At 42.8% G+C, this 54,254-nt stretch overlaps 1 protein-coding gene across 2 annotated transcripts; it reads right to left on the bottom strand.

The window, feature by feature from the left end:
• Positions 1-8,204: 8,204 nt before the first annotated feature.
• Positions 8,205-32,491, bottom strand: Tfrc (transferrin receptor). Of its 2 annotated transcripts, none has more exons than XM_021185150.2 (19): positions 32,407-32,491; positions 28,280-28,338; positions 26,928-27,129; positions 26,339-26,540; positions 24,841-24,990; positions 24,550-24,652; positions 23,254-23,367; positions 23,038-23,136; positions 22,348-22,487; positions 20,956-21,113; positions 20,178-20,300; positions 18,423-18,508; positions 18,130-18,193; positions 17,149-17,216; positions 16,742-16,800; positions 16,507-16,588; positions 14,949-15,170; positions 12,421-12,561; positions 8,205-10,896 (listed from the first exon to the last, which is right to left on the bottom strand). In XM_021185150.2, exons 2-19 carry the CDS (start codon positions 28,313-28,315, stop codon positions 10,654-10,656), a joined length of 2,292 nt encoding a protein of 763 aa, XP_021040809.1. In that variant the 5' UTR covers positions 28,316-28,338; positions 32,407-32,491; the 3' UTR covers positions 8,205-10,653. The 2 variants fall into 2 exon arrangements, with proteins under 2 accessions (XP_021040809.1, XP_029326436.1); XM_029470576.2 differs by lacking the exon at positions 32,407-32,491 and adding an exon at positions 32,087-32,196.
• Between the last annotated feature and the right edge of the window lie 21,763 nt (positions 32,492-54,254).

The raw sequence follows: 54,254 nt of genomic DNA, 5'->3' as shown, positions 1-54,254 counted from the left end.
TTTCAGATAGGTCCATGAAAAAATGCGTTTTTTATGTTTAATTATCTTAGATTTATTTATTTTATGTGCACAAGGGTTTTGCCCTGTGTATGCGTATGCACCACATTTGTGCCCAATGTCTGAGAAGGTCAAAGAGGGTGTTGGATCCCTTTAAACTGAAAATTTTTTTAAAGATTTATTATTTATTTATTATATGTAAGTACACTGTTGCTGTCTTCAGACACACCAAAAGAGGGCATCCCATCTCATTACAGATGGTTTTGAGCTACCATGTGGTTGCTGGGATTTGAACTCAGGACCGCTGGAAGAGCAGTCAGTGCTCTTAACCATCTCTCTAGCCCTTTAAACTGAATTTATGGCTGGTTGTGGACTGGGAACTGAACCTGAGTCCTGCCTAAGAGCAACAAATACTCTTACTGCTGAGCCATTTTTCCAGCTCATATCATGGAAAAAAACCCACAAATTTACTGATACACAGGCCCACGCTAGCATTATTAAATTGGCACATCTGAGATTGAACTCAACGTCTCACGTCTATGGCTTCTTTGTACGTGTGTGTGTGTGTGTGTGCACAATTTTACATACATGAAGGTCAAAGGTCAACATGTGGACTTGGTTCTCTCACTTTATCATATATGTTCGGGGAGTTGTGGGTTCCCCAAGCGTTGCCTCTGTTCCCAGAGCTGTCTTGCTGTCCTTCTCTGCAGCTTTTAAAAGCTCCCCAGGTGTTTTTTTTTTTTTTTTTTTTTTTTTTTTTTTTTTTTTTTTGGTTTTTCGAGACAGGGTTTCTCTGTGTAGCCTTGGCTGTCCTGGAGCTCACTTTTGTAGACCAGGCTGGCCTCGAACTCAGAAATCCGCCTGCCTCTGCCTCCCGAGTGCTGGGATTAAAGGCGTGCGCCACCACGCCCGGCTCCCCAGGTGTTTCCAGCATGTTACCAGAAATGAACGGTGATGGCTGAAAGTGAGTAGAGAGACCAGATATTGATATCTTTATACCTGGGCCTGGAACAAGTATTAACTGAGGTCGCTGGGAACTGAGATGCTGGTATCAGAGAGAATGTATTGGACAAAGCAAAGGCTGTGGAGTCAAGAAGGGGATTGGGGGGCTGGAGAGATGGCTCAGAGGTTGAGAGCACTGACTGCTCTTCTAGAGGTCCTGAGTTCAATTCCCAGCAACCACATGGTGGCTCACAACCATCTGCAATGGTATCTGATGCCCTCTTCTGGGGTGTCTGAAGCTACAGTGTATTCTATTCATGCACATAAAATAAATAAATAAATAAATCTTAAAAAAAAAAAAAAAGAAGGGGATTGGGAGGTGAAGGGAGGAACTCTGAAGGTTCCGTAGGTATGGGAATGTCTGAGAACCCAGGTCATGCCCTCTCAGAACCAAGAGCAGCCTGTGTCTTCATCTATCGCTAGGTCAGGGCTCTCGAGGGAGCTGCTCAGCAGGTCCTGTTCACACGCCCCTGGGCCATTCAGTTTTCAAAACCTTACTAGGGCATAGGGAGGATCGGTTTGCTGCCAGCGTCTCCCACATGCCTGCCTCCTCTGCAGCGCTGGATTAAGAGCCAGAAGAGCCACTGAGGTCAGCAGCGCCTATACTGCTAAAGTACCATGGAGTCCTGAGTCTCGGCGCCCCCTGGCGGACATCTAGAGTAAGGATAGTGTTCGTCCAGCTGTCTAGCTGCATTTCAGCACTTAACAGACATTATCATGGTCAGGAGGTCGGGATGTAGTTTAGCCTAACATACAGTCTCCAGCACTGAGAAAACTGGGTGTGATGAGCCCTGCCTGTAATCCCAGCACTTGGGAGGTAGAGGCAGGAGGGTAAATTTAAGGTCATGTTCTGCTACACAGGGAGTTGGAGGTCAGCAAAACTACAGGAGATAATTGTTTCAAAAACAAAACTTCTGGAAATCCAAGATTAACTAATCGTGTCAAGAACTGTCCTTAGAGCTTCATGGACTCTCAAACCCTTGGAGCCCCGCTTTCTGCGAACCCCACTCAGTGGCAGTCAGGACTCACCTAGTGCTGAGGTTTTAGGGGTTCGATTGGTTTTTGTTTTGTTTTTCTCACCTGTGTACCTGCAGCTCCTCTCTTTGCTCAACTTTCCTCAATTATTTTTTTTTAAAGATTTAGTTATTTATTATATATAAGTACACTGTAGCTCTCTTTAGACACACCAGAAGAAGACATCGGATCCCATTACAGATGGTTGTAAGCCACCATGTGGTTGCTGGGAATTGAACTCAGGACCTCTGGAAGAGCAGTCAGTGCTCTTAACCGCTGAGCCAGCTCTCCAGCCCAACTTAACTCAATTATAATGAAGATACTAACCAACCCTTTGCTGCGTTTCTCCTTCTGCCCCAGTGATGCCCATCCCGGGCTGCCCATTCTTGCAGGCTCTTTTGGCTTCTCTGGATAATTTAGTAAGCTCTGCTTTGACACTCTATTACACCTGAGCTAATTAGGTGCACACATGTTACTCTCCCTGCACCCCTGGATGCCCTCCTGGTACCAGCATTCAGCTGACTACGAGGCATTTCCATTTGGTCACATGGACCTGAGGCGTGAACAACATCCCAAATGCAAATCCAGCATCACACCCCTCCCCCGTCTCTCTCACTGAACCAGAAACCAGACCCTGGGTCTTCTTGTTTGTTTTGTGTTTGAGACAGGGTCTCACTATGTAGTTCTGGCTGTCCTGGAACTCACAGAGATCCACCTGCCTCTGCATTCTGAGTGCTGGGATTAAAGGTGTGTGCCACCAGTCTGGTGCTTGGCAGCTTTTTTTTTTTACGCTTTTCCCCTTTCCGTGCACTACAGCAGCTTCGGTTCCTCAGGGCTCCAGCCTCTAACTTCACTTCATTGGCTTCAGTCCACGCAGAGAAACACGAGTCCCAAGCCCTAGCCTCCTCTCCAGTAGTTTTCATTCAAATGGTAATTACACACCTTTGAAATGCCAGATGTGACAGGAAGAGAGGCTTTCACCAGCCCAGCCAGCCTGTTCCTCAGATCCTCGCTCAGAGGAATTGCGAGATAACGCTGCCTTAGCTACACCCCTGAACGTTGTCATTAGGGCGAGTGCTCTTTAGATGACCCTGCTGACTCTGGACCTCCCTGTTAATTGCTGTTAATCTTCCTAAACCTCTATTTCTTCACATCCCTTTCCTGCTTCTTATGACGGCTCCCTGGTAATCCCAAACAGGGTAAGACCCATGGGATTGACTCAGGACAGTAACAGAGTGGGAAATCAGGTACCCAGGGGTCAACAGTGTGACAATAGAAGCCAAGGCAGGTCTGTGAGTTAACCTCTAGTCACGGCAATTAGCATGTCAGAAACCAGGGAGGTGGGGTTGGAGAGATGGCTCAGTGGTTAAGAGCCTTGACTGCTCTTCCAGAGGTCCTGAGTGCAATTCCTAGCAACCACATGGTGGCTCACAACCATCTGTAATGGGAGCCGATGCCCTCTTCTGGGGTGTCTGAAGACAGCAACAGTGTACTCATATACATAAAATAAATCAATAATAGAAAGAAAGAGAGAGAGAGAGAGAGAGAGGTATGTTGGGAGGGAGGAAGGAAGGAAGGAAGGAAGGGAGGGAGGGAGGGAGGGAGGGAGGAAGGGAGGGAGGGAGGGAGGGAGGAAGGAAGGAAGGGAGGGAGGGAGGAAGGAAGGGAGGGAGGGAGGGAGGGAGGAAGGAAGGAAGGGAGGGAGGGAGGGAGGGAGGAAGGGAGGAAGGAAGGAAGGAAGGAAGGGAGGGAGGAAGGGAGGGAGGGAGGAAGGAAGGAAGGAAGGAAGGAAGGAAGGAAGGGAGGGAGGGAGGAAGGAAGGGAGGGAGGGAGGAAGGAAGGAAGGGAGGGAGGGAGGAAGGAAGGGAGGGAGGGAGGAAGGAAGGGAGGGAGGGAGGAAGGAAGGGAGGGAGGGAGGGAGGAAGGAAGGGAGGGAGGGAGGAAGGAAGGGAGGAAGGAAGGGAGGAAGGAAGGGAGGAAGGAAGGAAGGAAGGGAGGAAGGAAGGGAGGAAGGAAGGGAGGAAGGAAGGGAGGAAGGAAGGGAGGAAGGAAGGAAGGAAGGGAAGAAGGGAGGAAGGAAGGAAGGAAGGAAGGAAGAAACCAGGGAGGTGAACTCCCAAGAGTGAGGCCTAACATATCCCTAACAAGCCAGCAAGTTCCTGGAATGTTACTTTATTCATCTGTTGTGGTTTGAATAAAAATGGCCCCCATGGGTCCCCACAGGGAATGGCACTATTAGGAGGTCTGCCCTTGTCAGAGTAGCTATGGTCTTGTTGGAGAAGTGTGTCACTAGGGATGGGCTCTGAGGTTTCAGAAGCTCAAGACAGACCTAGTCTTCCTGCTGCCCACCAGTCCAGATGTAGAACTTTCCACTCCTTCTCCAGCATGCTGTCGGCCTGCCTGTTGCCATACTTCCCTCCATGATGATAATGGTCCTCCAAAACTGCAAGCTAGTCCCAATTAAATGCTTTCCTTTCCAAGAGTCACCTTGGTCATGGTGTCTCATCACAGCAATAACTAAGACACCATCCAAGACACCTTAGTAGCAGTGGCTTCAAGTGGTCGGACGGTGAGACCAAGAGGAACACCACCTGGGCAATCAGGACATGCACTCAGGTTTGGAAGGCTGTCTGCAGGGTAAACTGAGGCAGGCCACCTGCAGCAGCTCGGTTGAAAAGATTACAAAGGTGTCCTGTGTTTTGTCTGCTTATTGGTTAGTTATTAATTGTTTATTGAAAGCAGTGGAAGAGTCCATGGGGCCAAGAATGCCAGTCCTAAGGTTCCACCAATAAAAGTAACAGTGCCACCGGGCATGGTGGCACACACCTTTAATCCCAGCACTCAGGAGGCAGAGGCAGATGGATTTCTGAGTTTGAGGCCAGCCTGGTCTACAGAGTCAGTTCCAGGACAGCCAGGGCTATACAGAGAAAAACCCTGTCTTGAAAAACCAAAAAAAAAAGAAAAAAAAAAAACCTGCCAACTTCTTTGGTGCTTTTCATGGTGTTTCATCACAGCAATAACTAAGACACCATCCAAGACACCTTAGTAGCAGTGGCTACTAAGGAAAGTAGCCACTTTCCTTACAAAAGGAAAAGTAGCGATCACCCTAGGCTGGTAAATTGGACTCTTTCAGGCTGAGGGAAGAAGTTACTTCCCAAGTAGAGACAGTATGTATACTCAGAGATGCGGTACGGAGTAGGCAAAGCCTTCCAGTTTGCACAGGTTCTTGCTGGCGAGACCCAGGCCTTTTGGCAGCTTGCCCAAGTGGGTCCAAGAGCAAGCTGGGAATTTGGGCCCCTGCCCAACCATTCATCAATCAAAAACAAGGCTGGGCCCTACCCTCCTAGAGGTCTCCAGCTCAGCGGAAGGTGGAGTGTGAGCATGAATACAAGCTCAGTGCTGTGAAGTACAGGTGACCCAAACATAGGCAAGTCATGAGGACTCCGCTGTGGCCAAGCTGTGGATGGCAGTTTCCAGGAGGAAATAACCAATCCCATGGACTAGCTTCAGCTACATGGCAGGCAAAACCGGGCACAGTCGCCCTTCTGTGTGTCCAAGTTTTCTTTTCTAGCACTGCTTTATTTATATGTTTGTTTGCTTGCTTGCTTGCTTGTTTATGTACTTATTTATTTGAGATAATAGTATCTCTCTTCCTAGTCCTAGCTGTCCTGAGCTCACAGAGCCTCTCCTGACTCTGCACCCCCCGCCCCCCCCCCCCCAAGTGCTGGAATTAAAGCCATCTTTTTCGTATTGTTTTACAAATCTATTTCTTTTTCTTTTTTCTCAGACTTATTTTTATTTATTTATTTATTTATTTTGGGTTTTCGAGACAGGGTTTCTCTGTGTATCCCTGGCTGTCCTGGCACTCACTTTGTAGACCAGGCTGGCCTCGAACTCAGAAATCCGCCTGCCTCTGCCTCCCGAGTGCTGGGATTAAAGGCGTGTGCCACCACGCCCGGCAGACTTATTTTTATTATGCAGCTATCTTCAGACACCAGAAGAGGGCATCAGATACCATTACAGATGGTTGTAAGCCACAATGTGGTGGCTGGGAATTGAACTCAGGACCTCTGGAAGAGCAGTCAGTGCTCTTAACCGCTGAGCCAGCTCTCCAGCCCTGCAAATCTGTTTTCATTGTGTGTGTCCCTAACAACTTGAGAAATGAGCAATGCATCCCCTGGAGTTGGAGTTAACTGGTGACTGTGAGCTGCCTCACTTGGCAGCTGGGAGCCAAACCCTGGTCCTCTGCAAGAACAATTAGCACTGACCGCTGAGCCATCTTTCTAGCCTCTGGTTGTCTTGCATTTTTAATTTTAATTTTTTAAATGGACCAAGTTTGGTTTCAAAAAACCAACCAGCAAATAGACTCCCATGCCACTCTTCAGCTCATTGGTTCCCAGAGGCCAGATGCTTAGACACCAAAATCCTTTCTTGGCACCAATAGTGAGGCGGTTTCTCTTTTTTATAATAATAATAATAATTTCAGTAATCTCTCATAGGAGTGTGAGAGAAGCATGCCACTGAGTCACATTTGCTACATAAAAGAGAAACAGAAGACAGACAGGAGGGAAAGGGAGGGAACTCTCTGTCTCCTGAGCTGATTGGACAACTAGTCTAGTCCCCCATAAAGCCCATCCCTGCAGGTGGCTCGAGGGACTTGAACCTGTGGTGTAGAGTGCCACCCAGTTTGTCTGTGATCTCAGCCACTTTCCTGCAGGCAGTATGAACTCCTGCTTGCTGGCAAACACCAGAGGAACAGCATCTCAGAGGCTACCCTTGGCCAGTTTTCTCATGAGTTCCTCCTGGACCTCAATCACATTGCTCTCTGCCATTGTTGTCAACTGCCAAGGTCAAACCTCGAGTACTCTGGAAGCTAGACCTCATCTTGAGCTCACTTGGATCCCATACCGTGAGGATAACTTGTTTTGTTTTTCGAGACAGGGTTTCTCGGTATAGCCCTGACTGTCCTGGAACTCCCTCTGTAGACCAGGCTGGCCTTGAACTCAGAAATCCACCTGCCTCTGCCTCCTGAGTGCTGGGATTAAAGGCATGCGCCACCAAGCCCAGCTCCGTGAGGATAATATTGCTGAACTCAGTAGCCTCCATGGGAACCCAATGACAGGAATGGTGGTCACTATTTCAACCAGCTTCGGTTTAGTACTGAACTGTTGTATTTCATGCAGTATCCGGGCCTACCATGAGAAGGCACATTTTGTTTTGCCAAAATGGCCCATGAAGTTTGCACAGATATTCCCCATGCTCATGGATAAGTGGAAGTGGCACTAAGAGAGACCTCAGAAGCTGAACAGAATTTTCATTCCAGATTTCTCTTTTTAACTTTATGTGCATTTTTTTTTTTTTTTTTGGCCTGCATGTATGTCCATGTGAGAGTGTCTGATCTTGGAATTACAGACATTACAGATGAGCTGCCATCTGGGTGCTAGGATTTGAACCCTGGTCCTCTGGAAGAGCAGTCAGTGCCCTTAACTGCTGAGCCATCTCTCTGGCACCCAGGTTATCCTTTTAAACTATGCCCTGAATAAAGTTGGCTACCACATGAGACTGGTCTGTACATTTTTAAGCCCAGGTCTCCCAGGTTCATGTGGAGCAAGTGGACTGGGCCACCAGACAGAACTGATAAGACTGAGCAGGCCCAAACCCCTGGAATTTCAGAATTGAAAATGCTTTCTTGTCTGGAGACAATGATAGGTCACCTCACACTTGTATCATGTCTCTCTTCCCTGTCATGATGGATTGCCACAATGATAGAGTAAGAAAGACACGAAAGAAAAAACACTTTGGGAATGAGACTCAATGCAATGGGCATTTTTGTATGCGTATTTTGCCTGCCATCGCACCTCATGCATTCAGTACCCGTGGATTCCAGAAGAGGGTAACAAACAGATCCTGTAGCTGGGGTTGTAAGCACTTGTAAACCAAGTATGTGCTGCACAGAGAAGCCAGGCCTCTGCAAGACCAGTTAATACCATCTTTCCAGGCCCAATCTTTAGAACCTATAAGACCAATTTTTGTTGCTGTAGAATCTATCTAAATATACTAAGGACAAGAAGCTAGATCAGAATGTCTATCGAGAGATCAGTGTGTCTACGTAACTACTACTCGTGAGGTTGATAGTGGAGGACGATATAAGAACTCTATAGCTAGTTTTGCTATGAAATGAGTCCGACAAGTCAGTATATCGAAGTATTTTATTAAGTCGGGTAAGGAATCTTCACACTGTTACATACCAGCTGTATACATTTATAAGGGCATTTCAGCAAACACAGTATAGGTTGGCAAGTCCAAACCAAAAGGCATTCAAAAGCTAACACAGTAAAGGTCATGCAAATTCTAGCAGTGAGTCATGACAAAAGCTCGATCTATTTTTATCTTCAAAATCTACATTCTACCCAACAATAACCTGATGAGTAGCAGAAGCTACTTATTACTCAGATCCACATTTCACCCAAGACTAAACCTTACCAACTTGCTGCTTTGACTGGAAACACCACTTACAACAAAGGTTATTTCATAGAGACGTCTATGCAAAATGCATGCCCTTCATTCAAGACTTGGAATCCCATTATGCACGGTGATACTCATACTGGTACAAGAGAAACACTGTGAAGACTGAAGGGACTGAGTAGCAAAACAACTCAGTGAGGCTCAAAATAATCTGGTGGATATAACTTGGGCGAGTGGTGCCAAGACCCTGAGAGCCTAGTGACATTCTCAGGTGGCAGCTTTGAAATGACCCCATGGCAAAACTGATTAGATGTGTAATGATGGCTAACTAGTTAATTAACTTTGTTAATGTGATCTTGCTCCTTACCTACATAACTCACAGCCACCATAGTGATGAGCAGGTACATAAAGATCCTTTTGCAAGCTTTGTCTTCCCAACACCCATTATTCTCTACTTCCTACCCTCCCAAAAACCAAAAATGAATTCAAACTTCTAAGAACTACATTTAGGAAATAACATGCAAATAAAGGGAGATAGTTAAATTCCTTTGTCACCAGCAAACATTATAAACGTATGCTTTTATTCCATAAACCAGAGATAACAAAATACCCACATTTTTAAAAAGTATCTTGGAAGTAATGATTTTACAGCAGTTGATTTTACCCACCAAATGCTCAATGACCACAAATGTTTTTTGCAACTAAAACTAAGGAGCTACAGGAAGTTGGGAATTCATGTTAGATACTAACGATCTTCAAGCTTTGAAGATGTCATCGCATGAAGAAAATTATGGGAAACACTGTTCCCGATAATTATGTACACCCTTAGTGTAACATATGGAGATCACTGTCTCCGATATAGACACTGTGGTAGGCAAAAACTACCTTGTTCTTTATACATTATGGAAGACACTGCTCCCGATAATGTGAGTTAAGTTTGTGACAAAGGTACTGGAAATTTTGCAAAATTGATTTTGAGTTACATCTTGAATAAATTGAGCTGTAAAATTTTGTAGATGTAAGGACTACCATAGCCTTTAAATGACATTTAACTTGGCCACAACTCACTGCACTTAGGAAAACTATCATTTTTTTCCCAACTCAATTAGGAATCTCTTATTTAACCCAATCCTCTCCTAGCTCATATTATTTGGCTTGTGGCTTTCCTCCTTCCTAAAGTTGCAAGTGCTGACCATAAGTGCAAAACTTCCAGTATCTGTGGGTCTCATTAGCAGATGCTGCTTTTATTAAAAGAAAACGACAGTATAACTGTCATAATTATGGAAGGCACTGCTTCCGATAATTATCTTCTATATATAAAAAAAAAAACAACACTATTTATAGTGAACTCTGTCACTGATAAATAAACAATAAATATCTCAGTGCCAAAATGATAGAAAGCTTTCCTGAAGACTAACACTTTGGCCAAAACTTGGCAGTGTGTTCTTTTCAAGTCTGACAAACTGAGTCTAAAACTTGTTCTTTTTCAGAAAATGTTGGAAAAAAAAGAAAAACAAAATAAAAACAAAGAACTAAAGACTATAGGGCAGATGCCAAGAGGAGAGAAAACTTGAGGTCTTTGGCTTCTGGTCTCATCATAAATAACACCAAGGTTAACTAACCAGTAAGGCCTTATTCCTGTAAACAGACGAATAAATTGGTCCAGCATAAGGACCTATTTTCAACCTTGCTGGCAAGAAAACAAGTTCCATCTCTTCTGAAAGTAACTGTCTAATTTAGGGAAACGCAAACCAGCTACATCCGTAAGGGCATACAGCTCAATGGAAGATCAGATGGAGATGGGGCAATCTCCAACTACCCAACTACCACGTTGACCCTCCACCTACCTCAGAAGACACTAGTTAATGCCCCAGGACATAGAGCAATGTTCTTACAACTGGTTCTGACATTTTCATGACCAGGAAGCAAAGAGGAAGTTATTACAAAGGACTCGAAAATTTTAAACATAATTGAGAAGATATCACAAACATGGAAAGTGTTATCCATTGTACTTGAAGTGTAGGTCCAACCCTGCACTAAAAGCTGCTGCCTAAGACATTAGATGATTGGGTAGAATTTTAACATTAGATTTTAGAGCTCTAATGAAAATTTAGCACAACCAACACAAGTCTAGAAACAGACTACCCTGCTCTTATTTAATTATGCATGTTACATTTAAAACTCATTGTCAATATTCCAAATGTCACCAGAGAGGGCATTTGCGACTCCCTGAATAGTCCAAGTAGCCAGGGCCAACTGGTTTCTGAAGAGGGTTTCATTAAAAGCAGTAATATTTTTTTGACGAAGCTTCAAGTTCTCCACTAAAGCTGAGAGAGTGTGAGAGCCAGAGCCCCAGAAGATATGTCGGAAAGGAGACTCTCTTGGAGATACATAGGGCGACAGGAAGTGATACTCCACCTGTAACAAAGATGAAACTGCTTAAACAGTGCTATGACTTGTGTCTTCTTTCAAACGTTAAAACCTCTCTGAATCAGACTACTGAGAACTCAGTTACATTACCATTTTTAAGTCTGAGGCAAAATGTTAATCCTGTTGATAAAAAGCAAATTAAATGGTATTGAAAAATTAAAAACTAATTATACCAGGAAGCGGGAGTGGGTGGGTTGGGGAGCAGGGTGGGGGAGGGTATAGGGGGCTTTGGGATAGCATTTGAAATGTAAAAGAAGAAAATATCTAATAATAATAATAAAAAAAAACTTAATTATAGCCTTGTCTGTAATCCCAGCAGTGGGGCCCAGGCAGGAGGACCTGTGAGCTCAGTGTGATCTGCAGGGCACAGCAGAGCACAGCAGCACAGCTCACTTTTACAAGGCCTCCTGGAACCTCATTTAGGCACCTGAGATTTTAGTTACTTTACCTGCTCAGTTGTCTATTTGTTTTGGTGTGGTTGGTTGTTCAAGATAAGTCTCACTTTTAAGCCCAGGCCAATCTGGAATTTGCTATGTATGCCTTCAACTCAGAACCTCTTGCCTAGCCTCCAGTGCTGGGATTACAGTGCACACCACTACACCCTGCCTAATTAGCATACGGAAGTCGTAAATTTCTCCCAAATTGTCTATGATAGTTAGCAGGGCTTCATTCTTGCCCAAAACTCATTAAAGATTTGTTTCCTAGGTCTGGAGAGGTGGCTCAGCAGTTAGGAGCATTTGACTGCTCTTCCAGAGTTCAATTACCAGCAACCACATCGTGGCACACAACCATCTGTAATGGATTCCGATGCCCTCTTCAGGGTACTCACATATAGACAATAAACTTTAAAGAAAAAAAAATTTCTTCTAAAAAAAATTGCTAGGGTTGGTTTGCAGAAACAGCTCAGCGGTTAGAGATTAAGACCACGCGCTACTCTCACTATGCTGTGTTTAGATGCCAGAACCCACAAGGCAGCTTAAAAATGCTTTAAGTGCAGTTCCTCGGTGACTGGAAGACCTCTTCAGGCTTTTTCCATACCAGGTACAAACAGGTACATATATGTACATGTGGGCAAAACATACTTATACATAAGTATCTTCGGCACTCACTACTGAACTATCCATGCTGTTCCTAAATGGCTTTAAAAGTATAAAAGAGCCGGGCAGTGGTGGTACACACCTTTAATCCCAGCACTTGGGAGTTAGAGGCAGGCAGATTTCTGAGTTCGAGGCCAGCCTGGTCTACAGAGTGAGTTCTAGGACAGCCAGGGTTACACAGAGAGACCCTGTCTCAGAAAAAAGTATAAAACAATTAACATAAAATTAATGTCTTTTCTATTTCCAGGTTAGATAGGACACTTTGAGATCATGATACAAACCAAAATCTGTATTCAATTCTAAAGCACCAAAGATGTACGCACCTGGTGTTACCCACTTTCCTTTATATAAATAGAAGCATTGCTAACTAAAAGTTTACATACATTAGTTCTTTCTTTCCTAAGAGCACACTTACTTTCATAATACGATCATTGATTTCCCTCATGACAAATCTGTTTGTTTTCTCAGCATTATGAAAGTCAGTTGTTAGTCTGGAAGTAGCACGGAAGTAGTCCCCACGAGCGGAATACAGCCACTGTAGACTTAGACCCATATCCTGTCAAAGACCAACATTAAATGGCTCATTAGAAGTTATACTTCCTTTTAAGGTAGGGTGTCAGCATTGTCACATATTTGTTGCCCAGGGTGAGCTGGCAGTCACCAAGGTGGCCTAGGCTGCCAAAAAACCCTCAATTTCTCATCTAAAAAAGTCAGATGAGAACTTACTAATGTGAATTTAAAAAAACAACTAAGGATAGACAGTAGGTAGCACGGTAGCTGGGCAAATGAAACTGCTCATTAGGTAAAGGTATTTGCCCACCACGCCTGAAGAATGCATTCGAAACGCCAGGACCAGACACGCTTCCTGCTTGTGTCTTCAAGCTGTCCTGACCCTCACATTTGCCATAGGATACCCACCTCTAGTAAAAATGTAACAACAACAAAAAACTATAAAGCCCAGTAGGTACCAGCTCTGCATGCTCTTTCTATCCAAGCCAGGTCCAACCTACTTATGGGTCACAAATGACAGAAGATACAGCTCTGCAGTGGGAACACTGGGGTCTACCCTACACTTGAAATCCCAGGTGCCCAACAACTTTTTCAAATAAATTGTGGGTTTTAAGTCAATTTCCTCCTAGAAAAGACTTCAATTTACATATAATAAATAAATAAAATCTTAAGAAAGTGGGGGGTGGGCTGGAGAGATAGCTCAGCGGTTAAGAGCATTGACTGCTCTTCTGAAGATCGAGTTCAATTCCCAGCAGCCACATGGCGGTTCACAACTATCCGTAATAAGATCTGATGCCCTCTTCTGGTGTGTCTGAAGACAGCTAGTGTATTTAAATATAATAAATAAATAAAATCTTAAAAAAATAAAAAAAGAAAGAAAAAGAAGGGCTGGAGAGATGGCTCAGTGGGTTAGAGCACCCAACTGCTCTTCCGAAGGTCCAGAGTTCAAATCCCAGCAACCACATGGTGGCTCACAACCATCAGTAACGAGATCTGGCGCCCTCTTCTGGAGTGTCTGAGGACAGCTACAGTGTACTTACATATAATAAATAAATCTTTAAAAAAAAAGAAAAGAAAAGAAAAGAAAAGAAAAGACTTCATACTGATACTTCAGCAACAGGAACCTCTTGGGGACATGAATTGGTCCTTACAAAAAAACAAGAGATTTCTCAACTCTGTGAAGCAAATATTATTCATAATAGTCGACAGAGGGAAATGACCTACACAGCAACTGACAAATGTAGAGAAAAATGCAATTAATATGTATACACATTCTCTTGTAACAAGTAAATGTCAGGCACAGTAAGACAAACACTATCAGACATGTCCAACCTTTTTTTAAAAAGATGCCATGTCCTTAAATACCTTATGTCTTAGTCAGGGTTTCTATTCCTGCACAAACATCATGACCAAGAAGCAAGTTGGGGAGGAAAGGGTTTATTCAGCTTACACTTCCATACTGCTGTTCATCACCAAAGGAAGTCAGGACTGGAACTCAAGCAGGTCAGAAAGCAGGAGCTGATGCAGAGGCCATGGAGGGATGTTCTTTACTGGCTTGCCTCCCCTGGCTTGCTCAGCCTGCTCTCTTATAGAACCCAAGACTACCAGTCCAGAGATGGTCCCACCCACAAGGGGCCTTTCCCCCTTGATCACAAATTGAGAAAATGCCTTACAGTTGGATCTCATGGAGGCATTTCCTCAACCGAAGCTCCTTTCTCTGTGATGACTCCAGCTGTGTCAAGTTGACACAAAACTAGCCAGTACACCTTATGTAGCTAAACCTGGCTTTAAACTCAGGATGCTCTAGCCTGCACATTCCAAGTACTAGGATTGCACACACACAACAACCATTCTCAACATGTCCGATTTTTGACATTGGGAAATGATGTTGCATCTACAAAGTTCATGCTCAAGATGACATAGTTGAACTTAAAGTGCAGACATAACAAGTTAAGGTTTATCATTGTGTTGGGCTGCAGTCATAGAAATCCTTGGCCAAATAAATGTGGTGCTGGGCCACAGGTTGGATACACCTGCTACATGATCTCATTCATGTGCCATACAAAAGGCTGATCTAGCCGAGTGTTGTTGTAATACAACGTACACGAGAGGGGAAAAGCTGGATCTGGTGGCAGACAACTGTAATTCCAAGATCTGAAGGCTGAGGCAGATTATTGTTCCAAGTTCAAGGCCAGTCTGATTAACATTAAATCTCTCAGATTTAGAACACACAAAACTCTCTCTCTCTCTCTCTCTCTCTCTCTCTCTCTCTCTCTCTCACACACACACACACACACACACACACACACACACACACACACAGTTTCATACAAGTTGAGAGAAGAAATGACAGTTACCAGAAGGTAACTAGGAGGGTTTAAAAGTATAAGAGATCTAAATATAAGCTAAATAAAAGAAAATGTAGGTGCTTACCCTGATGTCTGTCTTGAACTGGTTCAGATCCTTCATAAATGACAGCAGTTTGCTGTTATACGTTTCATAGTCCAGGTTCAACTCAATGTCATGGGTAAGTTTAATAATGAGCTGACCAGCCACTTCTGCTGCTGTACGAACCATTTGGTTGAGCTGAGGAACTTTCTGAGTCAATGCCTCATAGGTATCCAATCTAGTGCCCAAATAAGGATAGTCTGCATCCTAGAAGACAAAGAAAGGCTGTTATACTAGTGGATTTAGAGCAGGAGCCTTACCTTTTGGGTTTACCATCAAGGCAACAAGCATGGTGGGAAGAACTCACTGCCAGTTATCCTCAAACCTTCACATATACCAGGCCAAACATATACCTAAACATGTACCTATAGTTTAAAAAAACCTACGAGGGGCTGGCGAGATGGCTTAGCAGTTAAGAATGCTGACTGCTCTTCCAGAGGTCTTGAGTTCAAATCCCAGCAACCACACGGTGGCTCACAACCATCTGTAACAAAATCTGATGCCCTCTTCTGGAGTGTCAATAGCTACAGTGTGCTCACATATAATAAATAAATCTTAAAAAAAAAAAAAAAATCTATGAAGTAAGTCCTTCGACCCATAGGCCCTGACACTTAGTTCTTCATATGTATTAAAACAGCCACTTATTTATCCTATGGTTTTAGTAGCATATCAAGTAATTCCAGCCATGTAAGTCTCCAAATCCAGATGCCCACCCCCCCCTTTTTTTTCCAAGACAGGGTTTCTCTGTGTAGCCCCGGCTGTCCTGAAACTCACTCTGTAGAACAGGCTGGCCTCAAACTCAGAAATCTGCCTTCCTCTGAGGCAGAGGAGTGCAGGGATTTAATCCCGAGTGCAGGGATTAAAGGCATGCGCCAGCACGCCCAGCTCAGATGTTTCTTAAATCCCCCGATTTTCCAAATTGACTCAGTAATTTCCATCATGGCTCCCCAGGATCTCTTCCTTCTCATTTAACTCTGCTCTTCTTGGCCTTTTGGGCCTTCTCACTGGCTCTTATAACAATGTGATCAATTCAATGTTCTGTCTCATAATCACTTTATACTTGTATTGCTGCTGCTTAAGAAAACACCTAGTATCTAGAAGAGTACTATTCAGCCGATCTTTTTTTTTTAAGATTTATTTATTATTGTATCTAAGTACACTGTAGCTGTCTCTTGAGACGCACCAGAAGAGGGCATCAGATCTTATTTAAGATGGTTGTGAGCTACCATGTGGTTGCTGGGATTTGAACTCATGACCTTTGGATGAGCAGTCAGTGCTCTTACCCGCTGAGCCATCTCTCCAGCCCCTATTCAGCTGATCGTAAATGGAAATATCATATCCCTGTGCTATAAGAAATTATTAAATCCTATTACTAAAATTATCTCACTGACATTTAAGCAAAAACTCACATGCTAATTAAGCTGACTTTGCTAGTCTGTTTTATAATAAGGATAATCTTTTAAAATTTTTTAAATACTGAAAATTTTGATTTCAAAGTCAATCTAAGATCTGATGAAAATGCTGTAGAGTTCTTAAGTCTTACCTCACAAAAATAAAAAGAAACTGCTGGGATTCCAGAATATGCAAGGAAAGGATATGCAGCATTGTCAAAGGAAAGTTTCTCACTGCAAAGGAAACAACCATCGTTACCAAGAATTCTAAAATGTGGTCCTACCATGCCATACCCGTTCTCTGGTAATCAGACCCTCTGGGCAGAGCTGGGCAGGCAGGTAGGATGAAACTTGTCTACTGCAGTGTTTGCTCTTTTCTCTACTTACACTTTGCTAATCCAATTGCTGTCTCTATATAGAGATTTTCCATCAACTGGATGCTTTACCTGTAAAAGGAGAAATACATCATAAAAACTTAATTTTCCTTCTCATTAAAAACTGATCATGTCTGTACATATTTCCTCTGGTGTTATTCAAGTCCTTCTAAACCTTCCTGCAACTTACAATCTCCCTGTAAGTTCAGGTCCCAGGGCAACAATCATAATGATGTATTCTGAGAATCTTTCATATATATTAGTTAGTAGACTTAAGGATCAATAAGTCAAGAACATGACTAATTCACTATAGAATTTACTTTCAATTCCTATTACTGGTTACTGTTGAGTGTTTTATCTTTGACCAAAAAAAAAAAAAAAAAAAAGAAGGCATACAATTGTGTAACTAGGTATACTCACGTCTTGCATTATCTTTCCCATAAGTGTATATAATAAGGGGCTGGCAGAAACTTTGAAGTTGCTAGTACCTATAAAATAATTATTATTAGCATTATTCCCTCTTTAGACAACAGTATTCATAAACAATTCTATAATTAAAACTACCCAACAAGACATGACAGATGCCAATCCTGGCACTCAGGAGGCAGAAGCAGGAGGGGGGTTGCTTTTAACAAAAATCTCAATTTTACCAAAGACTCGGAAGCCAGATGTTGGGGTGAAAGTGTGCTACCTCAGAGAGGCAGAGAAAACACCCACCTGATCTTCCTTAATAGCAAAGGAAGGTCCAAAAGAGAATCACACCATCTCAGAAACCCCTCAAACTGAATGCCCCTCCCTTTATTACCTGTACACCTCTCTTAGTTCTGACTTCTTGTTTTGTTTTGTTCCCTAGGTTTACCCTGTCAACTGGTTCCTTGCTCTACCTTTTGACCTACAGCTGACTTCATTTAATCATATTTACAATATTAAAGCAGAAAACTCTTGGATTAAAGGTGTGTACTAGGGCTAAGCCAAACCACAACTAGAAATAGGTTTTTCTAGTAAGTAACACTCGTAAACCAAACCTAACAAAAAAGGAACCCACATCCTTCTAAAAATTAAACCAAAGAACCGAACGAAACGCAGGTGTAGCGGTGCATGCCTTTAATTCCAGCACTTTGGAGGCAGAAGGTGAATGAATCTTTGTAGCCTGGTCTACAAAGCAAGTTCCAGGACATTACAAAGCTACACAAGAGAAAAACAATCTGTGATAGGTAGCCTCACAACAATATCAAGATTGATATTAACTAGGATTAAATTCTATAGTTTGATGGATTAGATTCAGTTATGGCCAATGTATACTACAAAATGTATACTACAAGTGCTGCTTTAAAAGTCTGCTGTTCCCTATACAGTTGACCCAAATTAAAAAACAAAATAAAACAAAAAACAGATGCTTACCAAGGACAACTTTATCCAAATTAATATAAGTGAAAGCTTTTAAATGCAAAGATGAAAGGTACCCCTAGAAGAGAGGACACATTGTTAATATACTAACATCTAGTAACGTATACATTGTTAATAAGCACGAACCAATCACTTAGAAACCTAGTGTTTGTTGGAGGGATCCACTCTGAAATCTAGATTCCACTGATACATACTACACAAAGGCAAAAATGGTACAGAGATGTAGGACAGCTTAACTTGGAATATACAGACTAAAACACCCTAGATATAGACTATGAAATACATACCTCCAGCCACTCAGTGGCACCAACAGCTCCAAAGTCGCCTGCAGTCCAGCTGGCAAAGATGATACTTCTGCTGGGTGTAAATCCATCTGGAACACAAGACATTGCTTCATCTTACTGAAGGAGCAGCAACAATTTTTTGAAGATAATCTTTGTAGGACAGCACGTGTATGTAATGTTCTGAGTGCATGGCGGGGCACCTTATTGTGGTTACTCCCTCACAACTTTATCTTCAGTTCCTTAATCAATGGACAGTTGCTATTGCACTGTTATGATGTGTACCTTCCGTGAGAGCAATCTGCTTAGAAGTCTATCATTTAAAATATGGACTATTTACCTTATTCTGAGACAGAATTTATGTTGTCCAGGTTTGCTTTAAATTCACAAGCAATGCCCCCCTCCCCTCTGCCACCCTGCTTTAGGCTTCCAAGTAGCTGGGACTACAAATGCTACTATGCTAGGCTGTACCTAGGTTTGTGGGGGTTTTTTTGTGTTTTTTTTTTTTTTTTTTTGTGGGTTTTTTTTTTTTTTCCCCGAGACAGGGTTTCTCTGTGTAGTCCTGGCTGTCCTGGAACTCACTCTGTAGACCAGGCTGGCCTCGAACTCAGAAATCCGCCTGCCTCTGCCTCCCAAGTGCTGGGATTAAAGGCATGTGCCTGGGGCTGGCAAGATGTCTCAGTGGGTAAGAGCACCCGACTGCTCTTCCGAAGGTCCAGAGTTCAAATCCCAGCAACCACATGGTGGCTCACAACCATCAGTAACGAGATCTGGCGCCCTCTTCTGGAGCGTCTGAAGACAGCTACAGTGTAGGGCATGTGCCTTTAATTGCCCAGCTTATACCTAAGTTTTAAGAAGTACTTTGTGACAATTCCTTTAAGCACTACATGACTACCAACTGCCCTGATTTTATATTTTTTCTTTTTTTAAAAAAGGATTTATTTATTATTATACAGAAGTACACTGTAGCTGTCTTCAGATGTGCCAGAAGAGGGCATCAGATCTTATTGTGGGTGGTTACGAGCCAACATGTGGTTGCTAGGATTTGAACTCAGGACCTTTGGAAGAGCAGTCAGTGCTCTTATCCGCCGAGCCATCTTGCCAGCCCAATTTTATATTTTTCTACAACATATCTTGTATAAAAGCAACACTTTAGACCTCAATTAAAAGAATATAAGATCCTGGGTTGGTTTACTTTGTGTGAGCCAAGTACCAGGAGAAAAGTCTTAGAAGTAGAATTATAAGGGTTTTTAGGTCTTGGAATAATATATTTCTATTCATGTTAAACTAAGAATGTGGTTTAGCTTAATACTAATAAATACAGTTTTTCAAAGAATCAGGATTGCTAGTTCAATGAAGAAACTTCATGGCAAAGTCATGAGTTAATGAAGATAGACAGTTCTGTATTAAAACAATCTACCGGGGTTGGGGATTTAGCTCAGTGATAGAGCGCTTAAGGCCCCGGGTTCAGTCCTCAGCTCTGGGGAAAAAAAAAAAAAGACAAAACAACAAAAAGAATCTACCATAAGAGAGTATAACACAACAGGCAGTGGTGGCTCATACCGTTAATCCCAGTACTTGGGAAGCAGAAGCAGACAGATCTTAGTGAGTTCCAGGACAGTCAGGACTGTCTGGCCATACCACCCTAAATGTCCCTGATCTTGTCTGATCAGAATTTAAGAAGATCACAAGTAAAACTGAACAAGACAGAATATAAGTGACAGAATAACATGGAGCTCCCCAATTTTTTTTCTATTGTACCTTTTGAAATCATATCTGAGAATACTTGGGCAAGTTTCAACAGAAGACCTGTTCCCACACTGGACTTCGCCGCAACGCCAGTGCCCAAAGCGTCTCTCTGGGCTCCTACTACAACATAACGGTCTAAAAGAAGAAAAAAGGCAACACACGATCATAGCTTTTGTTTTTTGAGACAAGCCCTCACTAAGTAGCACCCAACTAAGGATCTCCTACCCGCATCCTCCTTGCACTGGGAGTTTAGGTTGCTACATATAAAGTCCAACCTTCTGTCCTATTAGTAAATGTGACTGTTGGATGTGCCCTGCACATTAATCTACCTACCGCATGACAGTTATGCTTGTTTAATGCTATGGACAGAACTGGTATGTGATCCTGTAAGAAAACCACTTATCAAAGCAACAAAAAAAGTATCCGCAAGCTGATATCACATTCACTTTATTTGGGGAGACAGCTCAGTGGATTAAAAAGGTGTTTGTTGCCAGGCATGGTAAAAAATTTAGATCCAAGTCCCACCTGGACAAAACTCCTTCAATCTGTTCACTGACCTTCATATGTAAAATTTTAAATGATTACAGAAAGATATTTAATACTTAACTCTGGCCTCTCCATACACTTACATGGCCATATTATGTGTTATATACACATATATTACAAAGTTCACATTAGGACAAACAAGATACAGCAGTTCATGCCAAGCTGGCATCCTTCTTCTTCCTGCACTAGACCTATCTACAGTAAGCAAAACAGTAAAGTGAAAAAGTACAAAGCAGGTCTTTACCTGGTTCCTCATAACCTTTAATAACTCCAAAGATGTTAAGTATTCTTCTTTCTTTCAGTACGTTGTTCACAGTGAGCTTCACATTTTGATTCTGTGAAAGTTCCAGCTTACATGTAGAATCTATGTTCCATCTAGCAGGACAGCTTCCTTCCATTTTTCTAGAAATAGAAAAAAATAGGTATTAGCATTTTGAGCTAATATTTTTTCCTCTGGTTTATAAATCCAGAGACAAGTGCTAGATAGCACGAGTTAGTGAGAATCACCTACTACTGACTGATATTTCTCAGGTAAGAACCACTCAGTGCTTCACAGAATTCTCACAGAGAGATGTTCTTTATTTGTGACTAGTCTAGTTTCCAACTAAATTGAAGAAACAATAGCAGAGAGAGCGCTTAGAGTAACTCCTGTTACATAATAAACAAGTGCTTAAAAATGGGTTTAAATTAGATAATTTTTTGTTTCTCAAGACATGGGTATTGTTTGTGTGTGTGTGTGTGTGTGTGTGTGTGTGTGTGTGTAGCAATAGTTGCCGTGTGTGTGTGTGTGTGTGTGTGTGTGTGTGTGTGTGTGTGTAGCAATAGTTGCCCTGAGCTCCCTCTGTAGACCAGGCTGGCTTCAAGAGATCCAGCTTCTTTTGCCTCCCAAGTGCTGGGATTAAAGTTCTAAATTAGATAGTCTTATAATGAGGGAGAAAGATAAAACTTAATTACACACTTTGAGAAAGGATCTCACAGCCCTGGCTGGCTAGGAATTTGCTATTTGGCTGGCCTTGAGCTCAGTTATCCACTTGCTCCGGCTGTGACTAAAAGCATGTTCAGGTACTTAAACGACAAAGGACAACCAGAATAATTATTACCATAAAGCAACTAGAAACTGTCACTAGAATAATTTTGTGCTGCCAAAAATAAAAACTTGCAGGTTTCTCCCTGGCATTCACTGTATAAATCTGGCTGGCCCCGAACTCAGAAATCCGCCTGCCTCTGCCTCCTAAGTACTGGGATTAAAGGCGTGCACCACCACTGCCTGGCCCAAAATTTGCAACTAATAGTTATTACACCATTAGATATCAGTTCATCAAGAATTCCAACATATTTCTTACAGTAACTGAATGGACTGTCAAAAGGAATCGAGTGTTTCCCTTCAACACAGGAAGTATTCAAAGCAAAAGCACCACAGTAGGAGCGCACTGAGTAAACAAGGTTACAAACCCCTTGTCAAGATCACTTTATTTATATAGAAAAAAATCTCATTAAAAAAAAAAAATCTATACAAGTTAGCAATTAACTTCTCCCAGATTTCCAAATGTGAACATTATAGCCAACTGCCACTTTTATTAAATAAACTTAGGTTTTTTTTTCCCTTGCATAATCACAACCTCACCATGTAACTTACCTAAATAGCTTTTCTGCAGCAGCTCTTGAGATTGTTTGCACAGGTATATTAGGCAACCCTGATGACTGAGATGGCGGAAACTGAGTATGATTGAAAGAAGGAAAGCCAGGTGTGTATGGATCACCAGTTCCTAGATGAGCCTAGTAAACAGAGATGTATTAATAATTAGTTCTATCTAACACTTACTCAGGAAGTTGCCTATAAGACTTAGATACAGTGTGAGGCTATAACTCAAATTATTTAGAAATAAATCTGAAGAGTTAAATAAAGTCTAACTATTTCTTTTTTTTTTTTAAAGATTTACTTATTTTTATTTTTATTTATTTATTTTTTAAAGATTTATTTATTTATTATATGTAAGTACACTGTAGCTGTCTTCAGACACTCCAGAAGAGGGGGCCAGATCTCGTTACGGATGGTTGTGAGCCACCATGTGGTTGCTGGGAGTCGAACTCTGGACCTTCGGAAGAGCAGTCGGGTGCTCTTACCCACTGAGCCATCTCACCAGCCCAAGTCTAACTATTTCTATAAAATGAGGCTTAAAATATAGAATTAGTGCATCCAAAAAATTTTCAGTTTGAGGTACTAATTAAGCATTCTCAGCAACTGCCTTCTTACTTCCTGCTAAGCGTCTCCTGAAAGGATGTCAGAACACCTAGAGAAACCATTGACTCAGAAATAAGAACTCACATGTCCAAAGAGTGCAAGGTCTGCCTCAACAACGGGGAATTTATTCTTGTCCATGTATATGAGGACACCAATTGCATTAAAGCTTTGGGCATTTGCAACCTAAAATAAAAAAGGCCACAAGAATGAACGATATGAAAATCAGTTCATACAAAATGAACAGAAATAGTTACAATATAATCTACAAAAATAAGACAATTTTTAATAATCCATACTCACCTTTTCTGCAAAAGTGATTTCCCCTGCTCTAACAATCACTAAAGATCCATTCACAGAATAACTTAGTTCTTCAAAGTCCTTTTTAGTGCCAAAATTAGCATGGACCAGTTTACCCTAAAATTAAAAACATTAGGTTTAATGAGGATCACTGTATCAAAACAGCTATAGAATCTGAAAGACAAGACGACTCATAAGAAAAACAACTGAAGCCGGGCATGGTGGCGCACGCCTTTAATCCCAGCAATCGGGAGGCAGAGGCAGGCGGATTTCTGAGTTCGAGGCCAGCCTGGTCTACAGAGTGAGTTCCAGGACAGCCAAGGAAACAGAGAAACCCTGCCTCGAAAAACCAAAAAAAAAAAAAAAAAAGAAAAACAACTGAAGCCTGTCAGTGCTAGTAGCAGTCCTCTAATCTTAGTACTTGGGAGGCAAAGGCATGTGGATCTCCCTGAGTTTGAGGCCAGCCTGCTCCAGAGGGAGCCAGAGAAAAAAGGAGGGGGGCGGGCAAAATCAAATTCCAAACTTTTGATAATTCTAAAGTAAGCAATGTTCCTGGAAAAAAAAAAAAAATCTAAGAGTTCTGGCTTCATGAGTTCTACATCTCATTCTGCTTTTACATTGCCTCAACTCTATCTAGGGAAAGGAGAACAGGATAAACACACACAGATCAGGCATGTAAGCACTTACTCCATGTTTCCACATCCGAATCTAAAGCATCTGAAAACACAGAAACTGATTGTGCGTACATGTGGCTTTTACAGAGGTCAAAAAACAACCTATGTATCTCAGGTGTTGTGCTCTTGTTTGTCAACTTGACAGAAGCCAGAGTCATTAGAAACTTAAATTGAGGGAATGTCCCTTGTTGGCATGGCTGCAGGGCATTCTCTTGATCTGTGATTGATAAGGACTTTCAGAAGGGAGCACACTCATGCTTAAGAGCAACTGCAATGGGAGAGTGAATAAGGAGAGCAAAAGATTTAGGGCAGGAGGTTCTCAACCTGTGGATCTCTGACTCTTCCTTCGGGTCTGAACCCTTTTCACAGGGGACCCTTGGAAAGCAGAATGTAGAGCAAGACATTCAATAGCAGCAAAGGTAACTTCATGGTTAGAGATCACCACAGTGACGGACTATATTAAAGGGGAGATTGAGGACCACTGATTTAGGGTCTTACAAAACAAGTCATCCAAAGGTAATAAATAAAGGTCCAAAAATAAGAATCTCATAACCAGCAATTTATACCGGGATATCTAATTTCCTTAGTTGAGACACTGGAAAGTCAACTCACTGTTTTTACTTACAGAAACTTCTGCAGGTTTACTGAATGCCACATAACCCTCGGGAGACTCCACTGACTCAAAGTTACCATCTGAATCCACTATGGTCACCATGTTTTGAGCAATGCTAAAAGATAAAAAATAAAGTTAAAGCCATCCTTTAAGAAAAATCCAAGTTAGTATACATAGCATTTGACTTGCATTAGGAAAAGTAATCTCTAAATTTTAACCTTGATTTTCATTTTGAAAGTTTCATCTACTGACCATCTCAAAGCAGTTACCTCTATAAAATGAGCTACTACTATTACAACATACCTGCTTTTCACTTGAATCTTCACATAGTGTTCATCTCGCCAGACTTTGCTGAATTTAAATTCATGGAACTGATTTTCAATATAATAGGCAAGATTTTCATCTTTTTGAGATCCAGCCTCACGAGGAGTGTATGTATTCTGGCTCAGCTGCCTGGAAGAATAAAAGTCTTGTTTGAAACAAGGTTTCTGTGTAGCCCTGGCTGTCCTGGAACTTGCTCTATAGACCAGGCTGGTCTAGAGAGAGATCCTCCTGCCTCTGCCTCCCATGAGTACCTGGATTGACCATGTGCACCACCACCAGTCAACTAAAAAAAAGTCTGCATTAAAATGTCTATTTAAATACTTACTTCAAGGATCAAGCAAATTGTTTTAATACCTTACCCTTCAAAGTCAAGGTAAATGAAGTATGACTCAAAACTGCTGGATTAACCAGTTACAGAGGAAAATAAAATGTACCTTAATGCCTTAAGTAACTTCAGTTACTTTTTAAAAAATTCTATTTAACATGAAGATTCCTTTAAAAGCCTCATTCTGGGGCTGGAGAGATGGCTGCTATGGAGACTTTCAGAAGGGAGCACACTCATGCTTAAGAGCAACTGCAACAGGAGTGGTCTTGAATAAGGAGAGCAACAAGATTGAGGGCTGGAGGTTCTCAACCTGTGGATCTCTGACTCTTCGGGTCTGAACCCTTTTCATAGGGGACCTTTATTACCTTATCAGTTAACTTATTATTAACTTATCAGTTAAGAGCACTGACTGCTCTTCTGAAGGTCCTGAGTTCAAATCCCAGTGACCACATGGTGGCTCACAACCATCTGTAATGAGATCTGATGCCCTCTTCTGGAGTGTCTGAAGACAGCTACAGTGTACTTACATATAATAATAAACAAGTCTTTTTTAAAAATTAAAAAAAAAAAAAAGCCTCATCCTTATATATCTGTATAGGAGTTTTAGGGGAATGATAAACAACACCATCTAGGAGATCTGGAGAAGCAAGATCAAACACTGTAAACACTATTGGTGAATCCAATACTGCACTGGCACACACAAATACAAATCAAAATCTTTAAAGGGAGCTAGAGGATTGTAATGGCTCTGGGATGTAACATTTTTGGTCTTGTAGAAGTACCATTTTGGATTCCAGCACCCACATGCTGGCTCACAACCATCTATAAGGCTTATGTAGGCACTAGGAGATAAGTGTAATTAGTAATGCACATTTATTATTATATGCAGGCTATACTCATAATACATAAAAAGTAATTTTAATTTAAAATTTTTTAAAAGGAATATTAGAACAGAAGAAAATCTGACATCCCACTACAACTGATAAAATGATTCTGAAGAAAAAGGAAGCTATGAGGCTCTCCAGATAAGTCCTAATTTCCTGTCAGCATAGTTCCACATTGTCAGGAGGACCCTCTGAAAGCCTTTCAAGTCTCTCTACCCCTCAACAAAAACTGTTTCCATCAGGACTGAACTTGGGAAGTCGAGCTTACTTGATGGTGTCAGCAAACTCTATGGAGTTCAACTTCTCTGACAACATTGTTTTGAGGTCTGCCCAATATAAGCGAGATGATGTAGGAACATCCTCTGTCTCCATGGTTTCTGACTTGTCTGTCTCCTCCGTTTCAGCCAGTTTCACACACTCTTCTTTTTGTTCTACACGCTTACAATAGCCCAGGTAGCCGGTCATGAATCCTAAAAACAGAAGTTTTAGAGCTAAACTCACAGAATTCATTTTTAACTTATCCCTGAAATCTTTTAATTAAATTATAAGAATAGAAAATTATGAACCTCAGTTTAATGGAATTTAAATTACCACAACTAAGTCATATTTTACAGTGACCTGTTTAAGACCTGGGTGCACACCTTGTCTTACTGGAAGCCTTTTTTAGTACTATTCCAAATGTCCTGCGTATATCTAATAAAACATCCATAATTTAAACGTTTCCGATCTTACAGGACCTAATCTGCTGGCAGGTAGAGAGTCTCAGTGCCATTTAAAGTACAAAGCATCTCCTCATCCAAATGAAACAAGAACTAGTTAGTCATCAGAAATCCTTCTGAATGGCCACTCATTCTTACCAATCAAGAAGAAAATGACTAGTGCAATAGCTGCAAAGCAGAGTCTTCCATTAAACCTCTTGGGTTTTCTGACACTAGCCTTCATGTTATTGTCGGCATTCTCTTCTTCATCTGCAGCCAGTTTCATCTCCACATGACTGTTATCTCCATCTACTTGCCGAGCAAGGCTAAACCGGGTGTATGACAATGGTTCCCCACCAAACTGATATTTTAAAAGAGAGAAAAGAGATACAAATATTAAGACATTATAGTAGTTTGGTCATTGTACTATATGCATAATAATATGACAAACATTCATATGGAAAGTTACCCTTTATAACTGATACTCCTTTCTGTGCCCAGTTCTGTAAATGGCAGATGAAGGCTAACTAACAGTCTTTAAAAAAATATGTATTTTATGTAAGTACACTATCGCTGTCTTCAGACACCCCAGAAGAGGGCGTCAGACCTCATTACAGATGGCTGTGAGCCACCATGTGGTCATTGGGAACTGAACTCAGGAGACAGTGCTCTTAACCGCTGAGCCATCTCTCCAGCCCACTAACACTCTTTCACTCAGCCTTTCTAGGGTTTCTATTTCCTGTTTCCTATAACATTTCTTATTTATAATACTTTTTTTCTCTTTTAAAGAGATGGGTTTATCTTGCCACATTGCTCAGACTAGCCCTGACTGGCTAATGATTCCTCTTGAATAGCTGGGATTACTGGCATACATTTTAGTTCTACCTTGTTACATAACCTCTCCAGAACAGCCAAAGCTACCCTATTCTTCATAAGTATTTCCCATAATTAATTTTTTAAAGATTCATTCTAAAGTACACTGTACCTTTTCTTTTTTAAAAGATCTGTTTGTTTGTTTGTTTATTTTTTTATGTATGAGTACACTGTAGCTGTCTTCAAACACACCAGAAGAGGGCACCGGATCCCATTACAGATGGTTGTGAGCTACCATGTGGTTGCTGGGAATTGAACTCAGGACCTCTGGAAGAGTAGGCAGTGTTCTTAACCTCTAAGCCATCCCTCTAGCCCCACATAATGAATCTTAATCGAAACTGAACATATTTGTTTTGGGGTGTTGTATATATCTGTCTACAATCTCCAGCACTTGGGGAAAAAAGGAAGATGGAGTTCAAGGTCAACCTGAGGCAATATAGAAAGACCTTGCCTCAAAGAAAAACCTAGTACATCTTTTGTGCAATCTGTTTCGCCTTAATACCATTAGTTCAGATGTTTAAAAAAAAAAAAAAAGGCTGGTCAAAATTTGGGGTATCATCTTGTACTCATTGGGTGAAGTCATGTTTTTGTTTTGTTTTTTACTGGACATTTTTTTCAGATAGATGAAAGTACCTTACCAAGTTAGAGAATGCTGATCTGGCTTGATCCATCATTCTCAGCTGCTACAAGAGAGTACCTGATATTAAAACAGAATATAATAAAACAGAGATTACTGCATCAGGTTACTAAAGGCTTACCATGGGATCGTCATTATGCCAAACTTACTCCTAAATATAGTTACTTTTCTAGAAAAGCTCTGTGGTGCTTGAACCAGGATCTCACCAGAAAGTTCTGGCTGGCCATGAACTGAGATCCTACCATGTCAACTTCCCAGCACTGAGAACTATACCATAACCTGTCTCCTAGACATTAACTAAAATGTTTAATTTACTGATAACCAATTCAGTGATCCTTGACTGGATGCTGAAGTGAGGTGGGATAGCAAAAAGAAAGCTACAAAGGATAAACCTGAGCCTTGAGACAAAGATATCTGAACATGGATAATGCTATTCCATGTTAGATTCAGAGTGTGATAATTTGTTCTTAGATTAAAAGTTGAATTAAGAATCATGATATCAATTGGGTAGTGATGGTGATGCCTTTAATCCTAGCACTTGGGAGGCAGGCAATTCCGAAGCCAGCCAGCTAGAGCTACAAAACAAATAAAAAACAAAACAAAACCCAAAGTATAGAGAAAACTAGTTAGAATATCACCACTATTAAGTTTGTTTAATCAAAAGAAAAACTAGGATGGCAAGCCTTTCAGTTTTCTTAAGTTGTCCAAGCTGGCCATGTTCGTTCTGCCTCTTGCCTCCCAAGTACTAGAATAGAACAGCTAGTGGGCACCACTCTGTCCAAATAAATGCTTAAACTTAGTATCCAAAGACAAAGAAAAAAAATCCAGAAGCTAGGAGAATTAAGACTGTTATTTTACAAAACACTCAGGACTAGTTCTAAGGCCTATTCATTAGTATTTTTGAATCCCCATGCTTTAATGATTAAAGTCAAATGCCAGATCATACATGTTCTCAGAAGCCCAATCTCTTGTCCCTTCTGTTACAGTTTATCACTACTACCTCACCAGAAACAGACCCAATCGCTAGAGCCAGAACTAGAAGGCCCCACCCTGAGCCAATTTTAATCATATTCTAGGGAAAAAAAAAAACAAAAAAACAGCTAACACATTAATGCTTGTCTGAAATAGCTATCCCTAAAATATTCTGCTTTCCCAAACAGGTCTCAAGTTGATATGATTAATAATAAATAATAATAGTAATAAAATGATTGAACAATTTTGAGCCTAAACAGGCTGTTGGTATTAATGTCTAAATTTGGCTTTATAACCCAATTACACCTTATTTTTCTAAGAAACAAGTTATTTCGATTTTAATTCATTGAACTAAAATTAAGAATAACAAAAAAACAATTTAGAACTGGGCAGTGGTGGCACATGCCTTTAATCTCAGCACTTAGGTGGGTGGATCTGAGTTTGAATTCAGCTTAGTCTAGAGCTACAAGGACAGCCAGGACTACACAGAGAAGCCCTGTGTAGAAGGGAAAGTTAAAAAAAAAAAAAAAAGACATGAAATTTCCATTTAATCCCAACACTCAACTCTGCATTTGTGAACACCATAGTAGTTCCAAAGTAGCCAAAGTGTCAAAGCTAGTCACACATGCCTTTAATCCCAGCACTTGGGAAGCAGAGAATTTGTTTTCAAGGTCAACCTGGTCTACACAGTGACAACCTGGCAAGATAAAATAAACCCAGTTATTCTTTAAGTCTTAACTGACTCATTTAAAATCTTACATATAGCAACATACCTATTTATATAGCTTTTTGAATTTTCAAATTGTCAAATCTATACTCTGCAAGCATGGCAAGACATACCAGATAGAACAGCCTAACTGGGAGCTGATGATGGGACATTTAAAAGTAAAACAATTCTCATTTGGTCCAAGATGTCACCAATGTCAACAATCTTTGCCAAGAGAAAGTTAATCTTGATTTCTCACTTTTACTTACACATCTTTGATGTTACCAAACATTAGGAAAACCATTCAATTCTAATAAAAATTAAGATACAACTAGGATAAAGACATAGTTCTTTTGATCTATGACCTTAACTTTGAGCTGGAAGCTAAGCAATGATACTAGCCAGACTTTTCATTAAAAAATAAGCCATGCAATGGTTCTGACAAGCACATTTCATTTCAAATCCTGAGTTCACACAAAAGGAAGTTCCTTAATTGAGGACCCGATCTAGATCCTCAAAATTAGACAGTGCCTAGCCCTGTTCTTTCAAGTCCTACTTCTTTACTACTGCAGTTGTAACTCCCTGACCACCTATGAGATTCTTGACTTCTCTCCCAATCTTTTTCTCTGTGTAGCCCTGGCTGTCCTGGAACTCACTCTGTAGACCAGGCTGGCCTCGAACTCAGAAACCGCCTGCCTCTGCCTCCCCAGTGCTGGGATTAAAGGAATGGACCACCACTGCCCAGCTGTTGAGATGTTTTAAAGACAGGCTCTTACTCTTCAGCACTAGCTGACCTCAAACTCAGTGATCCACCTGCCTCTGCCTTACCCCAGTGCTGGGACCAACGGTGTGTGGCACCATGCCCGACTGCAAAGGTTTTAATTTTAAGAGCCTAACTTTGCTGGGTGTGGTGGCACTTGCCTTTAATCTTATCACTCTCCAAACAGAAGCAGGTGGATCTGAGTTCAAGGCTACCCATGGATTCATAGGGGAGACCTTCTTTGGGAAATTGAAAAGGCAATAGGAAATAGGTAGCAGGTTTTCATTTCCATATAGTTTTCTGAATAGCAACCAAAAGGCCAAAACCACTTGAGGTCACTGAAGTTTATTTTGTATAGCACTCATCTGGGAGAGAAGGAAATCACTTACACACAATAGACCCAAGGCCTGAGGGTCGTTTAATTAACTTTCATTGTTGTCTAACCCAAATTTAGCCCATATCCTTGCCCTATTATAAATAAGCACATTGCCACAGGCATATAACCACTTAGCCTTAGGGTGGGGTTAGGCAGACAGATCTAACCAGTCAACACAGGCCAGGTTCACAGCCACCATTCCTTGACAACATCCTCTCTCAAAGTAAAAAGTATTATGCTCTCTATATAAAAAGTAGCTGATATTGGATTCCTGTATAAAGCAGTTTATTATAATCCTTAACAGAAAATAAATGCAGGTGGACCCACACAAGCTAAATCCCGTTTTCTTTGTAGATAACATCCTGAATCAGCTTAAATGTCTTTGTCAAAGAGGTCATATTTCACAGCTCAGAGCCAACTCATCTAATCTTAGAATAAAAGTATCAGGTAGCGGAGAATTTCTGTAACACAACTATTTCCCACTTAAATCCTATTTTAAAAAAATAGCACAGAAACTGAACAGCAATCCAGTCCAGTCTTCTGCCTAAGTATAAGGAGATCATTTCATTTTACGCTCGGGACAAAGTGTGCTAACTGAAAAGTTTGCAAATGCAGTTTTCTTATCCTCAAACACCATTTTAGAGAGCTGTCCAACACCAGGGTGCACGCTGGTTCTCTACAGCTAGTTCTAAAAGAGCTCGTACAAAGAGGTCGTATTTCTATGTTCTCCCATCTTAGGAGATGCTAGCGACGTTCTTAGTATTACCTGCAACGTTCAGACCTATTCTGCCCTAGAAAAATGAGATCCCACACGCTGGGCCAAGAGAGAGAGCCTGGCAAAAAAAAGACCCGGTGGTGCCGAAGTTCCAACGTGCGGTTCTTGGAAACTACCCCTCTTCTAAATGTCCGTGACACTAGAAACTGAATAGAAAACAGCTTTGTCCTTTTCAGCTGTGACGCCCTCCTGCGAGGGGCCCCAAGGTCACCCACGTACCCCGACAGCCGTTCCCTGGGGCGACTTCCTCCAGCCGCCACCACGTGCTCCCGGCGGAACAAGCCTGCGCCTCAGCGTGGTGACTCTCGAACCCGCGGCCTAGCACCGGCCTGCGAAGGCCCGGAGGACCCGAGGGGCGCAGGGTACAGCGGCTCCCCACACCCACCGCGCTGCACCTGCAACCCGCGCTCCGTAGCCCCGGGCTCCGCGACACCCCTCCGCCTCCCCGCCCGCACCACCCGGGCCCTGGCGTCTCGCTCTGGTCCGCCCGCCACGCGAGGACCACGACGGGCCGTGCCGCTGACAAGGGAGTCACTCACTAGGAAGCGCCTCCTCAGTCCGCAATGCAGCAGCCCGCGCTCCGCACGCCTTCTGAAGGCAGCGCTGCCTCCCACCCGAAGCTTATAGCTCGGCCCCGCCCCCCCGGTCGGCCCTCTGGATCTACGTCACTTCCTTCCGCACGTACACCTACCGAGGTGCTCCAGCAAGACCGCTGGAGGCGAGCTGCGCGCGCAGCCAGTGCGTGCGCCGAGTAGGCTAGAAAAGGCGCCAAGGCGGCAGGTGTCGGGAGAGCGCGTGCGATTGGCTGCGGCTCGCTTTCTCCACCGCACCCCTCCCCCGCCGTGTCTTTGGAGTTGGCCTGTCGCCCTCCGCCTAACCTTGACCGACACCCAACCCTGCGGTGCAAGTTCGAAAGTATCATCTTTAAAATATTCCTACTTGCAGGCTTAGGTCTCCGCCAAAACCATAACCTAAAGACGAGTTTTTGCAGCTCAGAGATGCTTTATAGAAAAAACTTTAAAGCAAAACTGTAAATCTTTTTTTTTTTTTTTTTTTTTTAGATTTTAACAAGCAGCGCTTAAGCCAAGCAAAGAGCTACCAGTGCTCACTGTGTTCAGCCTATGGAAGGAAAATAGGAACCAATGATTTACTAGGGTGATAAAGTTGTAGATTAACTTGCATGTTTATCGCCATTATTGCTTTTAGAGGGTTGTTGCAATGCATAGCAAATAAAAGGAGTTCTGTTAAAACTGCAAACGTTCACACTCTTTTCTTCCTATCTGTACTTTACTGCCCAGCCTGTGGTAAATTTACAAATAACAAAGAGAGTGGTATCTTAGACCACAACAGGACTACAGATAGCGCACTCACAGATGGAGCCCTTAGGGACCCTGGGAATGTCTTTTAAGTACTAATCTACTTCCCAGCCACGAATTTGACCTTTGGCTTATCTGCTCTAAAATTCAACTCGTACTTGGGATTTACTAACTGCTGGTCACTTTACACCCTTCTGTGTCCAAATTGTACTACTCCAGAAAATATATATAAAGCCAGAGCACATTGGCAGAAGATAGACATGGGCCAGCCATTGAGAGATCTCTGAAATTCAGACCATAAGCAGGTCTTGGTGGCACACGCCTTAATTCCAGTGAAAAGCAGAAGCAGACATATCTCTTGAGTTCAGGCCAGCCTGGTCTACATAGAGAGTTCCAGGACAACCAGGGCTACAAAAAGAAACCCTGTCTAAAAACAATAAAACAGGGCTGGAGAGATGGCTCAGTGGTTAAGAGCACCGACTGCTCTTCCGAAGGTTCTGAGTTCAAATCCCAGCAACCACATGGTGGTTCACAACCATCCGTAATGAGATCTGACACCCTCTTCTGGTGTATCTGAAGACAGCTACAGTGTATTTAGATATTATAATAATAAATAAATCTTTAAAAAAAAAGCAATAAAACAAAAAACAAAAAAGGAGGAGGAGGAAGAGGAAGAAGAGGGGGTGAGGGAGAGGGGAATGGGAGAGAGGAGGAAGGGGAAGAGGAAGAAGAAGAAAAAAAAGAAGAAATAATGATTCCGGCAATAGACTGAGCCCCTGTAAGAGAAGCACAGAAGCACACAGCAGTGTTTGGTACCCCCATAGCCCAGAATTTGGAGCAGAAAGATGGGTGACTGCCAGGCCAGCTTAGGCTGTACAGCAAGAACCTCCATCTCAAAAAACAAATCAAAACAATGATGGCAGTTTGAGGTGAAGGTCTTTCTGTTTCACTTAATTTTTTAATTCTATTTTGTGTGTGTGTGTGTGTGTGTGTGTGGTTAAGAACCTGGGTGCTCATGAAGTCAGAGGACAATGTTTGGGAGTTGGTTGCCTCCCATCTTGTGCAGGATCAAACATAGGTATTTACTGAACCATCTTATGGCAAAAAAAAATTTTTTTTTCTTAAAGACTGGGTCTCAGGGAGATGGGATAGGAAGTTTGCAGAGGGGAAACTGGGAAAGAGGGTAACATTTGAAATGTAAATAAATAAAATATCCATTAAGAAGAAAGAAAGGGAGGGGGGAGATGGGGAGAGGGAGACTTGATCTCATGTAGCCCAGGCTGGTCTTGAATTTCTAATCCTCCAGTCTCCATCTCCAAAGTGCTGGGAGTACAAGCCTATGCTACCACACCCAGGATGCTGAAGAAGGAGCCCGGGGCATCCTGGGTGGTAGGCAAGCTCTCTACTAACTGAGCTGCACCAAGCCTGGGGTGCTTTGGTGACACCCAACTTTGATACCTTTGTGACAATAAATAAATAAATAAATTAATTAATTAATTTAAAAAAGGGTTTAGGAAATGCAGTTGAATACTATTTGTTTCTATGGAACTGCAAGTAATAGTTTTATACTAACTAACAGAAATTATAAAGTCAACATCAAAGAGAATGCCAATATTTTTCTTTTCACACTTGATCTTAGCCAAAAGGTCGAGAAGTGGTAATATTTTTCTTTTCATGCATTATCAAGTGATAGTGGACTTGATATAATTAAGTCCCCCACTAACCCCTTTTGCCGGGAGGTTTGCAGGCTCCCCCTCCTCTGCAACCTCAAGAAAATGAATGGGAATTTGTCTTCCTTTGTTGCAGAGCCTGTATATAACAGAATAGAAAAGAAACCATTTCTTTTGCCTCCTATTCTATACATTCACCTATTTTGTCATGGATTGTCATTTCTTATTACCATGACAAGCAAAGTGAGAGTTTTTCTCTTCCACTCCAGGAGGCTCAGTAGTTTACAGGATTGAAATGAAACGTGTTTGGTTAGCTTTTAATCCCATCTCTGTGAGCCTGGTCTACATAGTGGATTCCAGGACACTCAGAACCACATAGTGAGGCCATGTCGGTGGGGGGTCACAGTGAAACATAGTTTGGATAACTTGTATTTAAACTACCCATTTTCAGAAGCCAATCTTTCACAGACTGCTTTTCAAAATAAAAACTAACAAAAGGATTCTTCCAGTTCCACCAAAAGGTGTCCAGACATACTATCACATGCACTAGAGTTCTCACAAAACTCAACAACACCAGGCTTGGTGGTTCTCCCCTTTAATGGAAGCACACTGGAGGAAGAGGTAGACAGATCACTGGGAGTTGGTGTCCTGGAACTCAAGCTGACCTCCTACTCAGAGATCCTCTGCCTTCCCTGTGCTGGGATTAAAGGCATGTGCCACCACTGCCAGGCTAAGACTCTCTCTGAAAAAAAACAAAACAACAAAAACAAAAAGGATGGGCAGGCCGTGGTGTCTCATGCCTTTAGTCCCAGCACTTGGGAGGTAGAGGCAGGTGGATCTCTGTGAGTTTGAGGTCAAACTGGTCTGCAAAATGAGTTCCAGGATGTCCAGAGCTACACAGAGGAACCCTGTCTTCAAAACCCAAAAGTGTCTATAATGCAAATGTGTATAAAAATGTGCAAGTGTATATGTGGTGTGATCTAGTGTGTTTTCATGTGTGTGCCTAGTTACACAAGCGCTTGTGTGCATATGGGTGAGAAGGCCAGGGAGTATCCACCCTCCAATTGATTTCCCGTAGAACCTGGAGCTAGGTCTTTCCAATAGTCTAGTCAGCCACTCTGCCTTGGGAACGCTTCCAAACGCTGGGATTACAGATGGGATACCAGGTCTCACCCAGCTTTTATGTAGGTTCTAGGGATCTGAACTCCAGTTCTGACATCTGAATGTCCGAATGGCCGTCTCCCCAACCCTCTGGCTTCTCTCTAACTGGACCTCATTCGTACACCCCGCCCCCTTTCTCTTCCCAGACTTCGGCAACCACCACTCTGTTCCCATCCTTGCTGTTGCCAATGATAACATTTCTTTTTGCTGTTATTGTTTTATTTTTTGAAACTGTGTCTTTCCTGTGTCTTTCCTGTAGCCCTGGCTATCCCGGACAGACCAGGCTGGCTTTGAACTCAGAAATCTTCCTATCTCTGTGTCTGAATGGTAGGTGTGAAGGTGTGTACCATGGAACCTGGCATCCCATTACCACAGCTTTTTTTTTTTTTTTTTTTTGATTTTTCGAGACAGGGTTTCTCTGTGTAGCCCTGGCAGTCCTGGAACTCACTCTGTAGACCAGGCTGGCCTCGAACTCAGAAATCAGCCTGCCTCTGCCTCCCAAGTGCTGGATTAAAGGCCTGCGCCACCACTGCCCGGCTTACCACAGCTCTTATTTGCTTACTCTTTAAGTACACATTCTGCTGTTTGTCTTTTCAGTGCTAAAGGCTTCTCCCAACCCACTCCATTCTTTACATGTCTTTTCCCATCATACAACATTACTCAATACATAATAACATTGTTACCTTGGTCAACACAAAGCACAGCTCAGGAGTCCCTAATTGTCCCAAATAACACATTCCTTGGAAAACAATTCCGTGTAGGATTTTTGTTTGCTTGCTTGCTTGCTTGCTTGGTTTCTCTTTGGTTTTCTCTTTTGTAGCCCTGGCTGTGTTGGAACTCACTCTGTAGACCTGGCTAGCCTTGAACTCAGAGATCCGCTTGCCTCTGCCTCCCAGCAAGGTATTTTAAGAAAATATAGGAGCAAGGGGTTGTAGTGCGATCTCTCACAATAATCTCAAGTTCCAGGCCAGCCTAGGTTACACAGGGAATTTAAAGGCAGTCAGGGACACATAGCCTCTAGAAAGGATTTTGAATGTTTTTACCATAAGGACAAAATTAACGTTTAAGGAGACCTGTCTAGGTTGATTTAAACATTACACACTGTGTAAATTCATCAAAATGTCTTAAGGTTCACTTTTTATGCCTTTTGTTTTTGTTTTTAAGATTTATTTATTTATTAAATGTAAGTACACCGTAGCTGTCTTCAGACACTCCAGAAGAGGGAGTCAGACCTGTTAAGGTTATGAGCCACCATGTGGTTGCTGGGATTTGAACTCAGAACCTCTGGAAGAGCAGTCAGTGCTCTTAACTGGTGAGCCATTTCACCATCCCACTTTTTATGTTTTCATGTATGGGTTAAATATAAAATTTAAAAAACCACATGTAGGGAGAGATGGCTTAGCAGTAAAGAACACTGACTGCTCTTTCAAAGATCCTGAGTTCAAATCCCAGCAACCACATGGTGGCTCACAACCATGTGTAATGAGATCTGACACCCTCTTCTGGTGTGTCTGAAGACAGCTACAGTGTACTTAAATATAATAACAAATAAATCTTTTTAAAAAAACAAACAAACAAACCAGCATGTAATGCTGAATAGGAACAAAAATAAAAGCAAGACACAGTCTGTGACAACTAAATGCACCAGTTGAAAGGACTGTATTGTCTTTACAGAGGGGCATATGTGATTCTATTTTGTTTCAAATTGTGACTTAGATTCTAGTTAATATGTGCATGTCTGGTACAATAAGAAACCAGGAAAAGGTGGTTTTATTTATTTGTTTAATTATTTTTGTTGTTGCTTTGAGACAGGGTCTCTGTCTCTCTATAGCCCTGGCTATCCTGGAATTAGCTATGTAGGCCCTTCTTGCCCAGCTTGCTAGAGATCCTCCTGCCTCTGATTCTGATGATGGGATGAACAGCAAGCACCACCACTGCCTGCTAGCATAAAAGCAAAACCGAACGAAAATACTTTCTCCTCTTCAGCCCCAGCTCTAAAAGAGAACCTTCACTGCTTGCCCTACAAGAGCAAAGACATAGTACATATCTCACCAGAGCTACAGACTGGGCAAAGCAATAAAGTTGGGTAGGGAAGGCACTGGGAACGCAGTTCAGCCAGGTGACTGGCACAAGGAAGAGAAAGGCTTGAGGTCTTGCTCTTATTAGTTGGTCGTTCTGTGGTTGCTTGATTTGTTGGGTTTTTTTGTTTATTTTGGTTGGGTGGTTTAGTTTTTGAGACAGGATCTCTCATAGAGATCTCTGAAACTCACAGAGATCCACCAGCCTCCTCTGCCTCCCTCACAAATGCTTGGATTCAAGACCTGTGCTGCTACCATAGCCCTGAACTAATCTGTTTATGTTGTGTACATTTTATGATATTAAAAACAAAAAATGCCAGGCTAGGTGTGATGGTACATGCCTTTAATCCCATCACCGAGAGGCAGAGGAAGGCCCATCTCTTTGAGTTCGAGGTCAGCCTGGTCTACATAATGAATTCCAGGACAACCAGGGCTATATAGTGAGACCCTGTCTCAGCTCTTCCCTACCCTGTCAAAAGACAAACAAATGAAAATAGCATTTGTTGTCCACTTAATAAATATTCCTTATGGAGTACTACATGTGGCCCAAATCAGTGGTAGGGTCACCCCAATCAGTGTTTCTCAAACATTTTAAACTAGGCCTCAAGGAAAAATGTCTGTCTTCACTCTCTCTCTCTCTCTCTCTCTCTCTCTCTCTCTCTCTCTCTCTCTCTCTCTCTCTCTCTCTCTGTGTGTGTGTGTGTGTGTGTGTGTAGGGGCACACATGAAACTGAAATGAAAGTTTCATGACAATACTCCTACTATGTACATATGTACTGGCAGGTAGTATGTATGACCTGTCTGTGATGACATCAGGAGGTGCTCCCAGGCCTTCAATCTCAGGCCAGAGCCTTCACGGGGAGCAGAATAAACGGCTTGCTCCAAGTTAAGGTTTCTCCCTGGTCCTTGGCTCCTTGTTTCTCCTCTTTGGCACCCTGCACTTGAACAAATATTGACCTAGGATTTCAAGTTGGGAGGCTGAGGCAGAAGTGCAGATACAGGAAGCCTTTTCAAAGGCTCTCAAGCTGTGGCCCGTACTGTGGCTGAGTAAGGCACAGCAGGTCTTCCTAGAGACCTCTAAACCACTCTAACCCACAGTGAGTTCTGACCACAGTCCCTGTGTAACATGCCATCTCCTTTTTTCTTTTCCATGGAATTGAAGTCCAGGGAAATAACTTTAGATCCGGACTCATAAAACTAAAATGTGGAACTCTACTGTGTAGGAGCAGGATGGGGTCCAAAGATTGGTAGTGGGATTGGTTTATCACATTCTCTTCCTTTCCTTTCCTTTCCTTTCCTTTCCTTTCCTTTCCTTTCCTTTCCTTTCCTTTCCTTTCCTTTCCTTTCCTTTCCTTCCCTTCCCTTCCCTTCCCTTCCCTTCCCTTCCCTTCCCTTCCCTTCCCTTCCCTTCCCTTCCCTTCCCTTTCCTTTCCTTCCTTCCTTCCTTCTTTCTTTCCTTTGTTTTTTTTTTTTTTTTGGAGGTGGGGGAGGTTCACCACAGGGTTTCTCTGTGTAAGCTGTCCTGGAACATGCTCTATTGACCAGGCTGGTGTCAAACTCAGAGACCTGCCTCCCTCTGCCTGCCAAGTGCATACCAGCTTTTTAAAATTATTTATTGTATTTTACATTGCGTAGACATTTTGCCTGCATGTATGTCTGGGTACCACTTGCATGCCTGGTACCCATGGAGGCTAGAGGAGGGCATCTGAAATTATCACATGGTTGTTTAGCCTTCATGTGGCTGCTGGGAATTGAACCAGGGACCTCTTGAAGAACAGCCAGTATTCTTAACCCCTGAACCATCTCTCTAGTGACCCCCCCCCCCTTATTTTGATTTTGGACATAAGGTTTCTCTGAGTATCTCTGTCTGACCTGGAACTTTCTCTGTAGAACAGGATAGCCTTGAACTCACAAAGATCCACTTGTTTCTGCTTCCCAAGTGCTAGGATTAAAGGGGTACGTCACCACTGCCCAGGGAATCAGCTCACAGTCTTAATGGTGGTACTGTTTTCTGGTCCCCCCCCCCCCTTTTCCCTTTCCACACCTTCTTGGAACAGTTCTGACTTGAAACTCTATTGATGACTACATTATGGCCTTGTTTCCCCAGGGAAAAAACAAAAACTCATGCAAGAAGATAGAACAGGAGCAATATCCAGGCTAGACTGACAGGAAGGAGTTTGCCCCACTTTATAGCAAAAGGCCAAGGTTACTTAGATGGAATAAAGGAAGGTGGTTAATTTTTAATTAATTATGAGGATATTTATACCAACTAATATGATGATGTGAAAATATAGGGCATGAGATTTAGCTGTGCTTGGGCAAGATCGAACTAATTTCATGGTAGAATTTTCAGATTGGAAGCAACATTAATTCATGTGTTCACTCTGGATAAGTGCTCATTAAATGAAGGTTGAATTATTAAAATCCCACTACTTCATTCAAACAGATGACTAGCTTCTCTCTTACTTTTCCAGTGAGAGTCAATCTGTAATTTCTCATGAGACAATTCCTTTCAGAGTCTTGGGTAGCTTGGACTATGTTGTTTAGATATGAAGTAACATATTGTGGTTTTAGGGGGACTACACAGCCTACCCCCCATCCCACAAAGGAGTTCATGTGTTAAAGGCCTGGCCCCTGGCTGATTGACAGAAGCATAGATAATAAGTGTGTGAACCTTGCTCATAGTGAGCTTTTAGACACGAAAAACACGTTCTGGGTTGACATCCTTCAGTTAGCAAGAGCAGCTAGCCAGAAGCAGAACCACAGAAGCCAAAAAGCAAGGTGAGTGCAGTTAGAGACCTTCCCAGAACTATGTAGACTTTGATGGATTCAGCTTTTGTTTTAGTTTTGGCAGGTGGGGCTGTCTGCCTGCTGAGTTTTACAGCCTTAGTGGTACTTCCATCATGGAGTCAGTTGTGCTAAGGTCTGAGGGCCTACTAAAGGCCTGCCACCTTGTTACAATATTATCACCATCTCCCAGATGTGGCAACTGCCATTATACAGACGTTGAATATTTTGTCTAAACTAAACCAGAATTCAAAGCTAGGCCACCTAGCTTCTGAAACTCCACAGCCTGCCTCCTTACAGACCCAGTCACGGTCTAGACTTCAGCACCACATACCTTGCCCTCCAGTTACATAGCTGCAGGGATCACGTGAGTGGGACAATTTGAGAGGATTCAGTATCTACGAGATCCATTTTATTAAACCCCAGATTCAATTCAAAATCTGCACTCATATTTAAAATGAGAGGCAACCCCAGCCAATTCTAAAAAGTTTGACTTTGCAGTGTATCTTTGCAGATGGTCCTACTTGACAGTCTCCATGCAAGCCTATTCCTGCTTCCTGACAAGTTTACGTTTCCGGGATCCATACACCTGCCTTTGCTGAGAGCTGAGCTAAAAGAATTATGTAAAATTTGGTTTCTAGGGCTGGTGAAATGGCTCAGTGGGTAAGAGCACCCGACTGCTCTTCCGAAGGTCCAGAGTTCAAATCCCAGCAACCACATGGTGGCTCACAACCATCCACAACGAGATCTGGCGCCCTCTTCTGGAGTGTCTGAAGACAACTACAGTGTACTTATATATAATAAATAAATAAATCTTAAAAAAAAAATTTGGTTTCTAAGATGTCAGCTTGGCTTTTCACAGCCTCATCTTCCTTCTTCTGACATCAGGGCCTTCCTCTATCTGAATTTCCCTCCCTCCATAATTGAAATCTGATGTCCTAATACTTTAGATGAACTACAAATCATTGTTTGTTTGTTTGTTTTTGATTAAGAAGAGTCCTTTGAAAGCTGGTTTGTGGCTGCTTATACCCCAAATCCCAGCACTTGGGAGGCAGAGGCAGGTTGGTCCCTAAGTCTCTGTATGAGACCAGCCTGGTCTACCACCAAGTTCTAGGACAGCCAGAGCTACACAGAGAAACCCTGTCTTGAAACAAAACAAAACAAAACAAAACAACAACAAAAAAGAGGCCTTTGAAAAGAAGTTGTAACTGTTTATATAATTGAAGAAAATGAACAACTGTGTGAAAGAAGCTACTTGGCTCAGCAGACTATCTCAGTAGGTAAAGGAGCCTGCTGCCAATCCTGACTATCTGAGTTCAATTAAAGTTATTATAGGGAAAGGAAGAAGAAGAAGGAGAAGGAGAATTATAAGAAGACAAGAAATAAAAATCCCAAGTAAGCAAATTCAATATGCAGGAAAAATACAGAATCATCAGAAAATTTTTGGTTTCCTTGGCCTAATACACATAGTAGACAAAATTTCCCTCTGGTAACCGGTTCTGCCCAAAGTTTCATTTCCACATGGAAATGTGTTCAAGGAGGCCAATTTTTGGTGGTCACATCTGGGAGGGCTGGCCTGGCTTCCTTTGGTTTATGTCAAGGGCATCTTAAATGTCAAAAGAGTTGTATTCCATGGCTGGGATTCAGTCCTCAGAGTCACCTCATGTTAACAGAGCCCCTAAACTCTCCAGGTTCAGAGCTGGTCCTTAGGTCTCTGTCATCTTATTTAGCCTCAGGTATTGTACCCATTTTATGGATGAAGATGGCAAAATAATTGGCGACAAGTGGCACTGCTTTTAATAGCAGAACCCAAGTTTAAGATTTCTTTAATGTCTCACACCCTCACACAGGCATAAATGCAGACAAAACACCGATGCACAAAAATAAAAGATAAGTCACCCTTAAAAACAAACAAATAGATTAAATAAGTAAATGATTACTGCTTCAGAGCCCAGCGAAGTGGCACAAACCTTTAATCCCAGGAAGGCAGAGGCAGAGCTCTGTGAGTTCAAGGCTAGTCTGGTCTACAACTTAGCCCAGGACAGGGCTACAGAGTAAGTGCCTGTCTTAAACACACACACACACACACACACACACACACACACACACACACACACACACACACAGAGGCACACTGGTTTCAGTGAGGAACTGGAGTATTTGAAGAGGACCCTTGGCTTCTGTAATAAAGTCAACTCCAGGAGTTCAGGGTGAGCGGTGACAGCATTGAGAGCTGGACAGAGGGGATTCTGGGAAAGAAGCCCATTTTGCTGAGCCCCACAGCCACTGTGGCTAAGATGGAGATCTCACACTGACATTACAGCAGCAGACTACCCTGCAGTAGGGAGGGTGAAAGTGCCTTTCTGTAGGGATCCTGATTCTAGTCTGGCACTTCTTAAACTTTAATGTGCATGGAAGGGTGGAAGGCCCTGGCCCTTTTAGCAGATTCTGCTTTGGAAGGTCAAGCGGGTGGGGGATGACTTTGCATTTCTAACAGCGAGGTGGTGCCAGGGCTGCTGAGCTGCAGCACAGGGCTGCAGGGGAGGAAATCACATTAACTGTCTCCATTCTCCTCACAGACAGGACAAGCTGTGTGGCCAGCTGGCATGATATCTGCCTGGTAGCTTTTTTTTTTTTTTTTAAATTTATCCCAGATATGAGTCTAAAAATTAGTCTTAAATTTTTTCGATGACACTGACAATTTTTGGTGGCCATCCCACCCAAAGTTAAATAAAACAGCCTCAAAACCACTCAATACCTTTGCTGGGAGTCTAAAATTACCCAGCGACCCACCTGTCCTAATTCTTGTGAGGACTTCCCCTCCTGAGAAGACACTAGATCCCGTTCTGAAGAACACACTGGTTCTCTTGCTTGGTACAAACTCATGAACTGGCCTTGTAAATCAGTGTTCTGTGCCCTTGGGTACAGATTACTTGATAACCTTGAATGAACTAATAAAATGGAGTTTCTGAAACTATAAACCAGAGGAACGACCCGGGAACTCCACCAAGTGTCCTGGAAAAGGCTGCGGACTAGCCAGCCCTTACAGCTCTGCTCTGGGACACTCCTGTAGATGGACCCTGAGCAGGTTAGAGCAAGGGTAGGATGTTTCTAAAGCAAATACTATCAATGTCACAATTGCAAACAAAGAAACAAATCCTGCTAGGAAAGAGACAAAAATTACTATCTTGCCTAGCTCCCCTCCCGCTGCCCGCCCACTTCCATAGTCACAAGACTCGAAGGGAAGGGTCCTGAAGTGCACATTTAGGGAACCTTGATTGGGAGTCGGGTGAAAGTTCTGTTGAGTGTGGCAATAGAGTCGGCCCACTTCCCCCTTTCTACTTGTCTGATCCTAAGCAAGCTCACGAAGGCAGGGAGGGTGGGTGCTGGAACTTATCAATCAACTCTTGCCTAGGATAGACTCTAAGATCATCCCATCACGGTGGCTCTAATCAGGATGTTTCTGACCCACCCAGAGCTTTCTCAAGAACTATACCTGTAGATACCACTCCAGCCTATCTGAATGTCTCTGGGTAGTTAGTTTCGGGGGGTGCAGCCTTGGCCTTGGCCAGTTTCTAGATGGTAAGCACAGTCACTGGGCTGGGTGCAAATCTATATTGAGGCCTGAGCCGCAGAGGGCACCTATGCAGTACCAGAGACTGTAGTGCTTCATCGTGAAGTCTGAGTTTGCTCTGGGACCATCTGTCTGTCCCCTACTTCCTGTCTCAGGGATGCCTCTGATTTTCCACTTGTTCACAGAAGAGATTCTATGTCTAAGATTGGCTGCGCCTTCAATGCACCTTCATAGCTCATGTCCCCATTCTTTTCCTCTTTTCACTGGTGTTTTGATAAAATATCAGGTGTCTGCTGGGCAGCAGGCCATGTTGAAACTAAGTAACAAAGAGTTTCTCCAGAGTAACCCTTGAGCTCTCTCTGATGATGGATCCATCAAGTGCCTGCAGGGGAGAGGTCTATCCAACGTGCACCTTTCTTGTCCAGCAATCGAAGCATTTGGAATATTAAGAGACATATTCTTGTTTCGGGATTAGACATCATAGACAAATGGACAACATAGAAGGACCACTAAAATCTTCTATAATTACCCCCTTCTAAGAGCTTTTGTAGAAACAAACTAGCTCTGAGGTCTACAAATACCAAGCATTATCTAATTACATGATGAGCTGAGGGTCAGATACTTCTCTCTCTCTCTCTCTCTCTCTCTCTCTCTCTCTCTCTCTCTCTCTCTCTCTCCTCATTGTATAAGTATGTATTTGTGTGCTTTCTCTAAATTTCAGAGTCTTATTCTCAGGTGCCTGGGTGACCCACCAAATTCAACCCACCAAAAAATCCAAAACCAAAAGCAAAAACAAACAAACAAAACAAAACCAGCCCAGCATCTGTTCATCCCACAGGGCGAGAATAAGACCACTACCACAAATTTAAGCCAAATATGAAGTAAGCTTTAATACTGGCCAGGAGGAGAGCTCTCTGAGGCTCTCAGAAAAAGGCCATGAGTTTTGCAGAGACTTAAAAGGCAAACCCCACACTTCACCACATTTCTCATCAGCATCAGTCAGAGGAAAGCATACATCCTAACCTACTTCCTGTACATGTACCTCCTGCCCACGTGTGTTCAAGCAAACCCAGAGCAGATGGATCAAACAAGCACAGAACGAATGAACAACATATCCTTAACTGCCTTAACTGCACACAGAACCCTTAACCCGCAAGGTAGATTGTTCTTGAGTTGGTCAAGGTGTATTGTTCCTGGGTATTGCAAGGTTCTTCTTCCTCCTCCAGGCTATGGTCTGAGGAGGAGGCTGAGGCAGTCTGTGAGGACTTTAGCATCCACCTCCAACTCCCACCCCCTCAGTCATGAAGGTATTCAAGGCAGCTATGGAACCAAAGGAGTCCAGCTTGGGAGGCCATTTTAAGTTGTCTAATTGCCTTAGAGATACTCATCTGGGTCTACCTTGTGCCCTGAAGTCTTGCTTAAGTCTACCGGTAAAATGGAAAGAATCCAACCTCCTGCAAGCTTGAGCAGGGCCACTGAGTCAGATGATAGCGTGATTTGGTATACATGCAACTCTGGAACTTGGAAGACCTCAAACACGTCAGAGAGCACTGTTGGCGGGGGCTGTCAAATGTGAGGTCAAAGTGACTTTGAAGCTAACCATGCTGTTTTCTGCTCCAACCTCTTGTTCTCAGCTCCCATCTCAGTCACACGGAGTGAGCCCTCTACTCCTGACTTCCTGGCCTCACTCCTCCTGTCCACCTTCTCCACCCGATTCATGGCGATCTCTCCCTGAAGATCCAAATGGCTGCCATCTATCCCTCCCTTCTTCCCCAATACTTCTTCAGACTCTACCCTTCACTGGCCGTGACTTCCCTAACATCTCTCTTCATCTTGTCTTGACACTTGTCAGTTGCTGAGACCCCCTTCATGCCAGAAACTTCAGTGCCATATTTCTTTGCTCCTATCACATCCTATCTTGTTCTAGCTTAAGAAATGCGAAATTAGCGGGTTAGGCAGTGGTGGCAAACACCTTTAGTCCTGTTACCTGGGAAGCAGAGGCAGGAACGAGGCCAACCTGGTCTAGGGAGTGAGTTCTAGGATATCCAGAGCTACACAGAGAAACCCTGTCTCGGAAAAATATTAAAATAAAATGGAAAGAAATTCAAAATTAGGAAGAGATTATCGTGTCCTGTGTCACTTTGACTGAAATGTCTGCTTTCCCAGAAACAACAGTGTCAGAAAGGATAACTCTTATTTATTTATTTATTTATTTATTTATTTATTTATTTATCTTTTGAGACAAAATGGAACTTGCTCTGTAGGCTAGGTTTACCTCAGACCAAACTCAGAGATCCTGCCTGCCTCTGCTTCCTGAGCGCTGGGATTAAACGCATGCCCAGCAGTAACTCATTTTCTATGAAATCCATCTTCATGGCCATCTGACTGGTAGACTATGTCTGGACTTTGGGAAGGGGTACATTTGCATGGCCTAGGAGAAAGTACCAACGAAAAATTATTATTATAGATTTAGTGAAGAAAGACTTTGCTCGCAGCATGGCGCCCCCTCCCCCCCACAACGTGTGGCAGCAGAGCCTGTCTGGGTGGGTGCGGCTAACATGGGCTGAGTTCAAAACAAAAACAAAACAAAAAGCTGGGGCCTGGCAAACACAGATGTGGATGCTCACAGTCTGCTATTGGATGGAACACAGGGCCCCCAATGGAGGAGCTAGAGAAAGTACCCAAGGAGCTAAAGGGGTCTGCAACCCTATAGGTGGAACAACAATATGAACTAACCAGTACCCCCGGAGCTCGTGTCTCTAGATGCATATGTAGCAGAAGATGGCCTAGTCAGCCATCATTGGGAAGAGAGGCCCTTGGTCTTGCAAACTTTATATGCCTCAGTACAGGGAATGCCAGGGCCAAGAAGTGGGAGTGGGTGGGTAGAGGAGTGTGTGGGGGTCTGGGGTACTTTTGGGATAGCATTTGAAATGTAAATGAAGAAAATACCTAAAACAAAACAAAACAAAACAAAACCTCCTTCCTCCACACAACAGCAGTCCTGAACTGCCAGGAGAACAGAATGGATGTCCTTGGATTTAATTTCAGTGCTGCTGTTTATAAAATCAAAGGGTCCGTGCGAATCTCTTGTCCAGCCACACCTTTACTTCCCTATAGTTTCCCACAACCTTAGATCCATTAGCACCGGAAAGAGTAAGATTCGCAGAGGGTCATAAATTTAGATTCGGGAATTAGCCAAGAAGCTGTGCTAGGTTGCTCTCTGTTGCTGTGATAAACACCATGACCCAAAGCAACCTGGGGGAAGGAAGGGCTTTATCTCATCTTAGACCTCTCAGGAAGCAATCAAATGGAAATATTAATGGATTTCAAAATGTAGTGCGCAGCTAGAGAGACGGCTAAGTGTTTAAGAGCACTTGCTGCTCTTCCAGGGGACTCAAGTTCAGTGGGTAGCATCCGTGTCAGGCAGCTCACAAGCACCTGTAACTCCGACTCTTCTGGCCTCCAGAAGTCCCTGCACACACCCACCCTGCTGTGCCGCATCTCTTCCTGTTGCACACTAAGCTGGACTGGAGGGAGGGAACCTTAACTGGGTGCTGTTAGGTGCAGTGCAGGATCTCGGTCAATGATGTGTGCACAGACAGTGAACACACTGGATCATTTATTGGGGGAAAAGGGGGTATTTATGCCTCTGGGGAGGTGGCCACAGTCTCTGGGGCAAGGTTTGTGTGGTCCTGTACCATTGGCCAGGGCAGGGGTGTTGGAAGATGCTTCATCTACAGACTTGGGGGCTGTAGGGTGGGGGTGGGGGGAACCTTAGAAGGTCAAACGAGAAGTGGAGCCTGAAGTGTCAGGGTAATAAACTCTTACTAGGGCTGATGGTGCGGGAGCAGCTTTATGGTTGAGAAGGAGGAGGTAGCCAACTTCTGCCATCCTCATGTTTGAGGTAATTAGTGTTAAAGCTCCCTCAACCCTCCCTCCATAATCCTGGGCCATTACAGTTCCACAATACCCCACCCCCATATACATAAATAAAAAATAAAGTACTTTTCTGAGACGGGGTTTCTCTGTGTAGCCCTGGCTGTCCTGGAACTTCCTCTGTAGACCAGGCTGGCCTGGAACTCAGAGATCTGCCTGCCTCTGCCTCCTGAGTGCTGAAATTAAAGGCGTGCGCCACCACCTTCCCACTAGCCTATAGCTGAACTTGAACTTGTTGACTGTTGTTTTTATTTTTTTTTTATTTTTTATTTTTTATTTTTATTTTTTTTTTTGGTTTTTCGAGACAGGGTTTCTCTGTGTAGCCCTGGCTGTCCTGGAACTCACTTTGTAGACCAGGCTGGCCTCGAACTCAGAAATCCGCCTGCCTCTGCCTCCCGAGTGCTGGGATTAAAGGCGTGCGCCACCACGCCCGGCTGACTGTTATTTTTAAAAGAGACAATAGATCTTTCTTCACTTTTACCTTTAAAGGGGAGGAAAGCCTTCTGGTTACTAGAAACGGCAGTTTCTATGAGTATGAACCATTTAAATAATAAAAATAATAAAGTTTTCTTATAAAATCCCCTACTCACAGGGTGTAGGGTCTCATGTCACAGATATCTGCAGACATTTCTACGTCTACTTTAGCCTGTATAGCTCCTGAAAAGACACAGAGAACTGGTAATTTTTATTAACAAGCTGCTGGCACTCTGTTGGGCAAGCTCTAATGTATTCTAACCTGGCTTGGCTGTTAATGCCAGATAAATGCCCCAATACTTGCCATTCGAGTCTTACTCTGGCTTGTTCTATTCCATGTGTGTCCTCCAGGTGAATCCTCCATGATTTCCACAGGCTCTCATACCTGTCTTCTCTTCCCTCCATCTGCCACATGCCCCTTCTTCTCCTGGACCCTCACCTTCTCCTTCAAACTCCTGGTTGGGTCCAGAAGTCCAACCTTTCTATCTCTGCCCAGTCATTGGCTGTTATTAGCCAATGATTTTTTTTAGCCAATCTGAGATAATCAGGGATCATTTCTTTATGCAACATTGATACGGGAGATTCTTAGATATTCATGACAATGCCCACATCTGGACTGTAACTAGATCTTGGGTCACAGAAATCAGCATCTGAACACACAGAGTACAAGACCTCCTGCAACAGTGATCAAGTTAAAACCCTTCTGCTAAATGACCCGAGGAACCTTGTTCTACAGACCCAGAACTAACCCCTCTCTGAGAAGGACCTCTTCAGCTTGAAGCAGTTGAGAAAGAGTCGATGCTCCTGTCCCCCTCTTCTTTGATGGCTCTGTTCCCCACCCTTTTCTATGCTTTTAGACTTTGGAATGACAGAGTGCTGTGGTTGAAAAAAATAGGATTCCTATAAGCAGCTGACCTCCTCAATTGTTATAATCAGCCCAGAAAGGAATGTCCATTGAGACAGCCCATCTCACAAGATAATTTGCCTTCACCCTAGGCAAATAATCTCGTGAAGGAAAGACTGCAGACCCTCCCCCCATAACCCCCCGTGGCTGCAACAATTTCCTCATTCCCAACCCCTCACCCATACCCCATAAAGGGTTCCAGGCAGCCTTGTCCCTTTACAAACCCCTCCATTTCCTCCCCGAGAAGGCTCCTTGTACTGCTTGCTAATAAACACAATCTCACCTGTTGAGGTCACACTATGGTGACACTATGGTGTGTCTCTTTCCACATTCTATGTCTTTAAGATGCCTCAGAAATCTAACAGCCATGCTGTTTTGGAATGCTCCTCCATTTTGGTTAAATAATGACAGTCCCCTAAACTAAAAGTAACTTAGTTCGGAGTTGTTTTTCTAGATTCCTGCCTCTCTGTCCCATCAATCCCAGTAATGGCCACCACACAGATAATTATTAGCCATCTGACATCCCTTAACCCACCACACACCCTACCTCCCTAGCCCCCAGCAGCGGCTGACCTCAGACCAAAAAATGAAAAAAAAAAAAAAAAAGAATCAGTTCCCACCCCTCTCCTTTTCTGCCTTAAAACTATTCTAGCCCCTAAGGAGATGACAAGCTACAGTTTTCACACTAGATACTCCTTGTTAGGCCTTTTCCCATGTCATAGTTGAGTCACCTGTCTCTTCTTACCTTATACATGGCAGTCATGTGGTGAGGGTATGTAAGGTCCCACTGTTGTAGGATATTTGATCATACTATGATCTGCAAGATTGTGTTATTTATTGGAAAAACCTGTTTAGAGTTGTGGTGTGGCTCAGCCTTAGCACACACCTTTAATTGAAGAGCTTTCTGCTTGAATATTGTAAACAGGATTAAATAAAGTCAACCATAGGTCAAGAGGCAGAGCAAGCAACCAGTTGACAGAAAGTGAACATAGGATTATTAAGAAAAAAAATCATAGAAAGTAAGGAGTCAGGAGGTCAGATGGAGAGATGTACAGGAAGTAGAGATGTACAGGAAGTAGAGGTGTACAGGACGTAGAAGGGAGGGACATTCAGCTTGAAGGTAGGTTTTTGAGATGGCATGAGAGAGGGCATTCCTTCTTGATCGTTGGCTGAAGAGGAAGGTCAGCTGGGTACTTTGCCTCTCTGAGCTAGCAGCCTTTCACCCCAGCCCCTGGCTCCCAGAACTTCATTGGTAAAATAGAACAATTGCGATTTTGCTAAAAACAAACAAACAAAAAACCCAAAACAATGTTGGGCACAACCACACAGACACAGAACTCATGCCAGCTGCAGACAAACTCAAAAGTCATCAGATTTTGTAAGGCACCTGGAAAGACCTCAAGGAGAGAGTTAAACAATATTTAAAAAAACTTTCCCATATTAAGGATGAGAAATATCATAATATAAGTTAGGACCCTGTGTAGTGCTACTTTAGATGGCTTGAAAATAGAAGCAGAAAATGAGAAGATAAATGGCTTAATTGAGGTTGACATAGTACCCATAATAATTACTATTAGTCTGATAATTCATATTTTATCCTTACTAGCCATAGTCGATTTTTATGCCAAATATGATAAGTGGATTGATAAGATACAAGTCTTAGAGAGACCTACAGATGAAAATAAGAAAATATTTAGACACAGACAGAAATTTAGATAAGAACATATCGTGCCACTGCATGATGAAACTGAAGAGAGGTGGGCCAAGGTTGTTAGAAAACCGAGCTTAGTTTATCCAGTTACTATACAAGAACTACCAGCATATTATAGGCACCCTCAAGGTTATGAAAAAGTTAAATGGACTCTTCTATACATATTAGAATTGAGGCGATTTAAGGAAGTAACCATTTCATATGATATGTTTTCACCCTATGTGAAGCAGATATTAAAGATTTGGCAAGAGCAATATTGAAAGCTGGTCCTCAGCTACAATGGCGAACATGGTGGAAAGAGGAAGCTAGGGCCCTAGAAAAATGAAATAGGGCTAGAGGTATTAATAATTCCCAGGATCGCTTGCTAGGTGAAGGTCAATATGCTAAGTTACAAAGGCAATATGAATTTGATGCTATGTGCACCTTGATGCTATATTTAAATGCTTGGGACAAGGTTAAATAATCAGGAAAGAGGTCGGAATCATTTACTAAAATTATACATGTCCCAAAAGAAACCTTCACTGATTTCTTGCAAAGACTGACTTCAGCTGTAAATAGAATCATATTGGAGGGGCTGGAGAGATTGCTCAGTGGTTAAGAGCACTGACTGTTCTTCTAGAGGTCCTGAGTTCAATTCTCAGGAACCACATGGTGGCTCACAACTATCTGTTATAGGATCTAAAGCCCTCTTCTGGTGTGTATAGCTACAGTGCACTCATAGATAACAAATAAATAAATCTTAAAAAAATAAAAAGAATCGTATTGGGTTCAGAAGTCAGACAAATATTAATCAGATCTTTGGCTTTTGAAAATGATAATTCAGAATGTAAAAGGGTGATTAGTTCTTTAAAGCCAAGATCCACACCATTAGATGAATAGATTAGAAATATGGCTGATGTTAGACCTCATGTCTATGATGCTACTCTGATAGGAGAAGTAATTTCCAAAAGCTTTAAGAAAGATCAAAATGTGAGATGTTTTGGTTATGGCAAGCAAGGTCATTTGAAAAGGGATTGCAGGCAAAGCAAACCTAGAAACAACGTTTTCTAGGCCTGCCAATGGGACTTCTGATGTGTTTCTCCCCCTCTCTGTCCTCCTAGCTCCTGGTGCCCTCCCTATGCAGTGACTCTAGCAGGTCCAGCGCCCTGTTCTCACAGCAGCCCCTGCTGGCCTCAATGCCCTTGGCTGCACTGAGATGTTTTTTCCTTTCTGAAACTGATCCCTACTGACTGTCCATGAGATTGACTCCTCAGAAACCCTGACCCAGGGTTCCCGCTATGTCCTGTGTGCCCTTTCCTGTCTGTCCCCCTTGGAGGAGCCAGTGGGATCTTCCTTCTCTGGCTACTCACTCAGCATAGGCACTAGGCAACAGGTTGCTCCTTTCTGTTTGGAAGAAATCCAGCCTTCTTCTCCTCAACACAGCCATAGACCAGCACTCCTCTAAAATGCCTAGACGCTCTCTTCTGCTGTGTCTCTTCACAAGTTTATCAGCCCAGAGACAAAAGGCTCTATGAAGTCCTAATATCTTGTGTTCTACTGTAACATGGCCTGGCCAAAGTGTTCCTTCCCCAGCAGTGGATCCTGGTCTGAAAATGCTGCAATCTCTTGTAGATTATCATTCTGAGTGAGGTAACCTAGCCCCAAAAGTACAAGCACGGTATGTACTCATTTATAAGTGGATATTTGCCATAAAATACGGGTACCATACTATACTTCACAGACCCAACGAAGCTAAACAAGAAGGAAGGCCCAAGTGAGGAAGCATGAATCTCACTTAGAAGGAGGAATAATACACCATTGCATACACTAGCAAGATTTTGCTGAAAGGACCCAGATATAGCGGTCTCTTGTGAGACTATGCCGGGGCCTAGCAAACACAGAAGTGGATGCTCACAGTCAGCTATTGGATGGATCACAGGGCTTCCAATGGAGAAGCTAGAGAAAGTACCCAAGGAGTTAAAGGGATCTGCAACCCTATAGGGGGAACAACATGATGAACTAACCAGTACCCTGGTGCTCTTGACTCTAGCTGCATATGTATCGAAAGATGGCCTAGTCGGCCATCACTAGAAAGAGAGGCCCATTGGACTTGCAAACTTTATATGCCCCAATGCCAGGGCCAAAAGAATGGGAATGGGTGGGTAGGGAAGTGGGGGGGGGTATGGGGGACTTTTGGGATAGCATTGCAAATGTAATTGAGGAAAATACGTAATAAAAAAAATCAAAAAAAAAAGAAGGAGGAATAATATAGTCATAAGAGGCAGATGGAGAGAGGGAACTGGGAGGGAAAGAGGATGAGGAGGGGGATGGGGGGGTCAGAATCAAGTGTGGGGAGAGATGGTTAGATGGCCATGAAAATGAATGGAAATCTTCAACTGCCCAGGGTGAGGAGGTGGGGGACATCTCCAGGATGAGATAGAGACCTGGGATAAGGGAAGCACCCAAGAATTAATGGGGGTGATCTTAACTGTGACTTACTACATTGGGGATACAGATCCTGAAGAGTCCACCTCCTGTAGCCAAGTAGGAACCCCAGTGGAGCGACAGAGACACCAACCCACCCACAAAACTTTCAACACAAAATTTATCCTGTCTACGAGAAATGCAGACACAGTGGGGTGTGTGTGTGTGTGTGTGTGTGGAATGGAGACTGAGGGAATTGCAACCAATAACTGGCCCAACTTGAGACCCATTCCATGGGCAAGCACCAATCCCTAACACTATTATGATAGTGTTACTCTGTTATGCTTGCAGATGGGAGCAAGGTGTCTTCTCA

The sequence above is a fragment of the Mus caroli genome, unplaced genomic scaffold (genome assembly GCF_978045245.1).
Source record: "Mus caroli unplaced genomic scaffold, Mus_caroli_1 scaffold_17, whole genome shotgun sequence".
Taxonomy (NCBI): Eukaryota; Metazoa; Chordata; class Mammalia; order Rodentia; family Muridae; genus Mus; species Mus caroli.
Note: the sequence above shows the minus strand (reverse complement) of the source record. Positions and strands in the feature narration are given on the sequence as shown.

Bases quoted from the DNA above. Each gene is read 5' to 3' on its own strand.
- Tfrc (XM_021185150.2), bottom strand. From the start codon at position 28,315: ATGATGGATCAAGCCAGATCAGCATTCTCTAACTTG. The intron at 20,301-20,955 runs GTAAAGACCTGC...TTCTTCTTTTAG, and splicing joins TAAAGGTTATGAGGAACCAG to ACCGTTATGTTGTAGTAGGA. The intron at 12,562-14,948 runs GTAAGCACCTAC...GGTCTTTGACAG, and splicing joins AGTTCAAGACAGACATCAGG to GATATGGGTCTAAGTCTACA.